The 72,089-nt window shown below is 38.3% G+C and overlaps 1 long non-coding RNA gene across 2 annotated transcripts; it reads left to right on the top strand.

Annotated features, from left to right (window-relative positions):
- The first annotated feature begins 31,927 nt into the window (after positions 1–31,927).
- LOC140492095 (uncharacterized) lies at positions 31,928–70,642 on the top strand. 2 transcript variants are annotated; one of them, XR_011963491.1, is made up of 6 exons: positions 31,928–32,081; positions 40,006–40,112; positions 42,491–42,576; positions 45,075–45,167; positions 60,800–61,026; positions 66,876–70,642. It is a non-coding gene; the product is annotated as an uncharacterized lncRNA (long non-coding RNA). The 2 variants fall into 2 exon arrangements; XR_011963490.1 differs by lacking the exon at positions 31,928–32,081 and having other exon boundaries at positions 39,497–40,112.
- The last annotated feature ends 1,447 nt before the right edge of the window (positions 70,643–72,089 follow it).

Below are 72,089 nucleotides of genomic sequence, written 5' to 3'. Positions count from 1 at the left end.
ACAGTTCAGATAAAGAAATGGGATTTGCTAACTTAGCATATAATTGATGATGAGGTAAATTAGAGCCATACAGCACAAAAACAGATCCTTCGGCCCAACTCGTCCCTTTTCTTTACTGTGTCTAAGTCAACCCCTTCTATTACATAATGCTGAATTTTGCCAATATCTTGGAGATTACATTCAGTGATTCCAAACCCTTCAGTTTGCATTGACTGAATAATTCTATCCAAGTAATTACCATCAAGTTCAGCAACCAATCTTACATCCAGAACCTCGACCTGAGCTACAAATTTTCTCCAAACTTGCTAATTTCATAATTTCAGCAAATATCTGGATTTCACTACTGTTTGACTGTTTTTCATAGCAATGTCAAAAGCCATAAAACCTTTTTTATGCTTTCATAACATTTTGAAAACCCCATGCCCTAGTCAGCTGTGTCGCTTTGAAATTTGATTACACCCTGCATGTTTTTATTGAAAAAAATATATTGTACTGCCATGATGAAGTCACTATAGAACAGAAAGAAGAAGACATCTTTACTATGACCTGGTTAATAGTTAGACTTGCAACTTCAGCTCAAAGCTGGTGGATTGTGATAAGTAAACTTAATCATAATAGACATTTAGGATAATTCTCTTGCATTAAATGAGTAACTTACATTTGTTTTTATTGCTTGTAAATCAAACTAAATCTAGAAATGAACAATTTAGGGGATTTATTTTTAATTACTTACATAAGCCAAATACAAAGAATTTCGCAGTCAGACGCCACACCATCACCTGCAGAGTAACCCCCCCCCATTTAATTAAAACTGTGAAGTGCAATCCCTACCACACCAGTAGTAATTTGCAACGAAGGATACAAGGCATCTTTCTGTTGTGAGATTGTTAATTAGTGCCTGATTTGAGTTGTGACCTTGAGTCCATTAAAACATAACTGATGCAACTCAAATTGATAGGATGGTTTAAGTCAAAAGAATCAGGTGCAGCTACTATATAATTCGCCCCATGGAGCAAGGCTATATTTCAACTCTGCCATTATTAAAAATTATTGATGTGATACAATAAATATTTTTATATCATTATATTACATAATTACAAAAGTTGTCTAAACTAAAGGTACTTAGGATATTTTTTGGGATTCATCAATTGTAATTTGGAGAAAATTGCCAATTATGTCAAGGCAGAAGCACCCGAAAATACCTTTGATATTGGGCTGCATTTTCACAGTTCTTTATTGTTATGCTTTTTTAAAAAATCTGTGCTCCTTGGTAGAAAAAATATAAAATTTCTTTAAATGATCCTTTTTTTGGCCCTCAATATATCAGAAAGGACTTTGTAGTCAATTGATTACTGTTGAAGTATAGTTACTGTTGAAGTATGTAGGCAAATATGGCAGCATGCATGGCATGATCATGTGAACAACAAAGAGCGAAAAGGCTATTTGACTTTCAAACAAAAAATGTTGTACTTATGCTAAGTAGTTGCATCATGGCATTGTTCACACTCATATGAGAGGCCAGGCAGGACCTCTGTTCAGTCTGTCCCCAAAAGACAAGGAGCAAATAGCCAGTGTCACACAGTAGTTAATAAGGTTTTCCCAACAGGTTCTGTCACAGATGCTCATCTTTATCAAATTGGAGATGGAAGACAAAATAAGGAATGGAACTTTTACAAAAGTTCCTAATCCATTTGGAATGGGAAAGCCTTAGTGCAAAGTAAAAGTATTTAGTTTTTTGATATTATTATAATTACATTAAATAAGACATGAATTAACCATTTTGAGAAGGTCTGTATCCTAGTAAATGAATCGGGCTTCAAAAGCCTGTGGAGCTGTCATGTTTGAATACATAGAGCATATACCTAATTTCAGTTCAAATACTCTGAAAAATTTTGCATTTGAATTCAGATATTTTTCCCTAAAATCAAACCTCTCCTTGACGAGCTGATACTATGTACTGAGCCCCAGTGAGTATAGCAGAAGTTTAATGATTATCTCTAAATTGACTAAGCTTGCTGGAAAATCATACAAGATCCTCTGTTATTTCTGAAGGTGGAGACAGTACTAAATTACAGTACTAAAAGTAGGTTAAATATTAAATGTATTCAAGTTAAAAGTGAGGTACCAATACTGTAATATTTACGTAGAACTGGATTGGCCCACAAGTAGTTAAATTCTGTATATCATTTGAAAGAAAAGCACTTCTTGGAGTTTCTTCCTGGCAAATGCCTGGCTACATATACTCTGTGAGATGATTACTCATAGAACTTTTATTGCCTTCAAGCTCACATTAGAGAATGGAATACTAAACAGGTTTCTTTACAAGGTGCGCTTTATTTTGAAAATGAAACTATTTCTCCCCAAGTCCAGAGCTTTCAGTTTTCCTTCTTGGAAAACAGCTTAGTAATGAGACTGGGCTTCATCCCAAACCATGAATGGAAATTACAATTTTGTCTGTTGAATTGTCCATTAACATTTCAAACAGACCTCCATATACACAAAAATAATAGCTGTTATTCAAAATGTTTTCTTTCAATTGAAATTTTGAAGCAAAACAGTCACTTTAAAAAAAAGGTTAGCATTTATTTTTAATATATCAAGTATTTTCCTGTAGCATTGGTCAATGTTATGTAGTAATAGAAGTAATAATCAACTCATTGAATGAAGCTGGAACACAGTTTGTTAATAATAAAGAATACCTAATGATTCCAATATCTGGAAATGTGCACTATTATAAGGCATTTGCAGCACATAACTGTTTATTTCGCACACCAGGTGCATGCTGGTATTTATATTTTGCACCAACATCCTCTATCCTTTATTAATTAGCCTGATCAACATATATCTCCACTCCCCTCTCTTTGTCTACCTGGCCTCATCTTACTTGAACTGTAACAAGGAGCTCCTTGTTGTAAAGACTTCCACATTCTAACCATTCTGAGTGAAGACTTTTTTTAAAATTCCCAGTTGCATTTATTAATGACTGTCTTATTTATGAATCCTTGTTCTGATCTTCTCAATATCTCCATGATATCCTTTTGAAACCTCCTATACTTTTTAAAAAAATCCCTGTAAAGAAATTATTCAAACCTTGTGCAGCAAAGAGCCCCAAACTGTTGAACCTGATGGATATAATCTCAGTTCTGTTGTGATACTGGTAATTGATTTTGCTTCTTTTCTAGACCTTCTATATACTTAACGTAAAATGAAAATTAGAACTGTTAATTGTACTTCAAGTATGGTCTAACCATGATTTTATACAAGTTTACCTCTCCTACTTGTCTGTTCTGTCCCTTTAGAATTGAATCCCAGTGTTGTTTTTTTTAAATGTCTTTATTAACCTGTGTTGCTGACTAACCGATTTCTGCATCTGTTGCCCCAGATCATTATGTTACTTCACCCAGTTTAGTTTCTGACTTTTGAAGGTATTTGTGGTTCTTCTAATCTCCCTAGCAAAATCTAAAATGGGCTTCTTGAATTATCTGCAGTATCTTGAGGTTTCATGCTAGTTACATGACCAGTCTGTGAGTCTTTTAATATTTTCTTGTATTTTGTTACAGTCTGCCTCTATTGATAATACTCCTTCCCTCAAAATTCCAGTTGATCTGCAAATTTTGAAATTGTTCTTTTAATTCCGAGACCAAATTGTTCTGTAAAGGTATACAATGGTGGCTGCAACACCAATTCCCACCAACTACTGTTGAGCCTCTACTGTATTTGTGTTGTCACCAGCTTGCTCTTCATTCTTTGACTTGTCCCTGGACTCCACGTGTTCTGATCTGAGTCATGAATCTACTTTGTGGAGAGACCTAGTAAATAGCAGTAAAATAGAAAGGATTGCTTTTGTACGCATTTAAGCTTTCATGTACAGTGATTGGTCACAGGTTTTAAAGTATGCGGTGGATTTTTTTTTTCCCTACCACTTCTGTTAAAATGGGGAAATCCGCTTGTGCATTGATCTAAATTATAAACTTTTAAACTTAGATTGTGCCTGGAAGGAGTTATGAAATAAACAAGAGACATCATGCTATGTTGGGGATTATTTGGGGAGATTAATTAACTTTTCGTGTTTGTTTTTTTTTAAAAGCAATCTATAACTAGTGATTGCAGCATGTAGGTAAACACAGTAATAAAGCTGCTACAATCTTGTGCGTGCTTCTGCTGAGGGTGGAGTTGTTGTCAAGGAAACTGTGATGCATGAATTACATTTCTTCAATATCTGTTCCCCATTTGCTATTTTTCTGTCCTAGCTTGACAAAAGTAATGTTGGAATGAGGAAGATGGAGAGAGAAGAAAAGAACTCAATGTAACCATTGTACCTGTTAGTAAATTATCGATGTAGTACAGTCCAGCAGAGTGGATTCCCTCAATTAGCTCCCAGTGATGTGCTATAGCAGAAATATAAGTACTGTAAATTGGGAAGAAATAATCTGCTTTATCATTTCTCCCAGAATTAAGATTTATGTTGAACCATATTCAACAACTTGCACCTGTGTGCCCTGTTAATTATTTCATTGGAATTTATGATCTCCAAGTTTATGCTGTAAACTATGCCACGCTATGATGATATGCATAGTCTCCCCCAATCTTCTTCCATTTCCTTTCCCCAAAGATGAGTCAGTGGTCAAAGTAATCAGATAAACAATGTCAGGTATTAAGGCAAGAAAACTTCCATGCAAAATGCAGTTTAATTGCTGTATTTCCAATAACAAACATATTTTGGTACACATTTTGTTTGCTCTTATTGTATTGGCTTCTTCTCTACAACTGATTTGTAGAGCTTGGATTCAGATCAAATGTGCATACACAAACTGAACAATATGTGGTGTTATTGTAGTGGTTGTGATTTGAGTTTTGACAGCATTTGAATGGTAACAATGCAAATATATGAGCAATGCAAACTGGAAACGTGTTAAGTAAAAACATGGTCAAAGAAGAAATGTATACCAAAAAGATGTTTGTGACTGGTGCTTTAGCCCTTTGACTGTACATTGAGTATTTCATTTTCTTGCCTTAAAATCTGCACGTTGTCTATCTGATAACTCTATCCCATTCCTGTCGTCAGTCTGTCACACTGAATTGCTTGACAGTTCTATTACTTAACAAATGGAACAAATAACTGAATTTATTGGTATAGTGTAGTAAATAAATTTCTAAGACCTGTATGTGTTAAATTCATTTACCTAATTCCTTAAAAATGTAATCAGTGTGTATATTTGTAGATTAAGAAGAAATTATTAGGAAGTCGTATTCTTAAAGATAAAACCTTTCAACTCCTTTCGCAGACTTCAGTGGTCACTGAACTTTGTAGAGCCAGGTTCATAGTGTTGTTTAAGCAGCTGTCAGGAGTAAAGAAGAAACTTCTTAACAAAAAACAATCAGACTGTAAACTGGAGCCTAGAAAACAGATTTTCTTAATAGTACATCAGCCTGATGATTAGAAGAATTTTATTCCCTGGTCTCTTTTTATCTGAATACATTGGTTGCATACCAAATTAGTGATGTTTGTATGTCGCAAAATTTGTTTTAAATTAGCAAAAGCATCAATCAATTACATTTAATTCCAAAATACTGTAAATGCCTATTAATCAGCATCTCAAAGGGAAATCCAAAGAGGAAATATTTAGATTATTTAATTTGTGTGAATTTTTATTTGCATAATTTTGCAATGCTTTCATTTCAAAATAATTATCTATCTTTAAATAATTCAAATGCACAGTATTGAGGTCATATGACCAGAACCAACCAAGATTAGCACTTCAAAGTGCACAAAAATAAGTAAGACAGGTGTAAATTTAAAACTGATCAGGAACATTTTTCTATTTTCAAGTATTTACAAATGTCTTGCGATGAATATAATAATAACACAAGCTTTGTTGTTCAAGATGCAATTGAGTGCTGTGATGAGAGTTAATGAAATGTGGAGGGACACCTCTTTAGAGGTTGAATAGCCTAATCTCATCCTTGACCTTGCCTGTATTCATGTTCAACAGCAAAACCATCTGTGGAGGTTAACTGAAGGAATTGTAACAGGTTCAGCCATTATACTAAACAGTGAACCCGCTTGTGGAGATGTATTTAAAAGTCCAACAGCTGTTCATTGTAACTAATATAAGAATCCACCTTCATGGATTCAATAGTACTGCATTTCAAAATGTTCAAAGAACCAACATGCAGAGCATGAAGGGAGTAATTCAGCACAAGAGTGAAGAGAATTTGTCAGCATTCTAATTTCTAGTTTGTCAGAAATTTGAAGAAATATATTTCTGCTATGTTCAGGCGTACAAAATTATCCCTCAGTTTTGTTCACAAGAGAAATTTGCGAGTCCTTTGCTGATATGTACCCATACATGTCTGGCATCATCTTCTATAAATCTTCTCTGCATTCTCTCAGTGCCCTTCTATATATTTTATAATATGCCATCCAGAATGGCACACAGGTCACTCAATACATTCGAACCAAAGTTTAATACAGATTTAGCAAAACTCCTTTACATTTCCATTCTGTTCCTCTAGAAAAAAAAGACAAGTGCTTACTTTTACTTTTATAAGCTTACTAACCTAAGTCGCCACTTTTTAATGATTGTTGAACTTATACTTTTGAGATCACTTTGGTCCTTTTCCCCACGTGGACTTGCTGCTTTCAATTAGTAAGTTATTTCCCTATTCATCCTAACAATATATTGCACCTTACATTTATCTTTACTTGACAATTATTTGCCCATTCTGCAGGTTTATTAATGTCCTCCTGTTTGTTGCAGTCTGCTCCGAGTTGATTTTTACCACCATCGATGCCAAGTGACTGTTCCTGTCATCTGCATATTTAGAAATTGTCTTTGATTCCAAAGTCCAAATCATTAATGTCAGTTGTTAACAGCAGTGATCCCAGCCACTGATCCCTATGGAACGTCACTTCCCACCTTTTCTTCAACCTTTTTTCCATACTTAGTTCTGTCCTGAAGTCAGCTAACTATTCATTTTACTCCTTTTTCTCTAATCATTAGTCATTAAATTATTAAGGATATCCTTATCTGAAAATCCAGCTAAGTTACATTTATTGCATTATCTACTGTCTCAGTTACCTCCTTCACAACTTCAGGATTGGTCAAACAAAATTTACCCATTTGAAGTTGATGCTGCCTTTTCACTATTATGCTTTTCACTTCAAAATATTCTTCTGTTTTTCAGAGAAGTTTTAACTTTGAGATTTTTTAGGACGGTCTAACTTGAACAACAATTTAAGGTTATTATTTTGGATAATGCAAAGGATGCAAAATGGGTTACTAACGATTCAGCAGTTTGCAAATTACAAAATGTTATTAGCTTGACCCTTTGTTGTCATCCATTTATATTCCATTTTCTCCACTTTCTAATTGATTTTGAATAAACTGTTCCTTTTTCTTATTAGCTTTGGATAGAATGACTTCTCATGCCTCAACTATTGGAATATCTTTCTTTATCATAATTAACTGGGAGTTAAGTATTGAGGCATAAACTTGTAAAGGGTTAGATTTGGTCCCAGTGCTCTGCTGATGCCCTGTGTGAGTTTGTCATAACCAGACCTTCATACCAATCTCTTTGACCCTAAAGTAAATATGTTTTCCTTCAAACTAGGTTTCTTCCAATTTTAAAGTTAATAATTATTTAGGACAACTTGGATAGTTTTCTATTTTTGGTGTATTTTCAAACAAATGGTGTCAATATTTTTTGTATTGCTGAAAATATTCAAGCATTTCTTCATCCTGTTCCAGAAAAAGTATATTGCATTCAAAGGAGCCCCAGCAATTTTATCTGAAGATGTGCATACATTTGTGAAATACAAAAGTAATTCACTGCATTGAACAGGATATCCAAGGCATCAGAACATTCCTTCGCCCTCTTGCCTGAAGAGCATCAACCAACAATTTTTTTTCAGTCTGACAAAAATTAAGGACTTGAATCAGTCCTATATAGTACTTGGAACATCAGAGAAGAATCCAAGAAAGAAAAAAAGTGGCTTCTTTGATGACTGTTGGAACTATAATGTTGTCCACCCTGCCTGAGGACAGTTTTAAATACCTTTCTAGACAATGTCTGCAGTCAACCACAAATGGCGTAAAAGGAAGTATGAGAAAACCCCTTTAGATAGTTAACTTTGTAGACTTAGGATTGATCCATGTGCTAAAACGAAAGAGAGAGGGGGAAAGCTTGCACTCAAAACAATTACTGTTAGACATTAAACTGAACAAGCAGGACCTGCCTTGAAAGTGTTGAGGTATCATGTTAACAGTTGGTATACCCCTATTTTTAAATACAGATAGAAGATTTCAAACAGTTGTCTTTTGTCAGCAAAATCCTTGAGACCCATGAGAAATTTGATCAAAGAAAACTGAACAACCAATAAGCTGACAAAAATAACTGAATTAGGACACCATCCGAGATTACAACTAGTTACCTTTTGAAGCAAAGGTTGAAATCAAAGCTTGTAGTCTTTGGGTCAAAAATAACACTCTGGGCTGCCAAGTTTCTATAATAATATCAAGCTAATTCTTTCCTAGTGGATGATTTCAAAAGAGGTGATACTCATCCAAGAATTTGCCAGAGTTTCACAACTTTAGTTTTGTTTCAGACAAAAGTTCCCCATAATATAAAGAATTCAAGGCGGTACAGAGAATCTCTAGCGTTGCTCGGAATCCAAGTATATTGGTCAGATTCAGAAGCAACTAAGTCCAAGACCTACCTGGATTCATGAGTGTTAGTCAGGGCAACTATACATCCAGGTCAGAGGTTCTGCTTGATGACACCTTCCTGACCAAGGTGGTGGTTGGAACAATCATGGAAGACTTAATAACACATGTTGCAGCATTATGCAATACAAGGCTGTCTTCAGCATCTGCTGCGATTACCATGTATTACCAGAATCTACACTGCTTTTGAGGCAAGAGCTGGAAAAAACAATTGTCATTGGAAAGTCTTGATACTTCATAAAAGACAGTTTACAGCCTGATTTCATGGGTGTTGAAACAGTCGATGGTACAACCAATTACAATGCTAGATGAATCTCTCTGACCTGGAGTATTTGTGCTTCATTTTAGGTTTGGACTGAAGACAGACTCCTGGTGAGTTCAGGTGCATCCTGCAAAAAAACTACTTGTGTTCAGCAAAGCCACAACAGGATGTGCAATATTTGAAGCCTGGTATGAGCATATAGTGGAGCAGTTTTAATTGGAAAAAGCAATATATCAACACAGAAACTGAGGATGCCAAAACTTCACAAGTTGGAATAATCAGATTCCAAAGCAATGATTTAAAACTGATCGTACTGAGAAAGTAAAATCTTTCAACTGAACAAGGCAAGAAAACTGAAAGTTGTGTTTTGAGCTAGGTTTTATGTAGAATAAGAGATGGAATTTCATGCATCGATATATGAAACTCTTGGATAGATCAAATCCCAATTATTTTATCACTGTACAGTGGTGCTATGCCAATAATCGGCAAGAGAAGGCAACAAATAAACAATTGCAAGTTATGCTCCCCTGTAAATTTGAATAAGATGTTACTGGGGAACTTGCCATGATTCAAGAGCAGAGTTTACAAACACCCATTATTGTAATAAATGACAATAGAAAACTTTTACAAAGAAAATAGTCATGTGTACTCCTTTCTGCTGTCAGTGGGATTAGCTAAAATACTTCCTGAAGGACAATAGCAAAAATTGATTTGTTACCTCCTGTGTCAATATGCCTTTCTCTAGTAATGAGAGTATGGTTTGTACCATAGATGTACCTATGGACACGAACAAACTTAACTTGTATGATTTACAAGAATTACACTGTTTATGACCTAAGTAATTTTTCTTTCTTTTTCATACCAGTTAATGATTTACTTTTTTTGTAATGCAGTGGTTCAGATGTTTTAATGTAGACACATCAAGATCATTTCAAATGCAGTCTTTGGATTTAGAGTTTCATACTGTAATATGTCTGTTTTTAATAGCTCACTGATTCACCTTTGGTAGTTCCCTGGAATTCTGCCACTGCAGTTGTCATTGGTGAGATAACAGGTACATAATTTCAGATCTTTCCTCTGTGTGTTTAAAAAAAACATGTTACAAGCTTCGAGAGTTGGAATTTTTATTAATTTCCTTTGCCTGTCCCCGTGGTGTGTTGTCCCACCTTTCTTCTTCTCCAACACAATCAACATTTGTGTACAAGCTAATATTTGCATTGACTACTCAAATGCAGTGAGCATTGAGCTGAACCAAGACTACTGCTTTCCCAACACTCCATATAGTTCTGGTTGGGACGACCTAACAGACATGAAAAGCAGGAATCCTACTTGTTTATCACATCAGGGTCAATTCTAGTATTCCAGAATATCTCCTGATAGGAAATAATAAATTTGGTACAAACTTAGGACTTAAACGGCTCAACTATGAAGTGGGGATAGAATAATTAGAGATTTGGACAATTAAAATGGAAACATTTACTACCTTGAGCAGTTAGTTAGTGCAAATTAATTGATGCTTTAACTTAAGATGTGGAAATGAATATTACCAAGTTGTAAGTTACCTTGATTTGACTGGAAAAGGTTTATGAAGGAAATTTGGATAGTTTCAACTCAGTTTCGAGCTACACATGTGAGCTTTGAAAACTTTTGATTAAAAAGACGATAGACAGGGATAGGGGTCTGTCAAGTTTATCTTAGTTGAGAATGTTTGATACTGAGTCCCCAGAATGTATCAATTCCTATTTAGACATCTGTCAACTTGATGTTGCAAAAATCATAAAGGACAACACTAGACCTTGGAAGACATTTTGAAAATCCAAGATGGTGGCCTAAAACTATGACCCTCTCTTTTTACTTCAAAAAACATTTTTTAAAAATAACTCCTCTCAGGGTGGGATAATCTACCTCATTTTTTTTCAAGGAGTAATGCATGGAACTATGGAACTTTCTATTTCTTAGCTCAGTGTCCATTAATGCTCATTTTGCATTCATTTTAATGAGCTTTTATCAGTCATGGTTCAGTGATGAAAAGTTAAGTTTCTGTATTCCAACCTCAAATATACACTCCCCTTAGGATGCTAGAATCATTGGGGTGAGTAGATTTTTCAGGTTTTGTTTTAAGTTCATAATGTAGTTCTTAATACTACTACACAGAGCACATCTACTAAAGTCATATGAATGAATAGAAACATCTGCTCTATTTAAAAGTTAATTTGATAAAATTTTCCATCTTATTTTGTGTGTTGCATATATAATTAAAGAAAAATACCAAATTTTGTCAAGTGTGACTCAGTTGGTAGCATACTCCCTCTGAATCAGAAGAGTCCGGTTCATGTCCTACTCAAGGGGCTGAACACACCAATCAAAACTGATTCTCCAGTGTAGTAATGAGTGAGCTTTGCGCTGTAGTCCAGGCCAATATCTATTCCTCAATTTCCGTTACCGAAAACAGATTATAGTTTGATATTATTATTATCATATTGCTATATGTGAGATTTTGAGTACAAAGCAACTACTGTATTTCCTACCGTGATTATGCTTCAGAAAGATATTTCATTGGCTTTGAAATGCTTTGCAACATCCAGTGGTTGTGAAAAGCCCTATGTATACTCAAATCTTTTTATTTTGCCATGTACTTTTGTTAATGCTCAAAATGCCAACCATATAATGGAACCTAAAGATTCCAATGAAACAAATTGTGGATTTAGTGGGTAAACATTGAATAAGAAAATAAAAATTAAAACGCAATTTCCAAAGTCTTGATAATTTCCAAAATATCAAACAATGGAAGAAGGTACAGATTTTCCAAAGTTTGGAAAGTTTAGGAATTGTCTGTAATTACCTTCCAATTACTTAACATATGAGTGGTGGAGAAGAGGGAATCGGATATTATAGACCTATTTAAACTATAAGGATCGATAGTTGGACATTGTAGGGAAGTTACTATGATTTGTCAGAGTAACTGAACACTAGGACAAGTATGACCTGGTCAAAGCTGGAATGGATTTGCGAAGGCTTATTTGACATTGTTTAAGATAGTGCCATGATGGAGAGTTGAGTTTCTGGGTATCGCCAAGGTGAACTTACAGAAGATCATACAGTCATACAGCATGAAAACAGAACCTTAGATCCAACTCTTCCATGCCAGAGATCCCAAAAGACCCTTTGCTCCAACTTGTCCCTGTCAACTTCACACTGCATATCTAGTGGAAAGCTGCTGACTTTTCACGGGAGGAGATTGCAAATAACTGTGAGGACAACTTTGAGAAGCTTTGGGCCTAGAAGGCACAGCTGCGTACTGCATCACATCTACTTGGTGGCAGTAGTCCGATTAGACCAGCTGATCGTCAACATTTGGCATATATGGAGTGACAGCAATGAGAGGAAACTGCTGCTTTTCTGAGAAAAGGCAGAAGGCTATTTCTCAATAAAACCACTGCCATTTGCATCATGCAGCACGTTGCCAGTCTTGGACATTATTGAATGGCAGATTGTTGGACTGTTGTGACTTCTTTTAAGTCAATATATCAGTAGTCTATACATGCATGACAGAGGCTGAATTTTCACTGCAGTGTTCAGACCTTTGTCGGATGCTGCAACATCAGCTATCAGATACCATGTTGTGGTGATGACTATCACTAAGATGCTCATGGATTAGATCTAATCCTTCACAAAGCTCCTGTGCCTTTCTCTTCAACAGTAGTTGGCATAAATCATATTCTTTCTGACAGGTTCCCCCACCCCCCCCCCCCCCCAATTAAAATGTCATTGTACACGTCCATCAACTATCCTCTGAAGCCTGAGATCTAAGCCCTGTGTCATTATCTTTAATGAAGAATTGTCACTTGGACTACACTTGCCCATGCTGTATAGGACTAAATTAAAAAGTATACCTTTAGTCCACCTGCAGTCTGTAAATCAAGTGTGTGTGTGTGTGTGTGTGTGTATGTGTGTGCGCATGCTGAGGAGGCTGTGGAATTGTAGGAAGAATTAGATATAAGATACCATAATTTTCAATAATTCTAAAACCAGCACTGCCTTGTCTCGGCATGGGCATTTCAGTAGCGGCCAGAACATTCTCCTTTGCGAGGTCAGGTTATGTAGATGGGTTTTGTGGATACTCTCATTACATTAGTAGAAAATGAATGTACCTCCTTTATTCAAAACTACAGGCCAGTTAGTTTAAGATTTGTCATAGGGAACATGTTCAAAACTGTCATTGAAAAGTTTATAGTAGGGAACCTGGTAGGTTGAAGGTAATCAGTCAAAATGGTTGATAAACAAATACTGTGGATGTACTGTACTTCAGAAGACATTTGATAAGGGGCTGCATTAAAGGTAATTGTGGGATATAAATGCTGGCTAGGTAAGAAGACTGGCTAGCTAACAGGAAGCAGACTGTAAGCATAAATGAGTCTTTCTCAGGTTAACAAGACGTAACAAGTGGTGTGCCTTAGGGATCAGTGCCGTGACCTCAACTGTTTACAATTTATACTAATGACTTGGATGAATGGGCGCAAGTTACGATGCTAAATTTGTTAATGACTAGGTAGGAAAATAAACTGTGAAGAAGATACAAAGAGATTCCAAAAACGCAGATTGGTTGTAAATGGGCATAAATGTGGCAAGTAGGGTATTGTATGGAAAATGTGAAGTTGTTCATTTTGGCAGGAAGAATGAAAAAGTGTGTTATCTAAATAGCAAGAGGATGCAGAGAGATCCAGTTATCCTTGTTCATGAATCACAAAAAGTTATTGTGGAGGAGATAATTTAGGAATGTGAATAGAATGTTATCCTTTATTGCAAGGGGAATTGAAGACAAACATTGGGAGGTTGTTCTTCAGTTATACACGCCTTATTTAAGGAAGAATATTTGGAAGCAAGTCTTTTGGAAGCAATTCAAGAGATTTACTAGACTAGTCTTATGAGAAAAGACTGAATGGATTAGGTTTAGATCAGCTGGAGTTTAGAAGATTTGAAATATAAATGAGGAATCCTGACAGAATAGATGTGGAGAGGTTGCTTCCTGTTGAAGAAACTAGAACTGGGTATCACTCTAATTTTTTTTAAGTGTTGGTAGATAGAGACCTGTTAAACAAGTGGTTGAAAGCTTATAGAGTGTTGGTAGAAATGTAGATTTGAGGTTACAATCGGATCAGCTGTGGTCTTATTGAATGGCATGGAGGTGATGGCAATAGTTTCTGGATTAATAGTCTAGTGATATACTAAGATAATGTTCTGGGGACCCAGGTTCAAATCCTGCCATGGCGGATGGTGGAATTTGAATTTGAAAAAAATCTGACATTAAGAATCTATTGATGACTGTGAAGCCATTGCTAATTGACAGAAAACCCACTTGATTCACTGAACAAACCTGTCACCTTCTACCTGTCACCGTCTGGTCTACAGGTGACTCCAGACCCACAGCAATGTGGTTGACTCTCTGAAATGACCTAGCAAGCCTCTCAGTTCAATGGCAGCTAGGGGCGGGTAATAAATTCTGGCCAGCCAGCATTGCCCACATCCCATGAGTGAATTAAAAAAAAAGAGCAGTCTCAACTGGCTGCAAGGGCTACTCCTGCTTCTGATTCATATGTGAATTCATGTGTCCTGCAAGAGAGAGGGAAGTTCATCAGTGTTGTGCAACTTATTTGGCTGATGTTATCATCTACAAGTGTGTCTATGCTGAGGTGCTGGCATAAAGGTGTAACAGGTCAAAATGTGACTCTGAACCAAAAGGCCTGGGTTCAAGAAGTATGTAAGAACGCCTCTGTATTGGTTAGTTTTTAAAAATCTATATAAACGATAATATGAATCCTGTTTGACGCAAGTGATTGATAGGGTTCTGGTTAATTGATTGTCTGATGCTTTTGAGTCGTTGAAAATATACAGCATTTGAAGATCCATTCAATGATCTTGATCATTGGTGAGAGGTAGTTGAACGTCTTGCAGCAGTACATCCAGGTCCTAGTGTTTTAAGTCCTGACTTTGGCCGGAGCTGTGTCATCGCACTAACTTTGAAGTGTGAGTTTGGAGGATCTCCTGGGTTGCTGCAGATCCTTAGACATTTCTCCAACCTACTTCCATCAAAGTCTGCTGTACCGTCTGAATCCTGTTCTCTCATGTGCACCTTCCCTTTAAACGGTACAGGTCATCTTTCACAGATGCAAACCATGTGCAGACAGATGGGACTAGTTTAGATTGGCATCATGGTCGGTGCAGACAGAGTGAGCCAAGGACCTGTTCCTGTGTTCTGTTCAGTCTATAATATAGTACAGTTGACCAGAATGGCCCTGTATTTGGATAACTTCTCCCGTCTGAGCGCTGCAGTTATGTTAAACGGCCTTGCTTCCGAGCGCTAGTTGGAATTTAATTCTCGAGCCCACTTTCGTTGGCAATCGAACTTAATCCCAAATTCCTTTAAACTGCACACTCATTAAGAAACACAATTGTTAAGAGTGGAATATATTCATAGGCTCTGGCCATGAGTTACTGAAAAGAAACCACTTTTCCCCAAAATACTGAAGGGACGTGGTGATGGACAATATTAATAGTTTTCCCACGTGCTTGCAACATCTCGTTAATTTTCTGCGGACATTTATGGTCAAATAGACCGTCCATGAAATGAAGAGTTTAAAAATTGAGTTTGTTTATTTTAAAAATGCAGATGTTGTACTGTCGTGTAATGTCTCCCTACCATATTGGATCGGATCGGATCGTCAAAATAATTTGACTCCGTTTTATGTCGAACGTTAGGATTTGAATATCGAGTAATTTGTGAAAGAAAGGGGCGATTGATGGACGCAGCCTGCTCTGTTCAAGTGGTTCGCCTTTGGTCAAGTGCTTAAGAGAACTTGATCAGTGGGTGAATGGGAAAGCAACTGATCAAATCGTTACATTAAGTCTAAACATTTCCAGTGCTCACTAATTATTATAATAGTTATTATAATTAGTGGCTAAAAGTAAAATAAAGCAAAGAAATGCGGATGCTGCAAATCTGAAACAAAATCAGTAATTGCCGAAGAAATCAGAATGGTCACTGAACTGGAAACGTTAATTCTGCTTTCTCTCCAAAGAGGAGAAAGCGAGGACTGCAGATGTTGGCGATCGGAGTCGAGAGTGTGGTGCTGGAAAAGCACAGCAGGTCAGGCAGCATCCAAGGAGCAGGAGAATCGACGTTTCGGGCATAAATCCTTCATCAGAATGCTGCCAGACCTGCTGAGTTGCTCCAAGAATTTCTGCTATTTCTAACAGTTTGAACCGATCGAAGAAATAGATGTTCTAACGTTCCCACTATTTGAATTGTCATGTTTGAAAACCGTTTGTTTAAAAATACCTTAGATCTTGTCATGAGGAAATATTATTTAATACCACGAATATTTGCTGATCGGAATCGGATAATCTTAAACTTGCAGCCGCTGCATTAAAAGTAAATTATTGGGATACGATAACAAAACATAAAATTAGACACACGGTGCTACGCATTACAGAGAATTGCAATGGTTAAATTTACGGGCCAACAGACAAGTAGAGACTATTGAAATCATTGTTTCTGAATCCATTCGTTACAATAAGTGGATATTGCCTGTTGAACTAACAGATCCATCGAAGTACAATGGCGCGGGCAGTTGGCAGTCTGTTCAGCCGCCGAACACTACAGACATGCGATTATTAATTATGTGACAATGATGTTCATTCATTACTTAGCCCTGTTGAAGACACTATCAGAACTACGGGTTAATAAATCGTCAGTTACTTGGAAAAATAAACAACCACGAGACAGCACAATTTAAGATTGTCGAACCTGCAGATTTCAAGAGACATCCTTTCATTCATTTACAATTACAGGAGGAATTTGGGTAGAAACAGTGCTTCTGACGTGTGCGTTTGCTTTTGAAAAAGTAACGAATGTTTGTTCATTCCTTAACCTTCAGCCAGTATCCTTTGAAGCAAAATTGTAAAAATCTCTGTTGAACATTTTTATTTTAATCAGTTTATTAAGAACATCCTAAATTCCAAATGCTGTTGTTTTATATTGGAAGCGATCTTTGGTTAGATTTTCATTTAAGGAAGCTGCTTTGATGAAACAACGAACATAGTTATAGTTTAATAATTGATATCTTTAAAACATTCCTGTATAAGAATAAAAGTATACAGACATAGAGCGGATTGCCACACTTGTCTGAAAAGCTAAACCGTTTGGGCCAGGTTAGTCTTTGGATGGAAGACTGCCTCGAACACCAGGACTCAGTAGGCTTTTAGAGCAGTAACAGTGTCCTAATATCTGAGCCAGGAGGCCCAGATTCAAGTCCGACCTGCTCCAGCAGTGTGTAATAATATCTCTGAACGGTCTAATTAGGAAATATCTATACCGACAGGAAACATCTTATTTTCACCAAACTGGGGTTATCCTTAAGAATTAACATGTATCACGTAGTTGTTTAAAACCATGATATGGAGGAGCCGGTGTTGGACTGGAGTGGACAATGTAGAAAATCACATAACACCAGGTTATAGTCCGACAGATTTATTTGCAAGCACTAACTTTCGGAGCGCTGCCCCTTCATCAATGAAAGCTAGTGCTTCCAAATAAACCTGTTGGACTATGGCCTGTTGTCGTGTGAATTTTTGACTTTAAAACCAACTGTTCTGAATTGTGTAGTTGAGATTATTGAACTGTGCATGTGTTCATATTGACTGGTTTTGTCGGGCCGCCTTTAGTAGACCTGATGATCAGTAAAGATGATTGGGTGAAGAATGATTTCCTGAAGCTTTGGACGCCCTAGGGCGACAGCGAAAATGACGATGATGATTTTGCCACTCGGATAATGACGGCTTCAAGATTAGAGGGTTAGGCTGAAAATGGTATTTTCCGTGAGATAGGAAGGAATGAATGTAACCTAAAATAACCGAGCAAAAATAAACAACAAACGGTTTGGAGGAAATGTGAGAAGCATAGAGTGCAAAATAAGTAGTCGCATAAGGCAAAAAGGAGGTTGAGTCAAGTGATCGAGTTCTGTGGAACTGAATATAAACTTCAAGTGGAGTTATCAATGTTAGACTAATGGTACTACAGATAATCTGAAGTATTTAAATTAGGGCATACTTAAGAAATGCGTGAATAGGCAGCTAAAGGAATATAGTGTTTGGATTATTTTAAATGTTTTGTGAGAGATCTCTGAAAGAACGATTAGAAAAAACGTGGCAAAAAAGGTGTTCTGAAAGGGCAGGGATTGTACACAATGTGGAAAAAATTAGTACATTGATAATACAGTGCCACGCGGAATCAATTTCTGACTATTCGAGAATTCTCCCAATTTTTCAAATGGCCAGTTTGAACAGCTGAAATGGAAAGTCCTTTAATAGTCAGGTAATAAAGAGCTAGGGCAAGTGGGAATTCAGAAAAGGGTTGGAAATAAGTTAATCGTGCAGTCAGCGTTCGCTCCAATTTTGTTGTGTGAATACACGTTGAGATGTTTCGGTTTGGGTTTTATGGAGGACACCCAATTTGTAAAAGAGCAGGAAGATACGAGTTGGTTAAAAAGAGACCAAGAAGCGAAAAGTGTACTTTACAGTGATGTTTGAGGTTCGTAGGTAAAAGGCAGAGAGGAGGAGTACGTACTTATGAAAAAAAATGGTGTGGTTAAAAGCAGGATTAAAACATCTCCATTCTCTGAAAATTCTGGTATATGGTAAAAGCTTTAAAAATGGTCAATTGATATTTTTTATATAATTTAAAACATTATTTATAAGTATTGAATTACAAAGGTCACAATTAAAACACTGCAGTTTTGGGCAGCCTCTTACAAAAAAAGATACATAAGCGATATAGGGGAATAGCTTATACACAATTATTGGGAGAGAATTAATGTGTTGGAACAGTTTCCTGTCTCAGCAATGAAGGCTAAATGGAGATCCAATTAAGTTTTTTTTTTAAAGACTAAAGAGGTATGGATAAAATAAATAAATTAAGACAATTTACTGTTCCCGGAGACAATAGTGAGGGCTTATCAATTTGATACATTTGGTAAGCAAGATAGGAGAAACATTGGGGAAAGCTTCTTTGACAGAGGTTTCTGGAATATGCAATACTTTGTCATAACTAGTGGGTGAGGCTGGGACCTTTTTTAAAAGAAGGAAAACCTCTAGGGATATTTTTGGAAGAGTGCTGTATAGGACTGTGGGTAGAGATTGGTTTCAGATTTCTATAGCAAAATGCTGGCACAGACCTGTATTGAATTGCATCTTGTATGCTATAATTTGCTATATCTTTTAGTTGCATGCCCATTTTAGGTTGGATTGTGTGGCATAATTATTATAAACACCTCGAGCTTTTAATTTGTCTACAGTTTTTAAAAATCATTTTAGGGTTTGAAGAAATATAAAACCTCTTGTGGTAGTTACATATTTTCATACATATTTTAATCTCTAACTATACGGAATATTGTTTCATGTGATCAGGATTCCTATAGATCCTCAATTTTTCAAGGGAAAGTGATATTAATCTTGACCTTGCATATTATGTTGATATTTTTATAGCAATAATTAATTTTGAGAGAAAAAAGGCACTATGGAAACAGATTGCAGATTAGCTGCAATGGAGATATACAGTTTGTTATATATGTACATTATCAAACCTTTTGAGGGCTTTAAAAATTAGGAAACATGACAAACCTTGAGCACCGTTTCTTTGAACAAACCTCAGATGAGATCTGATTTTATATTTTGCTGACAATGAACTACATCTTTTTTGTATTTAAGGCACGATGACCAACTGGCTTTTTCTGAAAATACTGCAACTATTGTCATAGACCAGATTTAATTCATTGTATTAATTTGATGTGCACCATTTTGCAATGAAGTATGAGTGATTCAAATTGGATGCCTAAAATTTATAATATACTGTAAAGTATTTCAGTTCTTCTTGATCCAAAATATACATTTTGTGGCAGTGGTAACTAAATTGGTGTCTCAACATTTAATGGGAATGAATTAGCTTTTTCGTGTTGAACAAATTCAAATGACTTTTGTGAAATTCTAATGGATTGTAAAAGCTTGCAATTTTGGATTATTTCTCAAAGTTCAATGTAATGATTCATATGGATTCTCTGTATTTTGTTTTAAATGGTATGGAATTCAAGTTGATTGGTAGTATTATTGATTTAATGTGAATTTTGAAACTTCACAATGCTCTTTCTATCATTTTTTTTTAAAGAAACGTTAAGCAACCTATTTAGTAAAGAATTGTATTTAGTAAAGAATTCGATTGGAACTTTTCATCCTCAAAGGGGGCAGAAAATGTGACATTCAATTTCAGTGCTTGTTGGTTACAATAATTAAAATAAAGATTTAAAGTTCAAATTTTATGCTAGTTGGAAAGAATAGTTTATTCTCAACAGTTCATATGGTAAATTGGCATCTCCCTTCCCATTTCTGTGTCTCAGCATTCTTCACAGATCCTTCCCCTGGTATCTGGGGTGTTAATGTATTCTCTTCGCATACAGATGAATTTAATTCTACACCCAAACACTTCACTGTTTGTGTGGTCTTTCCTGTCTCTTGGCACAATCCCTCTTTCTCCCTCCATCATTAAACAAAATTTACAGCTACCTTTTATTATGACACATTGCTCGTGTAATTTTGCTTGACATGTTAAAAAATCTAATTAAAAGATTAATTTTTTTTCAGAATGATTAGCTTTTCTTCTGAATGTGCCTCAAAGATCCCCCTTCTACTTTATTTTAAATTTAATGCTTCTCAGAACTCCTGGACATGTCTGACGAATGTCCATTCATTTCCAATATAATCTTTGATCGCTTTTCCTATACTCAACATAAAGTAGTCATTTAATTTGTTTCCAAAGTTGGTTTTCCTTCCGTTTAGCTGCATGATGCTCAAGTACGTGAAAATCTAGTCTCTGACGAAGGACTTATGCCCGAAATATCGATTCTCCTTCTCCTCGGATGCTGCCTAGCCTGCTGTGCTTTTTCCAGCACCCCACACTCTCCTCAATTTCACATGATAATTATACCCTTTAGCCCTAAGTTGAGTGGTTGCAGGAAGGTTCAATGCCATTGACAAGTACTGAATCAGCTATGATCTAGTTAGAGATGTTCATGAGGGGAAAAGAAAATGGTTATAACATTGGGCAGGCGATTATGAATCTGATAGTAATAGCCAGGTGCTTAATCCAATTGACTTTGGTATATGAATCCAGAATAAAATTCCATTGACTACAGATGGTCACCGTGCCTTAGATCAAGTACTCTTAGATCAGCTGTCAGATTTCTTAGGATAATTGAATAAAATCTCAATACATAATGTTGAAAATATTTTATTATATGCAGGATACCACATTATGGCCCATAACCAAATTTAATTTTTATTGAATTGAGATTTTTACTAGTGCTTTGATGATTGAGTTCTTGCCACAATTTTATGAAACCCATAAATGTGAATTCACTTACTGTTCCATTATGAAATTTTTTTTTAATCCCTTGTTATTTTTAAAGCAAAGAATATACAGATGCACCAGTTAAAGGTAGATCTCCGGCATTTAGAAATACTGAAGAGACAGAATGATGTTTGCTTTATTTGGAGGACAGACCTGCACTTAATGACACAAATGCAAAACGCAGCATCAGGCTTTTCTGTGCAAGAAGGAAGAAGATTACTCATTTCAGGTCTAGATATGAATGAGTGCCCAAAGCTAAGTCTAGATATGAATCACTGCCTTTCTTTACTTATGCTGCATAATTTGGTGAGTGTTCTGAGCATTTGATATTTCTTATTTCAGATTTCCTGCATCTCTGCAGTTCTTTAATTTCTGCATTTTCAAAGCATTGGAAATGCTTTGGCTTTAGGAAATTGTTTGGTGTTAAACAGATGGATGGAGGTAACAATGCTTAACATTATACAGTGGATTTTCTGATGTTCAGTCATGGAGGCGGCCATGTTTTTACTAAATTCGTCTGTTAAATATGCTATTGCTGGCCAGGCCAGCATTTGTCGCCCATCTCCAACATACCTAGAGATGGTGCTGGTTAGCTTTCACCATGAACTGCTGCAGTCCATATGGTGTACGTACACCTACAATGCTGCTGAGAAGGGAATTCCAGGATTTTGAACACAATTGCAGTGAAGGAATAGCAATATAGTTCCAAGTCAGTAGAGAGTTTGGCCTTTTCTCAGTGGAAGAGATCATAAGTCTGGAAAGTGCTATTGAAAGAGCCTTGAGCATCCTGTATATGACTTTCACTAATGGAACTGTGTTTTAAGATACTGATGTCAGTCAAGTGATCTACTTTGTCCTGGATGATGTCAAGCTTCTGCAGTGTTGTTGCAGCTGTATTCATTAACTAAATGGACAGAATTGCATACACTCCTAATTTGTACCTTGTAGATAGTGGACAGGGAGTTGGCACATGAGTTCCTCACCACAAAATTTCCAGCCTCTGGCCTACTCTTGTAGCCACAATATTTTACGACTGGCCCAGTTCAGTTTCTGATGAATGGCAGTTCTGAAGATGTTTTGCTGGGAAATTTAGTAATGATATTGTTATATATAATCATGGGGAGATGATTAGATTCTATCTTGTCTCAGATGGTCATTGTCTGGCACTTGTGTGGCACGACCTTTACTTAGCTACTTAGCCCAAGGCTGGATTTTGTTTATGACATGCTCTATAATGACCTGGACTGCTTCAGTATCTGAGGTCATGAATGGTGCCGAACATTATGCAGTCGTCAGCAAATGTCCCAACTTTAGATCTCATGATAGAGGGAAGCTCATTAATAAAGTAGATGAATTGCTTGGGACCATGATGGTTTCCTGCCATGAAATGGTTATCTTTCAATAACCATAGCCATCTTCCTTTATTCCCAGGTATGAATTAAGAACTAAGCTCTCCCCTTCCCATTTTCCTATTGAATTCAGTTTCATAAGAGCTCCCCTTGACAGCATTTGACTGAGACTACCTTGATATAAAGGGCAGTCTTGCCTCACCCTTGATTCAGCTTTTTCATGCATTTTGGACCAAGGTGGTAATGAGCTGAGTGGCCATAGCGTCAGTGAGCAGTCATCATTGAGTTCTTGCCTCTTTCTCTCATTCTTTTATTCCTTCAGTGTCTGGCTGTTTGCATCACAGCCTGATGAAAATGTAAATAGTTATATCAATAGCAATACTAATTAGATGATTACTTGGGGTTTTCTTTTTTTTGCTTTCAAGATTTAACAGCTTTCATTTTCCTTTCAAAAATGCTAATTAAACTGAGAAAAATCTCTCCTTCCACCATCTTTGTCTGACAACTTAATATACTTTGTGTTTAAGTTTAGCAGTAACTTAGTTGATAAGCAGCTGTTAATAGGAGATATTCCATTTGTTTAAAATTTAACTATTTTAAATAAACACGTATTGAGATAGGAAAAGTCACTTAAGTGGATTTTCAACTTGATTGCTAGATTTAAATTTGCACTCTGGATCAGTTGTTCATTTATAAAAAAAATCAGTTTTATTTTCCATTAAATTCATTAAAAATGAAAATCAGTCAATTTGTTTAAATAGGAACTGATCTGTCTCTCCATTTCTATGTCCACACAGAGGATAAAAAGCCACTCTGCGTCTTTGATATGCCACCTGAACTTAAAAAGAATGCAAAATATAATCTATAACAGAACTATATTCATACAGCGTGACACTTCCATTCCTTTTACAGAAGCACACTACTTTTGTTATTACAAAAACACCCTTAAATTTACCCTTTTTTTTTCTTTGGAAATAATTTTGAAATATAACTGTGCAAGAATTGCGTGATGCTGATGAATGTTCCTGTGGTTCAGCTGAGTAAATGTTGCTGACGCATCATGGGAAATTGGATGCACTGCACATAATCAGACAGCACAATCTGCCTTCAGTAACAGAGGCCTGGTTTGGGGCAGAGCATCATGCTTAAGTCTATTTTCTTTTAAACAAGAGATAAGCCTTTTAGTAAAATCTTTAACAAAGACAATCAAAGAGAATGCAAATGACAATTTGGCCATAATCATGAATTATGTAATTGTACAATATTTAAGATGTTAAATCCTTTTGAATGATTTGTGGAAAAGATAAAGTGCCACTTAGTGGCTTCACACATTATTACGTTTTAGTGTTGCCAGTAGGTGTTAATGTCTGATTTCACTTTAGAAATTTTTCGCATAACATTTACCAATGTGAATTTGTGACACAAGGTAAATGCCACCATAGACAAGGTTATTAATATAAAAATATAACTAGCATAAACATTTCAAAGGTATGTATAACGAAAACTCTACTTTTCCAAATTTACGTGTGCATAACACTGCTTGTGGGAACAACAGTTGTGTGATATTGCAGTTGTGCTGACATGACCCAAGGTTTATTATGTGTCTTGGAGAACTCAACTAAAGATGAAAGACAGCCAGTCATGTATAGTGAATTTAACAAAAATTATATTTTAATACTTTTCATTTGCAGCTAAGCTCAAATAACATGAATTGGCCTTTACATGTTTCAAAAATTGGTACACATCTTTCACTAAGTTATGTGTATATAGCAGTATTACTGAAAATGGACACAATTTATTTTGAACTTAAATCAGTTTTCTTAGAGATGCATGGGATGTTTTATAAAGATTATCTGAAAATACATTTACCGTGCAGATTGTATTGTAATCTTGTAGTGTTGTGTAATGAAAAGGGAAATGATTATTTTTAAAATACAAATTTAATAAATCAGCACTAAACTAAATAAATATTAAAATATTATGTTTGGTGTATCCTTATTACTGAACTGTTTTAATTTCAGCTCCTTTAAATTCAAATAAAATTTTATACTATTAAATGTATAGTCTCTCCTTTGTTGGGGTACACTTTCTGGAACTGGAATTGCAAATGCACAAAGCATATGAATTTAAACCTCGGTGAAACAAAACACGCAACATTTGAGTGAACTGTTCATTATAACAGTTGGATGCCTAGATAGTAGACAGAGAAGATCACCATTCCACTGATGAGTAGGCTGCTGATTTAGTTTTCAGAAAAACTGAATCTCAGGATTCCATGCCTAGAAAGTTAATGATCACAGAATCTATTGTAATAAAAATGGAATCAAACCTACTCGATGTAAGTGGTTCTAATTATGAACAATAATGTGGATAAAGATTCTAGCTTCATGCAATCAAAACAGTATTTAATTTGTTCAGTCAATATGAATAAGTGGCCATATTTGAGGTAACTCCTGCTGCATCTTAAAATGTGTGCTAATAGTTTGGGCTATTATCATGGATTATTCAGTGCATCCCTGCAATGAAGAAAACCTTTACTGCTCCCCTTAGTTTTACTAAAGTAAAAGGCCCCTTTTTCACTTTGCAGATTGGAAAACCTACATAGAATTTAGACAAAGTAGGACATCTGGTTGGATCTTCAGTATTTGTTATCCAGGGATAAGTCTTCATTTACCCAGTTTATACTCTTCTATCTGCACCATGTTGTGGTAGATGACGATAAATGTCTACCACCTGATAGTACCTGAACACCTTCTGATATGTGCAGCTTTCCAGTCCAAGGAAGTGGGCAGCATGGTGAGCTACCTCAGTCACCCAAGGTTAAATTCTAGCCTTGGGTGACTGTCTGTGGGGGTTTGTATATTTTCCCAGTGTCTGAGTGGGTTTCTGCAAGGTGCTCTGGTTTCCTCCCACAACCCAAGGATGAATAGGGTGGGTGGATTAGCCTTGATGAATGCAAGGTTAGAGGGATAGGGTGGGGGCTTGGGTCTGGGTGGAATGCTCCTGGGAGGTTCAGTGCAGACATGATGGGTCTTTGGATTATTGGGATTCTTTGATGCTAAGCTTGCAGAACCCATAGTTGAAAATACTGATCTTGGATTTTTTGGGACACCTGTCTTTGATCTATTTCCCTGGAAACTATTGTATTTATTCTGTTAGTATTCATTGCTAAGTGAAGCATGTATTTCCCCGGATATCAGATATCACATCTTTTTTTCCATTATATTTTCAATAAACTAACCCCTTGTCACATGTGGCTAACTACTCAGGTATGGATAGAGTATTTTGATAATTAAATGAAACTAAATAATAGACACCATCAGTGAATTTGTCATTTCATTCCTCATGTTGTATGGATGTGCATTTTAACATTTCTTTTTGCATAAACTGCTGAAACAAAAATCTCAGTGAGAAAGCATTTTGAACATTGTCTGTGCTTTCTTTGCTTGGCCGCTGTTTATTAATTATCAGCAATTACAATCCAAAATTGTTTCTATCACATAAATGGTATAACTCAGCATTGCACCATGGAAATGTCAGTACCATTGTAGGGAGTGAATGTAATCATGTCAGTTCAACCAATTGAGATAACTGTCCAGCCCAGTAAAGTCAACGAATGGCAAGCAGCTTGAACAGAGGAAAGCACATTCAACCATGTTCTGGATAAAGAGTAGTTGCATCTCCAGCATATCTCTGTGCAAGTCAACCTTTTGTGACAATCGTTCTCATGCCAAAAGTACCTCCTGTAACTTCTGGACAAGATCAAGAAGCTTCATTAAAATATGGTTTAGCTATAAGTTAACAGCAGTATTCAAAGCTTTTGTGAAAGGGCTTGAACTGATACCTATTAGTATGCACATTAAGTAGAGGACTCATGTGTTCAGTGGTGATGTCCCCACCTCTGAGCCAAGAGACCTGAATTCAAATTCTTCCTGCTCTAGAGGTGTATAATAACACTGTTGAACTGGTTGATTAGAAAATATCTACACATTAAATATACATACTCGTGTTTAAAATGTTTTCTAGTAAAATTAGTGAATGTTGCTCTAAGAACATTGTAGTCATACTTATGCCTAGTCAGCTTTTTCTCTTGGACAACATTGAAGTTCTGCCTGCCTTACTTGAAGACAATGTACAATGTTTTGTAGAGAAATGAATGTTGTCCCAATTGACCAGATCTGAACACTTTTTTTTAAACAAGATACTGTTGCCATTTAATATTATGCCATGTACAGGTTCTCAGAATCGGATTAAAAACAACCTTATCACAACTTTTCTATTTATGCATTAGTGTGCAGTGCTGAATGAACCTTGTATTTAGATCTGTATAAAATTAATATCATATTGTGACTTAGAGCAGACAATTGCTACATTGGATGTCCAGATCTTTATCACCTGGTCATGCACTGTCTTGGAACAAGCAAGGAGGAGTTATTTCTGCCATCCACGTTTAAAGTAATTAGGGTCATTTAACCATGAAACAATAATTATGACATTCAACGAATGAGTGACATACAGTTGAGCATCACTGATATTTCCTTGGAAAAGTATTTAAAAAGACTACAGCACATCAAGACTTTGACTACAGCGTCAAGTTCTTCATTTGTCTCATTTTGTGAGGAAGGAGCAGCAGAACGTGAAGAATAAAAGCTAAGTGTTCAATTATTTATTCATACTTTAATATTCAATTATTTAGTATATTAAGGAACAGTGCTTTAAAAAATTAATATGCAAGAGGCCAGACCAAATGAAACCTATATGCTTTAAGCACATAGATGCAACTGCCTAATATTCTAAACTGTGAAATATAACTAACAGAAACCAAATTAATTCAACTAATAATTATAATGTAGCACTGAAAGCAAATGAGCAAATCAAGGTAAATAAATAACAAGGTAAATTAATTTTAGTGTAAGCACTGTGTCGGGGCTATAGAAAATGAAATTTTGTGAACAGAACTAGTGGAGGCTGGTACGATTACAGCATTTAAAAGGTATCTGGATGGGTTTATGAATAGGAAGGGTTTAGAGGGATATGGGTCAAGTGCTGGCAAATGGGATGAGATAGGTTAGGATATCTGGTTGGCATGGATGAGTTCCTGTGCTATACATCTCTGACTCTAGTAGGATTGCCCCTGCTGAAAAGTGAGAATTTCCAGTTGAGTCACTTTGGCTCAAAGATATTGAGCTGGAACATGAGACAGTCCAAAATAATTCAGAATACAGTTTCATCAGGTATAGGGGGACAAAAAAAAGTATGTTGTTTATTAAGAACTCGGGGGTGCAGAGGAGGAAGGACACTAGAAATAGGTGCTGACCCACGTGTGGCATACCTTCTATCTTTGGGTACAAGGAAGGAAGCTATGGGGAAGTTGATAGGGGAAGAGGCAGTCTAATGGGCAAACTATTGAATAGAAATGGGGAACTAAATTGGGGGTGGGGGCAAGGAAGGGATATGAATGCCCAGATGCGCACACTACTTTGCTAAAAGCTAATGCTTCTATATGAATCGAAAAATATTAATGGAATATTGGCCATATTGTCAACAGGTTTCAAATACAAAGGGGACACTCTCTGCTTCAAATTGTATGAACTTTAGTACTGCACTCGATTTTAGGTGCTGCACTTCAAGAAAGATGATAACTATGAAGAAATGGAAGTACAAGTGGAATATGCAGTCCCTTAAAACTGGTCCTCCATTCAATAAGATCATGGCTAAAATCTTTACTCTGTTTGCTTTTCATTTTATAGTCATATCTTTTAAGCCTAAAAAAAACTTAAGCATATACAATAACTGAGCACCTGCGACCCATTGTGGTAAAATTCCAAAGGTTCATGAAACTGTGTTGACGCTTCTTTATATTCCATCATCTCATCACTGAGATTATGACTCCAACCTCTGGCCTTTCCAGTTAGTGAAATCAACCCCTTAGCACTGTCAATCCCTTCTTTGTGAGGAAAAAAAACTTTAAATGTGTCAATAGACATCTCTCATTCTTCTAAATTCCAGAGCGTGCCAGTTCACTCTACTTCATCTGTACTCAGAACAGCCCTCTCATTCCAGTGCATCTTTGTTACAGACTTTGGAATGCAAGTAAAAGATGGAAACCTTACAGTACTTCGTGTGGTCCCATCAAGACCTTATATAATTGTAGGAAGCCTTCCTTATCTTTAAACTGCAGCTGTCTTCCAATAAAGAGCAACATGTGATTACCTGTATGTTAACTTTATGCAATTTGTACACAAGGGCGCACACATCCCCTGACTACCAACACTTATTTTCCCCCATCTTTTTCATAGTATTACTTTTTCCAAGCTTACTATCAAAGTGGGTAAATTCACAGTTTAACATGTTAGATTTAACGTGCCTCCATCACTTTGCAAATCTCACACAATCTACAATCTTTTGCAGGTTCTCTCTGTCCTCACAGGAAAAACTGACTGCTACCAGGATTTGTATACATCACAAAGACATATTGCATAAGATTGAGTTACATTCGCTTGAGGTTAGAATTTAAGTAGAGATAATGCCACTTTTTTTCTCTGGTGCAGGAGTCTTGAACGACCGTGTACAATCGTCGAATTACAGCTATGTCATTGTGATATTGTTTAAAATATTTTCCACACAAAGGTGAGTAGAAGCGGAACTTTTTTTTCCTCTCCAAAAGGCTGTAGATACTGGATTTACAGAAATCTTCAGTGTGCTTGTTAGATTTTGTTAAGAGGTAAGGTCATCAACGAATATGGAACAAAGACTGAGAAATAGAATCATGATGAACCGTGATCCAATAAATGATGTGGGTACCTTGAGTGACGTAACGATCTATTGCTATATTCCTTCAGGTTCATCACCGATACAGCTACTATGCAAGAGTGGGATCACGAAGTGCTATTCATTTACAAATATAGGGTCAGTTAGTTCAGACGGTTATAAAGAGGGGTGCTTAATGGAGGCGACAGTGCAGACTCAGCACCTGGATCTGTGGCGGTTGTTCTTAGAGCCTCCATCCTCTCCTTGCTATATTCTGATAACATGACAAAAACTGTTTGAGATAGAAACGTGTGGGAAGCTATGATAACCCATGTTGCAAAAACTCAGGATGCTCTGAAATGAGTGAATTGTTGAAAACAAAATTGAAAATTGGGATCTACGTGTATTTTACTAAACACTAACTACCGGAAATCAAAGTTAAAAATCACACAACACCAGGTTATAGTCCAACAGGTTTAATTGGAAGCACACTAGTTTTAGGAGCGTCGCTCCGAAAGCAGGTATGCTTCCAATTAAACCTGTTGGACTATAAGCTAGTGTTGTGTGATTTTTAACTTTGTACACACCAGTCCAACACCGGCATCTCCAAATCATTCGGGAAACAGACTGAGAAGTAATTTGGTTTGTTATTCACTCATTCCAAAACTAAGTCGCACCTTCAGTCAACCTGCAAGAGTACCGTACGGATTCAAATAAAAATGTTCTGAGGAAGGATCACAGGGCCCAAAACGTTAACTTTGATTTCTCTTCTCAGATGCTGCCATACCTGCTGAGCTTTTTCAGAGGTAACATGTAATATTACATTTCCGAGAAAGGATGCCCGACATGTCTGTCTAGGAAATGCCTTGAGAGATAAGGCGCGAAAATGGATGCATGTGTGTTGTGATCCAGGAGTAACGCCTGAATGTTTCTGCCTTATGCTGTAAGGGCATACATCAGATGCCTCCAGGGGAGACCCAGTTAAAATGAAGGACTGTACTCGAGCTTTTACAGCAGAGGCCGAAAATGATTCTATTAATATCATGACCCATTACTTCAAGGATAGATTATCTTGACTTGAAAAATAAATCTTAGAAACGTTGCAGGAATCCTTAATCTAAAATGCATAAAGTTGTTACTCGTTTTTGGAAACTTTTGATGCTTGAAGGTGTTGTATGTTTACTTTAGTTAGGATCTCATGTTGCCAGCCTTCCCTGTTTGACTGGGAGTAGAGCGTCGGAATTGACGTTTTAAATTCCTCACCTCAAGCACAGAAAGCGAACCCTTCTCCACTCACTGACGGCGTGGACTGCCTGCATGAGGAGGAGGGAGCCCTCAGAACGGAACATGGGAGACTGTAAATGTGCGCTTAGGGCGATTGCGGGTCGGAGGATTTGGGCCCATTTTCCAGTGTTTCCTTTCATTGTCCTTTGTGGTCCGCAGCCTCTCGGTGTTGTGCAAGGTGGTCGCGATGCCACGCACAGGCGGATCTTAATTGGTTATGTACTGCACAGGTACTTTTCCAGGTGGAACATTGGATATGGGCAACGGTATTTTATGAAAGAGGGAAGGGGAGACAGCATTCGATGTATAGTAGCAATGAAATGGTGAGAGGAAGCGGAATATAGAAAGAGGTTCGGAAAGTGGTGAGTGAATATCAGGGTACTTCACTGGGATTGGATGGGGAACATGTCAACGACGACTGCATTTTATTGGAACTCTCAGGCAGCAGTGAGAAGAAGGATTCGTAAACTGAAGATTGCCACACAATGGGATGTTTCATCCAAAGTGAGGTCGTGTCTAGAACATAATTTAAAACGGACTGTCTGAATATAAAGCGATCTGAGAGAAATCGGTTTAGAGAGCAACAGCACATGTTTCGGGCCAAAAGGCTGGTCTTTCTGATTCGATGGAGCACTCCTTTGAGGGGAGGAAATTATTTTAGGGATGTGGTGAATATAGAGTGTCCTGTTAGCAGCGTCCTTTCAATTTTGATGTTTGGCTCAGCTCAGTTTGAGAGACTGCTAACATGTGAAGTCCAAGTACAGGGATGTAAGTATTTTACTGGTCACTGGCAATTCGAGCGGAATCATATTTTCCTACCTCTGGTTCTCCCCACCACCCCACAGCCACACCCACATGAATCACTTCTACATATTTAGGTTTCTCCAAGTTGTGGCCCTGCTCGAACACTCGGAGCTCGCTTGTTGGAACTTGGCTCGTAAAAGTTGCTGACGTGAAAGCACACCGGATGGGGGGGGGGGGGGGGGGGGGGGTGACCCAGTGTTGTTGTTCTGAAGATGGGAATGCTGGAGATTGGGTCCCGAACAACGTTGGCTCCTTTACTGATGCTGCCTGGCTTGCTGTGTCCTTGCAGCTTCCTGCCTGTCTACTTCGGATGTGCAGCTGTCATGTGACCCAGTCAGGGGCGTCACGTATCAATGTTCCCGGCCAATTCTAACCGCGCAAGAAAACACTTTCACGCTGCTATTTAAATCGCCCCTGTCCTCTTTTGCATTGTTCCATCGGATATATTTAAGGTAACATGAAGAATTTAAGTCGTAACTTGTGATCTTTTTGCAATCTTCCATATTGGTAGGTGATGACCACGTCAATCACAAATCTAGCTCACAGTGTATGTGTTTATTGCTATGATACGTGAGCATTGATTGGATCTCTGATCTGCCATTGCTGGATTAAACGACCATGGGACTGTTCCAAAAATAGATTTCTTTAGCGACCTCAGCATCCCGCCCCCTCACCCTCTTGAAAATCAATCCAGGTTAGGATTTAATCTGAAATCCTCTCCCGTAGCTAGATGTTCTCATTGCATTCTGAGAACAAGCGTTACAAAAGTGTGGACTAATGCTATTTACGAATATGCGCAATACAGTGTAGGTAGCTTGAAATGCTGACAGACCAATATTAAGGCGGTTCTGGAAACCTTTCAGTATATTGCTGCTTTAAACATCAGTCATTCTTCCCTTTCCCTGTTGACTAATGATAGTGGAATCTGGATGGTTGGAGATTCGAGAACATAAAATCACGTCAATCGTGATGGCTCAAAACGTGGTCTATCCTGCAATATTCCCGATTGGTTGAGACAAGTTCTTTTTTTAAGTTGAGTTGCTGTTGATAGGACTGACGGTGGTAGCGGCCCTCCTTTTGAGGTGCAGTCTCCGACTCGCTGAATGCACGGTTTTTTTTTCTTGGTGCCGTTTATTTTCTTTCCATTTTGAAACTCTGTTTCTTGCTAGACTCCATCTTGTGGATTGTTGTTGAACACTTGGTATAGCAACAGTAAGTGTACACACCATGAGTACAGTCTAGTCAAGTCAACAGCTCACCGCCCCGGGAGCCCAGTGCCAACTTGAAGAACAACGCGAAGCTTTGGCTGCCAGAGGCTAACAACAGAAATTTCAGATTAACGGAGAACCAGGAAGGATATCCACGCAGTTTTAAACTGTTAGACATCCACCTGGTTGAAAATCCCAGCATCGTTTCCTTCATCGATGTTCCTTTTATATTTTAATTTAGTTTAACCCAGTTGATCGAACATGGGCTGCTGTTAAATATGACATTTTTTTGTAACTTTCCGATCCAGCAAAATCGGTTGTTTTGTTATTTGTCCCATTAATTAGAATTTTTGCAATAATTTGTGACCCAATCGTTAAATTCTTACAATACTGTTATATCTATTGCAACAATCATACCATGCCAGCCCATTCGCTGAATTGCCTTTCTATTTAATCACAATCCTTTATTTAGATCAGTACTGTCTGAAAGCGTGGACTAATTAGTTATGCATTGGATTGCGTGTTGAGGTAACGCGACAGTGAAGAGTGAAATGACATGAAAACCGAAAACAGGAATTAAAGGAGAGAAAGGGACGAAGGGCATGAACTAAGAGGGGTCTGATCAGACTTCCATCTCTAAGCTTTAAAAGCATTTTTGAGTAAACCCATTCTGACGATTGAAATACATTCGGGTGACGGCTACAAACTTTGTTGCAGGGTTTCCAGACCCACTTGCTTAATTTCACATACAGTTTAAAGAGAAAAATATAGCGTTCAAAAATGTCAAACAAGAAACAAACGTCTGCATTTAACTTTTACGACGTTTCTAAATTGACCCGAATTTTAAGGTTTTTATGACAGCGAAACTGTCAGCGTTTGCCATCCTTTGAAACTGACAGCAAGACCGTGTATCTTGTAAAACACAGACTGGTGTCAGTGATTCAATGCTTCACCCTGAGGTGTGCTATTGAAGTGCCGCCCCCATTGCAATCAAGTAGAAATCAATGAATTGACAAGAACTGGCCTTTCCGCAATTACACAGCTGTAAAACCCGTCAGTAATGCGGTATTTTTTGAAGGAGGTATAACTCAATTTTTGGTGTTATGCTGAGTTCATATTTACTGCTAAACAGCATAATTAGACCTAAAGACTTAATGTTATCTTTGAGTATTGCTGAAGAAATATACATACATTCTACCTTGCACTCCTCCAGATAAGCCCAAGGCTGCCAAATTATATACCGGGAGTTTATACCGGGTGAGAAAAGGTGCTGATTGTTTGACAAACTGGACAATGTGTTGCGATGGATAATGTTGCTGGGTGGTGGGGGAATGTGCAGTGAAGGTTCAGACTGGTGTTTTGCGCATAAGAACCAAGTCAGTCTCGAAGACTGCAAATCTACTCAAGGCACGGGGAAATATGGTAAGACTGGGTAGCTTTATTTGAATGCAAGGACGCTTGCGAGTAAGGCAGAATGTTCGAGAGGCGATCAGCACATGGGGATCTGATTTCATTGCTATCACGCAGACATGGTTGAGGGTAGTACTGGAATGGTAGCTCAGAGATATAGATTCTTCAGATGAGATGGTGGAGGCTGGAGATGTGGTATGATGTTGAACATGGAGTCAATTTACTGTAGTAAGGATGGATGGTATCTTTGAAGATTCTTCAACTGAGGCCATATGGATAGAATTTTTTTTTTAAAGTGTCTCCTGTAAACTGCCAGGGCGAGAGAGATATGTTGGATAGATCAAAAAATTTTCTAAAAAATAGGGGATCATAAGAGTAGGATTGTGAAATATTTAAACAAAATTATTGAAAGGGAAGAGATATTAGTGATTTTAGCAGGCTTGAAAGTGGATAAATCCTCAGGCCCAGGCTGCTGTGGGAAGCAAGGAGGCAGTTTGCAATGGCTCTGACATTTTCAAACCTCTCTGGCCACAGAAGGGATGACAGAGGACTGGAAGATAACTAATGCGGTACCATTAATCAAGAAGGGTGTTAGGGACAAACCACAAAACTGTAGGCTAATGAGTCTAACACCTGTGTTGGGAAACTATAGGGAAAAGAAATTGAAGGATATAATTAATCTACATTTGGAAAGGCAAGAGTTCATCAAGGAAAGTCAGCATGGCTTTTAATACCTAATATTTGAATATTTCAGGTGGTTGACTAGGTGTGTACGTGAGGGTAGTGCAGTTGATGTAGTCTGTGTAGTCTATGTGGACTTCAGTAAGGAGTTTGTCAAAGTCTCATGTAGCAGACTGATTAAGAAGCTAAGAGCCCATAGGACTCAAGGCAATTTGGAAAATTGGTTCCAAATTTGGTTTAATGGCAGGAAGTACAGAGTGAAGGTTGAAGTTTTGTGATGGAGGCCTGTGTCCAGTGGGATTCTTTGGGAGTCAGTGGAGCCCTTGCTGTTAATAATATCTATAAATGATTGAGATTTGAATACAGTAGGGTTGATTTGTAAGTTTGTCAATGATATGATAATTGATGGCATGATCGTGAGGAGGATAGTCTCAGATTACAGAATGATACAGATGGGTTGGTCAATGATCTATGCACATAGCTAAGCTGAACAGTGATGAATGGAATTTAAAATCCTGAAAAGTTGCATTTTGGAACAACTAATGGGGCAAAGTGTGTTCAAGTTGAATGGCAAGATTCTAGGAAGTACGGAGGATACGAGGGACTTTTATTCATGTCTGTAGATCTTTGAGAGTAGGAGAGGTAGATAAGTTGGTTCAGAAGGCATATGGGACTTTGCCTTTTATTAGAGCTGAAAATGTGTTGCTGGAAAAGTGCAGCAGGTCAGGCAGCATCCAAGGAACAGGAGAATCAACGTTTCGGGCATAAGCCCTTCTTCAGGATCTCCAGCATCTACAATCCTCACTTTCTCCTTTTGCCTTTTATTAGTCAAGGTATTGAATACAAGAGTAGGAAGGTAATGATGGAGCTATATATAGTGTTTATTTGGCCACAGCTGGTGTAATATGTACAGTTCTGGTCATCACCTGTAGGAAGGATGTGATTGCACTAAAGAAGGTGCAGAGGAGATTCACCATGATGCTGTCAGGGTTGGAGTGCTTTACCTATGAAAAGAGATTAGATAGGCTGGAGTTGTCTTCCTTAGAGCAGAGAAAGCTGGGGGGTCTGATTAAAGTATATAAGGTTAAGACATGCATAGAAAAATGTTTCCCTTTAATTGAGGTGTTAGTAATTGAGGTAGCAATTTTAAGGTAAGAAGTAGGAGATTTGAAGGGGATTCAAATTGAACTCACTACCTAATAGGTGGGAACCATTGAGACATTTAAAAAGTGATTCGGTGAGCATTTGAAATGCCATAGCTTACAAGGTTAAGGGCTAAATGCTGGAAAATGGGATTAAAACAGATAGATACTTTATGACTGATAGAGGCATGGTGAGCCAATGGGCCTCTTTCTGTGCTGCAAAACTCTAATGCACCAGGTAAGTATTGTCCTGCACATCTGTGTTTATTTTAACAATGTGCATTGCATGGTCATGTTTCTTTTAGTTGTCGAGGGTAGGTTGACATACGTAGCACGCGTGCAGAAAATATTTAATGTTAGACATTATCTTCTGAGTTTGCAGGGATAACTGGTAGAGTATGGTCAGTATTCTGCCTACTGTGAACAGCCAAATGGATGCCATTTGATATGATCTGCCAGTTGAGGGCATGCAGGCTATGTATATCACACTGATGCTGAAATCCAAATACATTTTTTTTAATGTGTGGAAGACAATAGTTCTCTGATACATTCTCCCTGGCAGTACCTCAAAAAATGAGAGTTAGTTTACCAATCAATTTCAATGCAGTGTAAATTATTGTACCTTTCAGATATGGTATTCTTACAATTCTGTTCCGATTAGTGCAAAATGAAAATCTTCAACAGGCATGACTTTTTTCAACAATTAATTTAGCATTGTTCTTAAATATGCATTTTAACTGTTTAAACTTGTACATTTCAGCTTCTACTCTAACCACATGTTTAAATACCAATAATTTATTTTAATCTTTGTGAAATATTATTTAATAGTAAAAGCCTTGTTACAGTTTACTTACTGCAGCTGTTGGTGAGAATATTTGTGTGATTGGCTTCTTGCTCTTGATTATATCACTGTTATTGAATGCTTTGAAAGCCCTTTGACTTGGTTTCAGATTCAAATTGACATTGGAAAAGGAGAAATCCGTAGCACAGAGTTACTAAATCTTCATTGGTGGTGTTCTTCATTATCAGCCATCACTTTATTCACCATGAAATCCATATTATTATCTCTATGGTTTGTACACTGAATTAGGTTCATGGGGGAATGTTTTTTTGTAGCTGTCTGTTTGAAACTGCAGATATCAAATTTGTTTGAGCCAGACATAAAATCAGAAACAAATGCAGGGTCAGGACATTTGGTCTTTTGAAACTCATCCAGTATTCGATAAAATCAGAGCTAATCTCATTATGGCCTTGTTTTAATTTTACTCCCTGCCCTCTTTGGCTCCCTTGTGGATCAAGAATCAGTCTCACTCAGCTTTGAATATATTTAATGGCTCGGCCTCCATTAGGATAGAGAATTTCAAAGATTATTTCTAAGGAAAGAAATTTTTCCTTGTCTCCTTTTTAAATGGGGAAATTATTATTTTGAAACTGTGTCCTTTACTTCTAAATAACTCTGTGGGCAAACATCTTCCCAGTGTCATCTTTTTACTCACACATGGGACATGAGCATTGCTGGCTGGCCAGCATTGATTATTGGTCCGCAGTTGACCTCGAGAGGGTGATGGTGAGCTGCCTTCTTTGAACTGCTGCATTCTTTGTGCTGTAGGTTGATCTGCAATGACATTAGGGAGGGAAATCCAAGATTTGAGCCACTCCTACTGAAGGAACAGCAATATATTTCCAAGTCAGGATAGTGAATGACTTAGAGGGGAATGTGCAGGTGATGTTTGAATGAATCTGCTGCCCTTGGCCTTTGAAATGAAAATGGTTGTGGATTTGGAATGTACTGTCTAAGGACCTTTGATGCATTTGTGGTGCAATTTGTAGATAGTACTCCCTGAAATTATTAAATGTCAGTGGTGGAGGAAATGGATGTTTGTGGATGTGGTGACAGTCAAGCAGGCTGCTTTGTCCTGGATGGTGTCAGGCCTCTTGAGTTTTGTTGGAGCTGCACCCTCCAATGAGTTTGGGAGTATTTCATCATACTCCTAACTTGTGTCTTAAAGACGGGACTGACTTTGGGGAATCAGGAGGTGAGTCACTCGCTGGAGTGTTCCGAGCTTCTACCAACCCTGTCAAACCCCTTCAGATATCTTATTTTTCAATAAGATCACCCCTCATTCTTCTAAACTGTGTTAAACTGTGGATGAGACAAATGCTCTGGTAATCAAGTTGCACCACTTCATGAGTCACACCATTATTCCAAATGTTTTGATTAAGTCACCAAAATAGTGGATTGTTTCTCGTTCGGTGCTGCTATCTAGAATAAAATAAACTTTCATCAGGTTTCTTTCGTGAACTCAAAAGTAATCTGTTTATTATTAAACCAAATTAATTTCTAAAAAGAAACCACAAAATTGGTTAGCATCTGAACTATAATCTAAAATGAGAACTATATATTCTTTTAATCCCAGCACAAATTACTCACACAGCACAGCAGATAGCAAACATTCTGCAGAGATATTTTTAAAAGGGCCTAAAAAAATTACTCTTATTGGCTAACGGTCTGGGAAACAAAAGATAGATTTTTTATGAATTCTCGCAGTTCACTGGGCTGCTTGTAGACAAAATAAAATTTGCACATTGATGAACTATCTTCCAAACAAAGTGCCAATTTCTGACTGCGTTGATATGGGATGTGTCAAGTTTACCACAGTTACTGTTTGCAAGCTGTAATTTTGTCCGTCTTAGAATTTATTGATATGTTTGCATGCCATAGATTGAACTTTGGAAGCTTCTTTGTAATTGTTCTGTGGTTGGTATTTCTTCACCTGCTGTGGAGCATTGTGTTATACTTTGGGTTTCTTTGGGCAATTCGACTTCTAATATGTTTAGCCCAATGTCCTCTTGTAGAACATAACTTACATATGTGATGAAATGCTGGACGTTATCTTGGTGGGTGAGATAAGCCACATCTCGTGCAAGATTTGGATGTTCTACTGAGCCTGTTGATGCGGCTGCAATGGTTGCTGCAGAGTGGAGCACTTGAAATGCTGCTACTCGGCTACAACTGCTCAAAACTTGCATTCTTCTTCCATGTGTCAATGTATAGTCTTTGGATTTGTCCAGAAATGCTTGTCTGAAAGATATGTAGGTGTGCCTACAATGACTTCCTCAATAAGCCTTTCAGCTAAATTAGCTTTCGTGAAATCACATTCCAGGCCTTTGTGTGGACAAATGCCTATGAATTAGTCAGTTCTTTCAACTGGCTGTTGGTCAGTTTGACTTGAACTCAAGCTTGTGTATCTGAAATGAATGCAAACATTAAGTTGATCTTCGAAATCTGGAAAATTTTATTAGGATCATTCCAATCAACATCAGAAGCACCACTGGATTTTGTTGTTCTTAACTCTTTAGTGCCCAAAGCATGAAGTACTTCGCCGATCATTCTTTGTCAGCAATCTGCTGCTCCATAAAGTAAATATTGATTCTTTCTTTGAATAACTGAAATTTTGACAGAAAGTTAATGGGATGCCAATCCATTGTTATTTGTTTGATTTCCATTTTATTGTCCACTCTAAAATGCCGGGGTGAGAATATTTTTTGCAGAATTGTGCTTTTCTGTATTTTTGGTGCCTTCTTTACTTTTTTATTTAAGATGCCAAGTTTTGTGCAGTTCTAGATTTTTTAAAAATTGATTTTGCTACTCTCTCTTATTTTTTACCAGTTTTATTTCTCTTCCCTTTTAATTTTCATGTCACTGCTCTCTAAACAAGTCTGGAGGCTTTGTAAAGCATTGGTGCCAAAGTGGAGATCCCGGTGACATCACACTCACTTTTTTTAAAGATTCTCACACTTTCTTAAAACAATTTGGAATTGGCCACCTGTGCAGTGGAGGACATGATCAACAACAAAAGGGCTTTATTTTAATCTTGAACTTTAACTGTGCCTCAAGTTTACTGATGAAGAGGAGTTATCCTGTGCTATCTTAGGAGCCCTGGTTGTCCAGAGAGGAGTCCAGTTGGAAGTTTCTTCACAAGAGGAAGCATTGCAGGGCTAGGCCATGAGAGAGAATGAAGAAGCATGATCTTCAACACAGGTAAGATGTACTTTAAATTGTAGGTGCAGAAAATAAGGTTTATTTACTTCATTTTTGGTTGTATTTATTAATCATAGCTCTGTACAAGGACATATTGATGGATGGCTGTTAAGAAAATTAATTTTCACATCCTTCATGCTGTTGTCAGCTTTTCAGTCTTTAGTATTTACACATTGCCACTAACTAGCTTTTAGATTCTATTTATAATCACTGTGATGCCATTTGTAATTTTATATATGTTAGCCAGTGTAACATATATCGCAGATGCTGTGGGTTAGCTCATTTTGGGCTCTGCCAAAGTTACTAAGCTCCTGACCTATTACAGCTTTGGTACAAACATGGACCACAGAGCTGTATTCAAGGGGAGAGGTGAGAGTGACTGCTTTATAATATCAAGGTGGCAATTAAAGACTCCGAGCAAAACTGGACTCAATGGAATTGCAGTGAAGGGTGAGGTGAGCTCTCCCTTGGACCGAGTCATATTTGGTGCAAATGATTATGGTTGTTGGAGATTAATCATGTGATTCACAGGATATCACTGCAGGAGTTCCTCAGGTTAGTGTCCTTGGCCCAATCATCTTTAACTGTTTCATCATCAACCTCCTATTAGTCATAAGATGAGAAGTATGGCATTGTCTGATGATTGCACAATGTACCATCCCATTTGCAACTCCTCAGATACTGAGTTAAAAATCACACAACACCAGGCTATAGTCCAACAGGTTTAATTGGAAGCACACTAGCTTTCAGAGCGATGCTCCTTCATCAGGTAATAGTACACCCCAGTCCAACACCGGCATCTCAGATACTGAAGCTGTCTATGTCCAACTACGCTAACACTGAGACGGCATCCAGGCTTGGGCTCATAAATGGTGAGTAACTTTTGTGTCGCACAGTTGCCAGTTAATGGCCATTTCCGACAAGAGAGCATCTAACTATCTCCCCCGACATTAGATGACATTCTCATTACTGAATCCTCGGATTTACCATTGACCAGAAACTGAACTGACCTGCTACATAATTGCTGTGACTGAAGGGTAGTTCACAGGTTGGGAATGCGTGTAACTCACATCCTGACTCCCCTAAACCTGTCCATCACATTAGATGCACAAATCAGGAATATAAATACTCTCCACTTGCCTGGATGAGTGTATCCTCCAACAACACTCCAGAGGCTCAACACCATTGAGGACAAAAAGAGAAATTGCTGGGAAAACTCAACAGGTCTGGTAGCATCTGAGCAAAGAAAGCAGTGTGAACATTTCAGGTCCAGTGACCCAGTGATGCTACCAGACTTGCTGTGTTTTTCCAGCAATTTCTGATTTCCCGCATTCACAGTTTCCTGGTTTTTTTTGCTAGATTGACACCAGTCTTATCCACCTCCTTTCACCAACAATACGCAGTGTGCACCATCTACAAGATTCCCTGCAGTACCTTACCAAGGGTCCTTCAAGAATATATCAACCTCTACAATTTAGAAAGACAGGGACAGCAGATGCAGGGGAATACCACCACTTTCAGTTTCCCCTCCACACGCCATACTAACTTGGAACTATATTACTGTTTCTTCACTGTTATCAGGTCAAAATGATGGAATACTTTTCCTTAAAAGCACTGTGAGTGTACCGACATCACGTGTTGCATGATTCAAGAAAGTGGCTCACTACTACCACCTTGAGGACAATTGGTGATGTGTAATGAACACTGGCTAATACCATTCACCTTCTATGAAATATTTTTTTTAAAAACGGCCTGATTTCTTTTTCAGTTTGGCAGATTAAGCTTTTCTATTATGAACTCACCTTGAACAACATAAAGTTATGTATGATGGGTTTGTGTACATTGAGGAGGTGCAGGGAGGACTTCTGTGTTGGCATTTCTTTTTATGGGTCCCAAAGAAGCATTCCTGCCTTTCCAGGTCACACAAAATAAGAATACATTTTCTAGTCTAAGCCCCTGGGAGTGACCTGTGCCTACACAGAGTGTGCACTGATTATTTCCAACCCAGAATGGGAAATGAGGTGTTTGAATGCTGATATACATATTGAAATGTGTCTATTGGCTGAAACTGGCTGAAGGTTTCGATGCAGGCTGTATTGTTACTTTGAATAGCCAAAGCCACATCAGCTTGGTCAATGGGGTCATAAATATTGTCAACTCAAATTTGTATTTCTTAACATCCAGTTAAAGAAATAAGTTGAAATCAGTTTCTTCCAATGTATTTCTACAGAAAATCAAAATATTTTGAAATTAAAATTGAAAATGCTGGAATTACTCAGCTGGTCAGGTCATATTTGTGGAGGAAGAAAGAAGATTGAGATTTCAGGTGGACATTTATCAGAACTGCTGAAACATTAACTCTTTTTCTCTCTCTGCAGATGTTGCCTGAAATGCTGAGTATTTACTGTATTATTAAGGATCACACTGACTGAAGCAGATCCATGCGCAACCAACAACTGCTCTGGTAGGTATTATCTTTATTTGTGCTGCATATGCTTTTTACTCCATATTGGCCGTGTGAAAGATTCAGCTTTGGATTGAAGTCAATGACTACTAATATGTGCTTTCTCATCATCTAGTGAGACCTTCAAGGAATCTAACTGTAGCTTTGGCAGACAATGTATTTGTTATGGAGATTGAGCCAAATTGGTGACATAAGAGCAGACAAAGACTTAAATGTTCAAGAATGATTTTGGTTATTTCCTATATTTTGAAAGCATCGTCAGAATTGGTGAGGTTAGTCGGAAAGAAGTATTTAGAATATCTAAAAGCAATTATTAATAAATACAATTATAGAGCATCCCTAAATAACCTCTGAGACTAAAATGCTCATGTTGGATTAAATTTGAGGATATTAGTATGTATTTAGCATATATCTTCACTAGAATGTCTAAGAAACAATATTATTTTATTTTACCATTTCCTCCTTTGAATTTTCACTAGTTTTTGGAAATTTTATACTAAACCTTTCTTATTCTTTCTCAGTGTCTTAATAATAGAGTCAGAGATGTACAGCATGGAAACAGACCCTTCGGTCCAACCTGTCCATGCTGACCAGATATCCCAACCCAATCTAGTCCCACCTGCCAGCACCCAGCCCATATCCCTCCAAACCCTTCCTATTCATGTACCCATCCAAATTCCTCTTAAATGTTGCAGTTGTACCAGCCTCCACCACATCCTCTGGCAGCTCATTCCATACACATACCACCCTCTGTGTGAAAAAGTTGCCCCTTGGGTCTCTCTTATATCTTTCCCCTCGCATCCTAAACCCTCTAGTTCTGGGCTCCCTAACCCCAGGGAAAAGACTTTGTCTATTTATCCTATCCATGCCCCTCATCATTTTGTAAACCTCTATAAGGTCACCCCTCAGCCTCCGACGCTTCAAGGAAAACAGCCCTAGCCTGTTCAGCTTCTCCCTCCAGCTCAAATCCTCCAACCTTGGCAACATCCTTGTAAATCTTTTCTGAACTCTTTCAAGTTTCACAACATCTTTCCGATAGGAAGGAGACCAGAATTGCATGCACTATTCCAACAGTGGCCTAACCAATGTCCTGTACAGCCGCAACATGACCTCCCAACTCCTGTACTCAATACTCTGACCAATAAAGGAAAGTATACCAAACGCCTGCTTCACTATCTTATCTACCTGCAACTCCACTTTCAAGGAGCTATGAACCTGCACTCCAAGGTCTCTTTGTTCAGCAACACTCCCTGGGACCTTACCATTAAATGTATAAGTTCTGCTAAGATTTGCTTTCCCAAAATGCAGCACCTCGCATTCATCTGAATTAGACACCATCTGCCACTTCTCAGCCCATTGGCCCATCTGGTCCAGATTCTGTTGTAATCTGAGGTAACCCTCTTTGCTGTCCACTACACCTCCAATTTTGGAGTCATCTGCAAACTTACTAACTATACCTCTTATGCTTGCATCCAAATCATTTATGTAAATGACAAAAAGTAGAGGACCCAGCACCAATACTTGTGGCAATCCACTGGTCACAGGCCTCCAGTGTGAAAAACAACCCTCCACCACCACCCTCTGTCTTCTACCTTTGAGCCAGTTCTTTATACAAATGGCTAGTTCTCCCTGTATTCCCTGAGATCTGACCTTGCTAATCAGTCTCCCATGGGAAACCTTGTCAAACACCTTATTGAAGTCCAAATAGATCACATCTACAATTCTGCCCTCATCAATCCTCTTTGTTACTTCTTCAAAAAACTCAATCAAGTTTGTGAGACATGATTTCCCACGCACAAAGCCATGTTGACTATCCCTAATCAGTCCTTGCCTTTCCAAATACATGTACATCCTGTCCATCAGGATTCCCTCCAACAAATTGCCCACAATTGAGGTCAGGCTCACCAGTCTATAGTTCCCTGGCTTGTCTTTACCACCCTTCTTAAACAGTGGCACCACGTTTGCCAACCTCCAGTCTTCCAGCACCTCACCTGTGACAATCGATGATACAAATATCTCCGCAAGAGGCCCAGCAATCACTTCTCTAGCTTCCCACAGAGTTCTTGGATACACCTGATCAGGTCCTGGGGATTTATCCAGCTTTAACCGTTTCACGACATCCAGCACTTCCTCCTCTGTAATCTGGACATTTTGCAAGATGTCACTATCTATTTCCCTACAGTATATATCTTCCATATCCTTTTCCACAGTAAATACTGATGCAAAATATTCATTTAGTATCTCCCCCATTTTCTGTGGCTCCACACAAAGACCGCCTTGCTGATCTTTGAGGGGCCCTATTGTCTCCTTAGTTACCCTTTTGTCCTTAATATATTTGTAAAAACCCTTTGGATCCTCCTGAATTCTCTTTGCCAAAGCTATCTCATGTTCCCTTTTTGCAAGTTCCAAGATTTTATGTCCTTTTCCTAGTTTTACTCATTTGCAAACCCTGCTTACATTTTCTGGTTCTGTTTGCTTTGATTCTCTAATTATTTCAGAACATTGGCCATGCCTGTGTTGGGAAGACTGCAATGCTTATTGGCAAGCCTAGAATCTGCATCCTAGTGTAGCAGGGCCATCTGTATCTACAGGTATGAGAGGTTCACTATGATTCTTAATAGTAAAGCTTCTGTTGATTTTAAGAAACTAAATGATCAATCATAAGCAAATGATTTAGTCCTTTGTAGAAAGCACAGAGGAGAATTATAATAAAATAATATGCTTACTATTTGTGGTGAGCAAAGTTAATATTAAATTGGTAATGCTACAGGCCAATTTATCATACGAAGGCTTGCTAGTAAATAGAGACTTAGATAGGTTTTGCACAATTTCTGGACAGCCGTAGAACTGTTGACAGTTTTCTCAACTCAGTAAAGGACAGTTTTCAGAGAACTATAGTGCAGAGTAGAGGAGGCCATTTGATCCCTGGTGCTAGTGACTTCTTCTGTAACCCAATTACCCAGGTACATTTCATATTCCTTCTGTTCAAATATTTATCCTATTTCATTGAAAATTCATTTCCTCTCTCTCTCTCTCTCTCTCTACTGGCCCACTTATTGCCATTCTCCTACCTTTTCTCCATTTCTTGCACATTGTTCTTCTTTAAATAATCATCTAATACCTTCTTAAATGCCTCAATTGAGTTGCCTCCACCACATTTCCAGGCAGTGCATCTAGACGCAAACCACTCACTGTGTGAAAATGTTTTTCCTCACATTACATTTGCTTCATTGGCAAATCACTTTAAATCTATGCCCTGTCATTCTTGATCCTTCTACTAGCTTGCTTCTAATTTTGAAAACTTCTATCAGATTTCCTGTTAGCCACCTTTTCTTCAAGAAGAACAATCCCAACCCCTCCAATATATACTGAGAAGTGAAATTTTTCATGCCTGTCAATTGCTTCAGCACTCTCATCGATGCATTCGCAGCCTTTCTTTAATATGGTGCCGAGAAAGTAAGGTTTCCAATACTGACGCCTGGGGAATTCCGCTACAAACTTTCTCCAGCCCAAAAAATTATCTATTGACCATTACTATTTGTTTCCTATTACACCGCCAGTTTTGTAACCATATTCCAGTACTGTAAAGACTTATTGAAAAAAAACCTTCCTACCCTTCGTCAAGTTTCTCACTCAGCACATTACCTATTGCATTAAGCCTAACTTAAAACGCCTTTTCTTCCCCCCACTGCGTGCTCCCAAATTGAACTAGATTCGCCAATATGCTGTCTCTGTCTCCCTTTCTCGAACACTGACCATACACCCTTAGTCTTTTTATCATCAACGTACAGAAATTATTTATGATAAATTTTAAAGATGTGTCATTCTCATAGAGTCAGAGAGATGTACAGCACAAAAGCAGACCCTTTGGCCCAACCTGTCCATGCCGACCAGATATTCCAACCCAATCTAGTCCCACCTGCCAGTACCCAGCCCATATCCTTCCAAACCCTTCCTATTATATACCCATCCAAATGCCTTTTAAATGTTGCAATTGTACTAGCCTCTACCACTTTCTCAGGCAGCTTATTCCATACACGTCCCACCCTCTGCGTGAAAAAGTTGCCCCTTAGGTCTCTTTTATATCTTTCCCCTCTCACCCTGAACCTATGCCCTCTAATTCTGGACTCCCCTACCCCAGGGAAAAAACATTGTCTATTTATCCTCTCCATGACCCTCATGATTTTGTAAACCTCTATAAGGTCACCCCTCAGCCTCTGTTGCTCAAGGGAAAACAGCCATAGCCTGTTCAGCCTGTCCCTGTAGCTAAAATCCTCCAACCCTGGCAACATCCTTGTAAATCTTTTCTAAACATTTTCTATATTTCCTTATTCTTTCTAATTGTTTAGGGCAGACTTGAGCAAATAAGCATAAAATGGGGTGGCGCGGTGGCTCAGTCGTTAGCACTGCTCTCGGTGACTATGTGGAGCTTGCACCTTCTCCCCATTGTCAATTGCTTCAGCACTCTCATCGATGCATTCGCAGCCTTTTTTTAATATGGTGCCTAGAAAGTAAGGTTCCCAATACTGACGCCTGGGGAATTCCGCTACAAACTTTCTCCAGCCCAAAAAATTATCCATTGACCATTACTATTTGTTTCCTATTACACCTGCGTGGTTTCCTCTGGGTGTATGGTTTCCTCCTACAATCCAAAGATGAGCAGGTGAGGTGGATTGGCCTTGCTAAATTGCCTCTATTGTCCAGGGATGTGCAGGCTAGGTTGGTTAGCCAAGGGAAATACAGGAGGGAGTAGGGTGTGTGGATCTGATTTGGATGCTCTTTAGAGGGTCGGTATGGACTTGATGAGCCAAATGGCCTATTTCCAGGGATTCTATGTTGATTCTAAATTGGAATTAACTGTTTTGTGTCCAACTAAAAGTTCCTGTATTATGTACCATGAATAGATCTTGGACCAGTTTACAAAAACAGTTCACAAAAATGTCTTCCAAGTAAAGTTTTTGAAATGAGAATTTTGAAATATGTACCCAAGACTAAAATGCGTTCCTATAAACACTGCAGGATACCAACCTCTACTTGAGCACACTTCATCTTTTCAATATTTTTCTATAATACCAACAATATTCACATCAGAAATATTAAGACTTGTATTATTGTTGCTTGGGCAATTCTTTTGCTCATTGTAGTTTTATTTAATATCCATTAAAAGATAAAGTTCCTCATTATATTAAACATGAGATATCTTGATACTCTTTTAGAACTTGTTGAGATAGCAAGGAGTTAAGTAGGTGGTTGGGGTTAATTAAAAATTCATCGACTGAGTAGATATAAAGGGGAATAGGTGAGACAGATGTGTTGAAGGAACTGTAAGTTTGAGTAGTTTGAAGCTTTTGTGATGCAGTAGTAGTATCCCTACCAATGAGCCAGGCGGCCTGGGTTCAAGTTCCACTTGCTCCAGAGATGTGTAGTAGCATCTCTAAATCTGGTTAATGCAAAGCTATCATAAGATCAAGCAGTTAAAGCCTCAATTTTAAAAGAAAAGTGACTTGGTTTTCTCTCTCACTGGCTTGAATTAGGTTTGACATTGGTAGCAGAGGATGGTTTCCTAGAGATGAATGTTGGAAACTAAGAGTTTCGGACAGAAGTTGCGTTGGAGAAGAAAGGCAGAAACCAAGTGCAAAGTGTCAGAATCTGACTTCCCACCAGAGTGGATGTATGGACCTGGGTCATATTTTTGTGGCATTATTGATTTCTACTGGAAGCAAGATTGGGTGTGATGTTTTCAAATATCTATAGGTTCAACAATTGGACACTGAAGAAGGCTTTGAAATTTTACTAAAATTTATGAACAGAATTTATTGAAAGCTAATATATCTATTAAATGAATGTGAGGCATGATCAGATTTTGATAAATTCTGAGGGAAGAATGGATGTTCAATAAAAGAATGCATCATAGTTAAGAGCCTAAATGCAAGATTGCACAACTTTGTTTGGAGACTCTGAATTCAGTGCTTGCCTTTAAATTGTTGAAATGTGCTATGGTGTCAACCATGAATAGTAATCTTAGTATTAATTGAAAGATGCAGTCAGAAAACTTAAAATAATTTCTGGCAAAACAACTGTTCTCAGCTGTCTTCATTCTTCAGATGGGACATTTGGCAGTAAAACAGGATTCAATAATAGCGGCAATGCAAAACTATCCAAATACAGACTAAAAGCATCAAAAGGCGAATCATAATTAAAAGTTGTAAGGATAGAACTGCCTCTGGTAATTATAACAGTAACAGTATGGAGGAGCTGTAATAAAAGAATAATTGCCAGGAATGCCTAGGATTTGGTCAACAGATGATTTAGATGTGACTCAAAATAATATTATGCAATGAATTGTCCGAAATGGAACAACGAGATTTTAAAAATTACATGACAGAAAACATTTTGCAGTAGAATGTGTGATAATGATCAGGCAGAGGAAATTGTACTAGTTACCTAACTGAATTTTTTTGAAAATTTATGGAGAGCATTTGATAAAATGTTACCTAAGTTCCTTAAAACAAAAGATCAGGACAAGAATAAGGTTAAGGAATTTCAGAGTTCTATATGCTTCAGGTTGGCAACATATTGATATCACTTCAAAAACTTCACTGTAATATAGCTGCGTCAAACCATTTTATCAGTACAGACAGTGTCAGTGAAGTACCCTTACAACTAACAGCTCTGAAGAAAAAGGTTCAGACAAAGCTGGGCATTGAACATGACAAGGTAATTGTTTTAAGACAGCCAGGGGGGTTACAGATTCAACAATCCAGGCATTAGTGAGATCTGTTAACAAGCCCTCACTTCTCTAATCAAAATATTAAGCAGGTATTGTTAGTATCAGGAAATGTGAGTATAAAAGAAAAAAGGCTAATCATCTTCCAACTACTTGAGCAGTTTATTCATCCAGCTTTTCGCAAGTTAAAAATCCTACTGAAAGATACAGGACTAAGGGCTAGGAAAACACCAAACAAACAGAAGAGATCAATGACAACTGTGTCATATGTCAAACAAAAAGGAGGGCAATATCACAACAGTCCATTGTGAGTCACCCATTAGCAAGGGATTTGTAGCAATGAACTGGAAAGAATGGGATAAGGGAAAAACAGTCATTGCGCATTTCATAGACATAGCATTGAGATTTAGTCAGCTTCCAATTATGTATAGTAAAGACAAAAGAATAAGGCAAATGGAATTTGGCATTTTTCCTAAAGGAAAAGAGAAAACAAGTGTGGAAGTGTTATTGCAAAAGTACAAGGCATTAGTAAGACTGCACCCGGAGTATTGTCTACAATTTGGTCCCCTTACTTGAGGACGGGTGTAGTTGTATTGAAGGCATTTCAGAGGAGGTTCAGTAGATTGATTCCAGAGACTAAGGAGTTTGATTTATGAAGAGAGATTGAGTGGTTTAGGCCTATACTGTCTGGAATTTAGAAGAATGAAAAGAGGTCTATTTAGGTATATAAGATGCTAAAGGGGATTGACAACATAGATGTGGATTGGATGTTTCCTCATGTGTCATCTAGAATAAGAAGTCATTATTTTAGAGTAAGAGATGACAAATTTAAAACACAGGGAGAAATTGCTTCTCTCATATGGTCATAAATCTGTGGAATTCCCTACCCAAGAGTGCTGGGGTGCTGAGACTGAGTAAATTTGTGGAGAAGATCACTGGAATTAGTAATTGGTTGACAGGTTATGGAGAGCAGGTAAGGAAATAGAGATGAGGCTGAGATGTGATCAGCCATAATCATATCGAATGGTAAGCAGGCTCAAGGGCTGAATTGCCTACTCCTGCTCCTAGCTCTTATACTCTTACAATAGTGGGCAAGATATTGACGAATGAATAGAGTCTAGACTTGGGCACCAGCTAAATTCTTAACTGACAATGAGGGTTGTGGTTCTGTTCGCCGAGCTGGGAATTTGTCTTGCAAACTTTTCGTCCCCTGTCTAGGTGACATCCTCAGTGCTTGGGAGCCTCCTGTGAAGCGCTTCTGTGCTGTTTCCTCCGGCATTTATAGTGGCCTGTCTCTGCCGCTTCCGGTTGTCAGTTCCAGCTGTCCGCTGTAGTGGCCAGTATATTGGGTCCAGGTCGATGTGTTTGTTGATTGAATCTGTGGATGAGTGCTATGCCTCTAGGAATTCCCTGGTTGTTCTCTGTTTGGCTTGCCCTATAATGGTAGTGTTGTCCCAGTCGAATTCATGTTGCTTGTCATCTGTGTGTGTGGCTACTAAGGATAGCTGGTCGTGTCGTTTCGTGGCTAGTTGGTGTTCATGGATACGGATCGTTAGCTGTCTTCCTGTATGTCCTATGTAGTGTCTTGTGCAGTCCTTGCATGGGATTTTATACACTACATTGGTTTTGCTCATGTTGGGTATCGGGTCCTTCGTTCTGGTGAGTTGTTGTCTGAGAGTGGCTGTTGGTTTGTGTGCTGTTATGAGTCCTAGTGGTCGCAGTAGTATGGCTGTCAGTACGGAAATGCTCCTGATGTATGGTAGTGTGGCTAGTCCTTTGGGTTGCGGCATGTCCTCGTTCCGTTGTCTTTCCCTTAGGCATCTGTTGATGAAATTGGGAGGGTATCTGTTTTTGGCGAATACCTTGTATAGATGTTCCTCTTCCTCTTTTTGCAGTTCTGGTGTACTGCAGTGTGTTGTGGCCCTTTTGAAGCAAAACCAATGTAGTGTACAAAATCCCATGCAAGGACTGCACAAAACACTACATAGGACAAACAGGAAGACAGCTAACGATCCGTATCCATGAACACCAACTAGCCACGAAACGACACGACCAGCTATCCTTAGCCACACACACAGATGACAAGCAACATGAATTCGACTGGGACAACACTACCATTATAGGGCAAGCCAAACAGAGAACAGCCAGGGAATTCCTAGAGGCCTGGCACTCATCCACAGACTCTATCAACAAACACATCGACCTGGACCCAATATACCAGCCACTACAGCGGACAGCTGGAACTGACAACCGGAAGCGGCAGAGACAGGCCACTATAAATGCCGGAGGAAACAGCACAGAAGCGCTTCACAGGAGGCTCCCAAGCACTGAGGATGTCACCTAGACAGGAGACGAAACGTTTGCAAGACAAATTCCCAGCTCGGCGAACAGAACCACAACAACGAGTACCCGAGCTACAAATCTTCTCACAAACTTTGACAATGAGGGGTTTTTTGCTTGTGATGAATTTAAGGATGTGTGTGAAAATATGAACTTTCTGTTAATAAACACACCATTGGAGAATCTATTTAGTCTTGGAGTTTGTGAATGAATCAAACAGTCTTCGGTGCAATGCCTCACGAAATCCTAGTGAAACAACAAAGTTGTAAATTAACACCTGCCATGGCAAAGGTTATCTGTACGAAAGCTCACTGCAAACAGTTGGGGGACTATGGCTCACTTCATTTATTTTTAAGGAGAAATCCAAACATTAAAAGTGTATTAGTAAGGGAGTATTTTGGTGATAGTAACTATTTTTCAATTAGATTTAGCATTGTTATGGAAAAGGATGAGGATGTGCCAGGCATAAAAGTTCTAATCTTGGGAAAAGGTTAATTTTACTCAGTAAGATATGATTTTGTCCAAGTAGACTAAATAGTGTCACTCAAAGAAGAAACAGCAAGCATATATAGCAAATATGTTTCCAAAAAGACAAGGGGTGGAACCATGAGAACCAGAGAACTTGGGATGTCAAGTGGTATATAGATTAGGATTAAGGAAAAAACAAGAGCTCCTGATGGATGCTGAGGTCTCAATATGGCAGTTCTGAGAGGAGTAGAAAAAGTGGTGAACAAAAGGTCAAGCAAGCAAAGGGAATGCTGGGGAAAGCATTGGCATATTAAATAAAGAAAAAACAAAGGGATTTGTTTTTTTTTAAATATAAAGAATAACAGCATAACTATAGAAAGAATAGGGACCATAGAAATAATCTGTGCATGGATTTAGATGAAATAGGCACAATTGTTAATGAATACTGTACATCATAATATACAGCCTTCGCAATGGAAAAGGATAATGCAGTCAAACACCAGGGTGGAGGACTGTGAAATATTAGAAATTATTATAGAGCAAGAGAGATAGGAGATCATAAGTATTTATCAGCCTTAAAAGTGAATAAATCTGCAGGCCCATATGTGAGGTTTCCCTGGCTGTTGATGGAGGCAAGGGAGGAGATATCACAGGCCCTGGAAGTAATTTCCAAAACCTCCTTGGCCACAGGTGAGGAACCAGAGGACAGGAGGATTGCTAATGTTCTATTGTTATAAAAGGTAGGAAAGGCTAGAGCAGGAAGTTACAGGCAAATCTGTTTAAGCTCATTAGTGAGAAGTTATTCAAAAGTATTCTGAGGGACAGAATATATCGGCACTTGAATAGACACTGATTATTTAGGGATAGTGAGCATGGTTTTGTTTAAGGGAGGTTGTGTTTAACAAGTTTGCTTAATGTTTTTAAAAGAGATAGCCAGGTGGTTATTGAGGGTAATGCATTTGATGTAGTCCACATGGACTTTAGCAAGGCTATTGATAAGGAGCTTCAATGTAGACTGGTCACAAAAGTAAAAGCTCATGGGGTCCAAAGCAAAGTGGTATGCTGGATTCAAAATGATCTGAGAACCAGGAAATATAGGGTGCTGGTAGAGGAGTGTTTCTATGACTGAAACTTTGTTTCCAGTGGATTATGCACGTCTTTGTGCTGGGAATCTTGCTGTTGATGGTGTTCGTTGTTTGGAATTAAAAATAGGGAGTACAATCAAGAAGTTTATAGCTGACACAAAAATTGGTAGGTTGGTAAATAATGCTAAGGACAAATGTAAGTTGCAGGAGGATATCAATGGACTGGTTAGTTCAGCAGAGAAGTAGCAAATGGAATTCAACCCAGAAAATTGTGATGTAATACACTTGAGGACTAACAAGGCAAGGGATTACACTAGGAATGACCGGACCCTGAAAGTACTGAAAATCAAAGGGATCTTAGTATGTATTTCTACTGGTCCCTGCACATATATAAGATGGTTAAGAAAACATATGAGATACTTGCCTTTCTTACCCAAGGCATAGGGTACAAGAGCTAGGAAGTTAAACCTTGCTGTGAAATGTTGGTTAGGCTACGACTGGAGATCCCTGTCACTATAGAAAGGATACAATTGCTCTGGAGATGGTGGAGAGGAGATTTACCACTGCAAGGACTGGAGAGTCTGAACTATGAAATGGATACTCTGGCCTTGTTTACGTTGGCACAGTGAAGGTTGAGAGGGCACCTTCTGTGCTGTAAATGTCTATGAGTATAAGGCTATCAGAAATACATTTTATTCTGGCCACATGGATATTACAAAAAAGAAGAAGAAAGAGAATAGGGGTAATATTGGAGTAGTGATGGAGAAACAGTAATTTTACAGAATGGCAATCAAACTGTTAGTTTATGTTGCTTAAAGTTAATTAACACTGATCATACATTTTACAGAATCTGAATACATCATAGAAATTGATGAGATCCTGTGCTTCATATATATTTATTGGGGAATTATGTACTCACTGTCACTTTCTCAAAGGCAACAAAGAATGGGCAGTAAGTGCTGACCCTTCTGTCAAGGTGCACATCTTATGAAAGAATAAGCAATGCTTTGCAACTTGGGGTGGGCATAAACAGAACTTCAGCACACTTACTGAGGGCCTGTACACAATAACACAGCTGCTCACAAAGTTGGCCATCAGTGGAAAGCAAACTTGGCAACATATTTTTCTTCTTAAAGATTTTCACATCATTTTTCTACAGACCTAGTCCATTTTCAATTTTCAGGTAAAATGAAAGATTGGCTCAGGTAACCACTTGACAACAAGAGTGGATTATGAGCCAGACGCAACAAGACTAAAGTACCTCACACCTAATGACCAATTTCTTACCTGCAATGTTCGGAAATTGTTCTCATGCGCCCAAGTTCTATTTAAGCATTATTACACATTCTTTACAGTTTTTAGTGTACACACTGGCATTTCCAAATCATATCCTTTCATTTCCTGATAATCTGATCTGGTAGTGAAGGTGACAAAGGATAGATCAGTTCATTTTACAAAGAAACCTGGCCTTACTCAAACTGTAATTTACTCCGACCTTGGAGGCCAGTTCTGACTGGTCATAGATGTGTATCAGTATGCAGTGGATTTGAACGGAACATGACAACATCATCCATGCATAGGGTGTCTCTGACTTGAGCACCTCCACTCCTGGGTTTTTCACTAATAGAAGCAGAAAACACAAAGTAGAAGCAGATGTAGGCCATTTGGTATTTTGAGTCTGCTCCACCAACCAATCTGATCGTGGCTGATCATCCAGTTCATTACCCTGTTCCCAATTTATTTGCATACCCTTTGATCCCTTTAGCCCAAAGCAAAGTTTCAACTCCTTGAAAATAATCAGTGTTTTCACTTCAACTGCTTTCTGTGGAAGAGAATTCCACAGACTCCTCACTCTCTGGGTGAAACTACTCCTCATCCCAGTCCTAAATTGTCCACCTGGTATCTTTAAACTATAATGTCTGATACTGGACTCCCTGGTCATCAGAGGCATCCTTCCTGCATTTACTCTGTCTGGTCATTTTGGAACTTTACATAATATTTCTATAATATTCTACACCTTTCCCTCCCTGCCCCCCCCCCTCCCCAATTCTTGTAAACTCCAGTGAACATAACCCTACCATTTTAGGTGTCAGTCTAATAAATCATCATTACTGTCCCTCCATGACCAGAACATCCTTCCTCAGATAAGACCAAATCTGCATACAATACTCTAGGTGTGGTCTCATCAAGGTCCTTTACAATTGCAGCAAGCTGCTCTTGGACTCCAATCCTCCCATTATGAAGGCCAACATGCCTTGCCTTCTTCACCACCTGCTGCACCTACATACTTATTTTCAGCAACAGGTAGACAACCACACAGTGGGTTTTTTTGCACATTCCCTTTTCCAAACCGATCAACATTCAGATAATAATCCACCTTCCTGCTTTTACTACCAAAGTAGATAATCTATCATTTATCCACATTATGCTTCACCCACCATGCATTTGCCTAGTCGCTCAACTTGTCCAAATGACACTGAATCATCTCTGCATCCTTCTCACAACTCATCCTCCCACCCAACTTTGTATCATCTGGAAAAAATGGAGATATTACATTTAGATCCATTGGCTAAACCATGAATATATATTGTGAAATCCCTGCAGTATCCCATTAGTCACAGCCTGCCACTCACAAAAGACCCATTTATTCCTATTCTTTGAGTTCTGTCTGTCAACCAGTTTTCTATCCATCAGTACTCTGCCTCCAATTCTACATACTAATCTCTTGTATGAGACCTTATCAAAATCACCTAAATGTCAAAGTTAACCACATCTACTGGCTCCCCCTTATCAATTCTACTAGCTATACCCTCTCAAAATTCCACTAAATTTGTCGAGCATGATTTTCCTTTCATAATCCATATTGGCTCTCATCCAATCCAATCACTGTTTTCCAAATGCTCTATTATTAAATCTTTTATAATGGACTCTAGCATTTTTCTTTTACAGATGTCAGGCTGACTAGCCCATAATTTCCTGTTTTATCTTTACCTCCTGTTTTAAATAGTGGAGTTACATTAGTAACCCTCCAATCCTTAGGATTCAGAATCTATAGATGATCACCAATGCATTCACTATTTTTAGGGCCACTTCTTTTAATAATTTGGAATGTGAATTATTGGGTCCTTATGAATCGCATCAATTTTCCCAATACCTTTTTCCTACTGATGATAATTTTCTAAGTTTCTCCATCTCACTATACCCTGTGTTCCCCAACATTCTTGGGCATTATTTGTGTTTTGTCTTGTGAAGGCAGAAGCAAAGTATGTATTTAATTGGTCTACAATCGCTTAGTTCCCCATTATAACTTCCACTATTTCTGAATGTAAGGGACCTATATCGTCTTCATTAATCCTTTCCTCTTCACATACCTTTGGAGGCTTTAACAGTCAGTTTGTATAGTCCCCACCAACCTTCTCTCACACTCTATTTCCCTCTTTTTAATCAATCTGTTTGTCCTCCTTTGCTGAAGTCTAAACTGCTCCAAATTCTCTGGTTTGCTACTTTTTGTTTGGCCAATTTGACTGCCTCTTCTATGGATCTAATACTATCCCTAATTTCCTTGGTTACCCATGGTCAGGCACCATGTGATTCCTCCATGCACTCTTTAAATGTTTGCTATTGCCTGTTCACCATCATATCTTTACGTTTTGTTCCCTAAGTTATCATAGCCAGTTTGCACCGTACGCAATCTTTGTTTCCTTTATTTAGATTCAGGACTCTCATCTCAGAATCCACTGTGTCACACTTTAACTTAATTAATCTTTATCTTTCCTGGTTTAATTAACAAATATTTCAATGCAATACATTACAAGATTATTAGGGGTTTAGATAGGGTTGACAATGAGAACCTTTTTCCGCTAATGAAGTCAGCTGTTACTAGGGGACACAGCTTTAAATGAAGGGGTGGTAGGTATAGAACAGATGTTAGGGGTAGATATTTTACTCAGCGGGTCGTGAGTTCATGGAATGCCCTGCCAGTAGCAGTGGTGGACTCTCCCTCTTTATGGTCATTTAAGCGGGCGTTGGACAAGCATATGGATGTTATTGGGCTAGTGTAGGTTAGGTAGGCTTCGGTTGGCGCAACATCGAGGGCCGAAGGGCCTGTACTGCGCTGTATTTTTCTATGTTCTATGTACATGTATAAGACGGAAATGGCAGCCTTGTCCTACTCCAGATGTGATCAAATAGCTTTCCAACCTCCCAACTCATGTACCCATTTTCTGACCAATAAAGGAAAGCTTACCAAATGCCTTCTTCACTATCCTATCTACCTGCAACTCCACTTTCAAGGAGCTATGAACCTGCACTTCAAGGTCTCTTTGTTCAGCAACACTCCTTAGGACCTTACCATTAAGTGTATAAGTCCTGCTAAGATTTGCTTTCCCAAAATGCAGCACCTCACCTGAATTAAACTCCATCTGCCACTTCTCAGCCCATTGGCCCATCTTGTCAAGATCCTGTTGTAGTCTGAGGTAACCTTCTTCGCTGTCCACTACACCTCCAATTTTGGAGTTATCTGCAAACTTAATAACCATACCTCTTACACTCGCATCCAAGTCATTTATATAAATGACAAAAAGTAGAGGACCCAGCACCAATACTTGTGGCACTCCACTGGTCACAGGCCTCCAGTCTGAAAAACAACCCTCCACCACCACCCTCTGCCTGCTATATTTGAGCCAGTTCTGTATCCACATGGCTAGTTCTCCCTGTATTCTGTAAGATCTAACCTTGCAAACCAGTCTCCCATGGGGAACCTTGTGGAACGCCTTACTGAAGTCCAAGTCATTGGTTAGGTCATTGTTGGAATATTGTGTGCAATTCTGGTCTCCTTGGAAAGATTGGAAAGATGTTGTGAAACTTGAAAGGGTTCAGAAAAGATTTACAAGGATGTTGCCAGGGTTAGAGGATTTGAGCTATAAGGAGAGGCTGGACAGACTGGGGCTGGTTTCCCTGGACTGTCGGAGGCTGAGGGGTGACCTTATAGAGGTTTACAAAATTATGAGGGGCATGGATTGGGTAAATAGGCAAAGTCTTTTCCCTGGGGTCGGGGAGTCCAGAACTAGAGGGCATAGGTTTAGGGTGAGAGAGAAAAGATATAAAAGAGACCTAAGGGCAATGTTTTGACACAGAGGGTGGTGTATGTATGGAATGAGCTGCCAGAGGAAGTGGTGGAGGCTGGTAAAATTGTAACATTTAAAAGGTACTTGGATAGATATATGAATAGGAAGGGTTGGAAGGGATATGCGCCGGGTGCTGGCAGGTGGGACTAGATTGGGTTGGGATATCTGGTCGGCATGGACGGCTTGGACCGAAGGGTCTGTTTCCATGCTGTACGTCTCTGTGACTCTGTAAATCCCGTTCTGTCATTGAAGTTGTGCTACTGATGTTTGTATTGTGTAATTGGATCCAACTGCAGATCCTTCCAGAAGCTCTACTTGGGAAAGAGCATCCATCATGCATGTATGAGATATTTGTCAAAAACTTTCTCCTAGTCCAAACAGATTAGGTGAATATCCAGCCTCTGTCTCTCACATGGATAGTTATATCCCCTGAGTAGCACAAGGCTCTCAGATGATTTCCTGCTGCGTACAATGGTGGGATCTAGTCAAAGTTAATAACCTATTAGTGGTACATAAAAATCTGCAGATTTTGAAAGTAACTTTCTATAGCGAGACTATAAACAGAAAATGCTCAGCAGTTTGGGCAGCTCTATAAGCTGAAATAGAATTGATATTTTGTGTTGAAGATGGTTCTTCAGAAAAGATCTGATTGGCCTTCTCCTCTAGAGGTGAATATATGGCAATAAAAGTGAAGACCATAGACTGTCATGTCCATCAAAGGTTATGTAAACTTTTTTATAAAAGGCAAAACTGCATTGGCAAACTCTGAAGTATGCAGGAGAATAGTTAGGAGTTGTCAAGTAAGGCAATCCACTGACTAGAAGCGTAACATTATGTGACATAAAGTATTGATTGGATTCATTTGAAATCCATCAGTAATGTGTCCTTTACGCTTAATAAGCAGCATGACAATTTCCATATGGCCTGGTCTCACCAAGTCTGCCTGAGCGTCAAATTAGAATGTGTGAAAGAAAGAAATAGCGGGCCTAATTCAAACCAAAAAGAAACAGAATTTTTCACAGCTTAGCTTAGATTAACATGTAGTTAGATTTTAGGTGTATTAGACAGGTTATTTATGAGAACAATAAAATCTTTTAACTGAGAGCATCCTAAATTTGTAATATTTCTTTTATTTACTTTATCTAATATCTCAAGAGAATATAAGAATATCTGGAAGTGAAAAAAAATTGTAATGGATGGTCAGCATAGATTTCAAAAGGCAGAATCCTGTTTGACTAAGCATATTGATTTATTTTGAGTTTTTAAGAGAAAATAGTATTAGATATGATTTGTCTTAATTTTTAAAATGTTTTTGATAAGATTCCAATAATAGACTAATCAATAAGATCAATGAATGGAGAGTCAGGGTCAAATGACTAAATTAATTATAAACTGGCTTTCAGACATATAAAAGGAGATTTGGAGTAAAACACAGTTATTCAGAGTTGTAGAAGGTGAGAAGTGATTTCCACAAAGATCAGTGCTTGCGAGCGCTGTTCACAATTTGGATTTAAGAATCAAAGTTGCATTTCAAAATTTGCAAATTGAGAAGGATTATCAATACTGAGAAGGCCTGCAACAAATGAAAGGCAAACATGAATAAACTTGCAAAATGGACAAATAATTAACAAATGAAGTTCAACACAGATAAATATGTAATTGTACATCTGGTTGGAAGAATAGGATGACCATTTATTGGAAAGTATATGTCTAGGTAGAGTAGAGGAAGAAGGGATCTCAGGGCAAATGTATCAATCACTAAAAGTTATATCACATGTTAGCAAGCAAACCAGATGTCAGGGTTTATTTTTGGAGAATAGAATTGAAAATTTGTGAAGTTCTGCTAACGCTGTATTGAACTTTGGTTAAGTTCATTAACCGTCCTGTGTGTGGTTCTGGCTGTTAAACTATCAAGAGGATATGAAGGTATTGGAGAGGATGCAGAGAATATATACAATTATAACACCAGAAATGCATGAGGACCAGTATGAAGGAAGGATTGATAGGCTGAGTTTCTTGTTTCTTGACATTAGGCTGATAAGTGATCCATTAGAGGTATTTAGAAATATTAAAGGTTTTGAGAGAGTGAATATTATATTTCATCTTTCAGGAAGTAATAACTAGAAGCCATCAAAATAAGATAGTCACCAAGAAATTCAACAGAGAATTTCATAAGAAATCACTTGACTTAGTGGTAAAAATGTGGAACTGCCTACCAAAGGCAGTTAACATGAATAACGTAGACACAGTGAATAATGGATAAGTAATCGGGGTGAAAGAAATAGAGGATTATAGCTGTACGTTTATGTAAGGAAACATGAGAGGAGGCTTGAGTCAAGCATAACCACTAATATGAACAACTACTAAGTTGGTCTGAATGGCTTGTTTCTGTGCCACATAGCCTATGTAATAATCAGTTTAATATTCTGCATTAATTCTGTATTTGATGTATTCATTTTATTTTTGTTTTTAAATAGGTTGAAATGTGTGTGATTAACAATCACTGGCTGACATTGAACTGGCACTGAAATTCATTTCTCAACATCTGGTCAACAGAACTTCTTTTTGGATTGACAGCAATGTAATGTTACTGGCAAATGCACTCACGTTGCCACTGCTTAGTAGCAGCATGGAATGACTTCCTCAGCTTTTGTTCAAGTTTTTGAGATACTTTGCCATTCCACAATAATTTGAGGGAAACCAGGTACTTTCCATTTCTGAAATTGATAGCCTTTAGTCTGTTTAGAAGTTTTTGCAATACAAAGTGTGCATTGATCTCATCAGGATACCTGATGTCCCTCAGAATATTGTTGATGCACCTTATTTCTGCATCACGTTTGCAAGTTGAGCAACAACAGATAACTGATAAGATCAAAGTCTTGTCCAACAATTGAAAAACATTATGTATGAATTTCAGTGCCAATAGATATTAAGCAAATAAATCCTACATCCTAGTGACTGGTTGATTGAATCAACAGTATGTTTCTTCAGTTATTTGTAATGGACTGAGTACAGCCATAATGAAGAAAGTGGAAGCCTAATGACAGAATTTGTATTGTTATAAATTAATATTTTGGATTTGTATCTGTTGGTTATTGTTAGTGGTAAATATATTTCTGACATTTACATACCAATATTGTTCCAACATTATTGTTTGTTTTTGCATCATCTTGTTCAACATGTTTAAAAAAAAGTAATGTTAAATCTCTGGATGTAGTTGTCTCCATGTAACTCCTAGTGTATGCTTTTAGCTTGTAGCAGAGTGAAAACTAGTTGGTTAACTTCTTGCATTTTACCATCTCTAGACTTCCAAATAATGGAATATACCTATAGTTAAAAATTATACATTTAAAATTCTGAACGATCCAAGCCTAAGATGACTTTTAAAAATGATATGTACTTTCATTCAAAAATAGAAATTGCTTGAGAAACACAGCAGACCTTTATCTATCCCCACACCCAGGGACATGTAATCACATGGGCTACTTTCAGCATACTAGATCTGCTGAGTTTCTCCAACAAGTTTTGTTTTTGTTTCAGATGTCCATCATCTGCAGTTCTTTGTTTCACTTTAACATATTTCTGTTCATCTTAAATATGAACATATTCTAAAGGTGATCATCTTCTAAGGTATGCAAAGTTTGTAGCAGTTATGTAAGGTATATGAGGTTAACCGCAAATATCATATATCTATAAAATCTTGTCATTTCCAGGAATTGCACAAAATTTGAAACCACCTTGATTTAAAAGGTTAGGATTAAAAAAAAATCAAATGTAACCATAACAACAATAATGTATATTTATGTAGTGACTTGAGTGCAATACCAAGAGAAATACCATGTGAAATACCAAGAGACTTCACAGGAACATTATAAAACAAAGTGTGACACCTAGCCTTGGAGGGAGATATTTGGTTAGGTGATTAAAAGTTTGGTCAGAGATGGGTTTTGAGAACTATGGAATATTGTGTGCAGTTCTGGTATCCCTCCTATCAGAAGGCTGTTGTGAAACTTGAAAGGGTTCAGAAAATATTTACAAGGATATTCTAGGCTTGGAGGATTTGTGCTATAGAGAGAGGCTGAGCAGGCTGGGGCCGTTTTTTCCTGGAGCATCAGGGGTGATCTTATAGAGGTTTATAAAATCATGAGAGGCATGGATAGGATAAATAGACAAGATGAAAGTGAGGACTGCAGATGCTGGAGACTAGAGTCGAGAGTGTGGTGCTGAAAAACACAGCAGATCAGACATCATCTGAGATGCAGGAGAATCAATGTTTCAGACAAAAGCCCTTCAGCAATGAGGCTGTGAGCTGAGGGGATGGTGAGATAAATGGGAGGTGGGGGCGTGGGGCTGCAGCGAAGGTAGCTGAGTGCACGATAGTTGGATGGAGGAGGGGGTAATGGTGGTAAGTCAGAAAGGTGGGCGGAGTGGATAGGTGGGAAAGAAGCTGGACAGGTCATGAGGAAGGTGCCGAGTTGGAAGGTCGGAACAGGGATAAGATGGGGGGAGGGGAAATGCGGAAACTGGTGAAATCCACGTTGATGCCATTGGGTTGGAGGGTCCCGAGGCAGAAGATGCGTGGTTCTTCCTCCAGGCGTCAGGTATTGTCTTTTCTGTGGAGTAGGGGAGTCTAGAGCTAAGGGCATAAGTTTAGAATGAGAGGGGAAAATTTAAAAGAGACCTAAGGGGCAACGTTTTCATGCAGAGGGTGGTGCGTGTATGAAATGAGCTTCCAGAGATAGTGGTGGAGGCTGGTACAATTACTACATTTAAAAGTCATCTGGATGGGAATATGAATAGAAAGGGTTTAGAGGGATATGGGCTCAATGTTGGCAAATGGGACTAGATTAGTAAAACAATTCAAATTTGCTGCATACTATCCAGAATCACAGAGAGCACTAGAAAGGTGGCAGCTTTCAGGCTGTCAAATGCCTCCTAAGAGTCCACTGTCTACTGAAATCTCTTAGGAGAAAGTGAGGACTGCAGATGCTGGAGATCAGAACTGAAAAATGTATTGCTGGAAAAACGCAGCAGGTCAAGCAGCATCCATGGAGCAGGAGAAACGACATTTTGGGCATAAGCCCTTCTTCAGGAAGGCACTGAAATTTCTTGCCTTTCTTTAGTAATTCAGTGAGTGGAGCTGCCACACTGCTAAAATTGGTACAAATTTCCAATAAAATCCACTCAATCCCAGGAATTTTAGTACTGCTCTTTTTATCAATGGTATGAGAAATTTCCCAATTAAATTTGTTTTTGCATTCCATGTGGGCCATATGTCCATGTCCAATAACATGGCCCAGGAAGGTGACTTGAGCTTTGGCAAATTCACTTTTAGCTGGGGTTATCACCAAGCCTGCCTCCCGAAGTCAATCAAATAATTCTGATAAATGTTGCAAATATTTCTTCCACATGTGACTAAAAATCATCAGGTCATCAATATATACCATACAATTGGGTAATCCAGAAATGATCTTATTGGTCAGCCTTTGAAATGTGGCTGGCACGTTTTTCATACAGTCCATTCGGCATTATGAAATCTGAAATTGACTTTGCTCTTTCAGACAAAGGTACCTGACAGTACCTTAAGTGAGTCCAACTTGGAAATATAAGTTGCTTATCCCATCTTTCCAATGTAGTATTCCAAACATGGAATCGGATATGAATCAGACATTTTAACTGTATTGAAATATCTGAACTGACTACTTTAATAATGGCTAACAGATGCTGCCTAAGTCAACAATCAGGAAAGGCTTTCATGTACATTGTACATTGAAAGCGAAGTGGCCAGCTATACCAGTTCAGGGTTTTTTCTAGTTTTGGTTGGGAACCCAAAGAAACAGCTCCATGCTGACCCCCTCTCTCTCTCTGACATCTCTCTCCTCCAAGAACCTGTGTTTGAATTTATCTTTTTGCTAAGGGGTGTGTTTATGGGATGTTGCAGGAAATCGGTACAGCTCTTATTGCATTTTCGTGTCAGTTGGGTTTTCAATTAGATATGTTCTAAATTTGGTTTGCTTTTGTTCATGCGTCAATAAATTCTGTTTTGTTTAAAACTGAGTGGTTTGACCTAAAACTAAATGGAATATTCACATTACTCCTGCTTATAACAACTAGAAAAGTTAGGTTCTAGGCTACCTTCTTAAAGTGTTTTGAGGGGGTCTGTAATGGTCCATAACTGTTAAGACACGGGGTAAACTCTCTTGCCTATTGTAAACCAGCAACACCGAAAACATTTGACCTGTGCAGTAATCTGTGAAAACTTGAGTGGCCAAGAACTACTTAAGTTAATATTAACAACTTTATTTCTTAAAGTATGATAGAGAATAATTAACTAACAACTATTTACAAGTCCTTCCTCTAACCTATCTTTTACCTTCCCCTTCTACAATACTAGTCTGATAAAATTCCCAATAAAGATTTACAAACTTCTTATCTCAAAAACCAGACAGCTTTCAGTTTTCTCTGTATACCTGTCTTCATTTTGGGGGCTTCTGCTTTGCAAGTTACTGATTGATCAAGGTACCTTTTAATAGAGTTATTTTCCAGACAGTCTTTACATGCTGGTAGCTTGGCAGTTCTCCTCTCAAGTGTTCAATTTTCCCTGGTCTTATACCCCCCCCCCAAAGCATCAGATTGTGTCATTGAATTTAGTATATTGACTATATTAAAAGCCAAACCGGATTGGCGTTCGGTATTTTTGGGGGTATAGTTGAAATTGATTGGCCTGATTCAAATATGTTTTGTCATTTCCAGGCAACCAGCTACCCTCGCTACCCCAGTACCTGGAGCACCAGTTACATTGTATCTTTTTTATTCATAACACTTGGTGCTGTCAGGTAGTTTTTGCTAGCTTTTAACTCTTAAAGGTCCAGTACACTCACATCTTCATAACAATAACATAATGACTTGGAATTGGATATAGAAGATATAATTAGAGAGGTCTGTTTCTGAGCTATATGACTGTATGACACGAGAATTGGTGGTGGTTTTAATAGTGAGATCAATGGTCTGGTATTGATCAGCTGGTAAAATGGGCACAGTAGTGAAAGAAGAAACTTAACCCCTGATAAGTGCAAAGTAATGCATTTTGGGATGACTATTTACACAATGAATGTGGTGGGTACCTATGGAGTACTGAGGAACAAAGGGACTTTGGTGTGCAACTCCACAGATCCCTGAAGGTGTCAGCACAGGTAGACAGCGTGGTGATGAAGGCACATGGTATGCTTGCCTTCATTACATGGCCATAGAACATAGGAGCAAGGAAGTCTTGTTACAATTTTATAAAACATTGGTTAGATCACAGTAGGAATACTGTGTGCAGTTCTGGTCACCATGCTATCCAAAGGACATAACTGCATTGGAGAGGTTGCAGAGGAGGTTCATCAGATTTTAATTTAGTAATTAATGTAATGTTCATTACAATTGAAGCATCCACTGTCTCATTCCTCATATAAGACCTCTTGAACATATACAGACGAGGGATTACAGTTTCATTTGCAAAGTTTTCATTACCTCAGTGACTTCAGGTTTTCTTAGCTTCCAGTTAGCTGACTATTTCTTTGTTATCAGGTTTGAAAATATTTTCTCTTCTTCACAACTCTTGTCTCCCCCTGCCTACCCATGCAGCTTCAAGAGTCCAAAAACAACATAGCTGAATCCTAACTGCTGGACCACAAAAGAAGCCACAAGCTTGATTTTAATGGTAGAATGAGGATATGTGGGCCCATGGGTCTACAGGTTGTGGTTGAATGCAATTCTGCTGATATGCCTCATGGATCCCAGATTTGAGTTGCCAGATCTGTTCAATATCTGTCCTATTTCCATAACAATGCCACACAACATTTTGGATGGTGCCCTTGGTATAAGGAAAGGACTTCCATCTTCAAAATGACTTTGTGGCAATCACTCCTGTCGTTGACAGATGCATCCACAACAGGTGAATTGGTGACGATAAGGTCAAGTGAATTTTTCCCTCGTTTTGCTTCTATCAACACATATTAACAGCAATGTAGGTGTACCCACACACATGAACTGCAGCTTTAAGAAGGCCACTCAACCACCACCACATTGAGGGCAATAAATTCTGACCTAACCAGCAACATCTGCACCTTGTGAAAGATTGAATTATCTTTAGTACGTTTAATGGGTAATTAGATACAAATCCATTAAGTTCTTAAAAAATTAGGAGGCCGAATGACACATGCCTTTTACTTTGTTCAAATGATAGAATGGTATAATGATTAAGCATCTTCTACAGATTTCTGCAGACCTCAGTTAATCTCTTGATCTCTCAATCCCATGAATTTTCTAGTTAATTTGCAAATTGTGTATGATCATTAATGTTATTTTTTGAACAAGATCTAGTACAATTATCTTTCAGATAGTTTCAGCAATAAGGATATTGAATTTTGTCCATTGATATTTCCACCAGTAGATGGTGCTATATTTGTTCTGGATTCTGGGAAGTGACATATAATGATAATAGACACAGTTAAAAAGTATTTGATTCTGTTTTAATTCACAGAATTCTTTCTTTGTTTTGCTTTTTAGATGCAGAAGATCCTGCTGTGATCATACTCCTTTTGTGTGGGTATCAACTGCGGTCACTGTTCATAGCAGTCTTGCTTCTGAGTCAAAGAATTGTGGATTCAAGTCCCACTCCAGGACTTGAACACACAACTCCAGGCTGACAGTGGTACGGAGGTGTGCTGTACTGTTGAAGGTGCTGTCTGCCAACTCAGATGGACACAAAAGACCCATTGTACTATTTTAAAGAAGAATAGAGGAAATATCCTTTTATCCTGACCAATAACAGATTATTTAATCATTTAACACATTGTTGTTTGTGGTAGCTTGCCATGCAGAAATTGGTGGAGATCTTTCCTACATTATTACACTGGTTTCACTTTGGAAGTACAGTGCTTAGTTTACTACAACATACTTTAGACATTCCACAGTCTTGAAAGATGCTATATAAATTCAAGTATTTCTTTCTTTATGCCAAACCTTAAGTACTCTAAGAAAGTGGCATTAAGCATTCTAGAATTGCAACATCTTTGTAATTATAGTGCTGCATAACTACAGTCAGGAAATTTCATGATTTGTTCCAAAAATAATGAAATGATAATGCATGTCCAATTCAGGAATTGAAATATAGGGAATGAGGTGATGGTGCTGCCACTTTACGACTAAGTTGCTGAGATGGGAATTACTGCTAATTAGTTACAGTTGTTCTAGTATGTCTGTTGAACAATGAATTCTTGCATGCGCAGTGTGCCAGTGATAGAGTGGTAATCTCCTAGTGTAGACTTTTCCTTCTACTCAGTAGTATCTCCCCATTTATTTTGAAATACGTGTGTCAGTGAGGCTTTCTGCAGGTCAATTATCATACAATGTTTTCGTCAAATAAAGTAATCAACTAATATGAAATATTTAGTCATCTGCCATAATGCTCCTATTATGCATCTTGGGTTTTGGGGAGGTGATGGCCTCATGATATTATTGTTAAACCATTAATCCTGAGACCCTGGTAATGTTCTGGGGATTTGGGCTCAAATGCTGCTATGTCAGATGGTGGAATTTGAATTCAATAAGTATCTGGAATTAGGAGTCTAATGATGACCAAGAAACCATTATTGATTGTTGGAAAAGCCCACCTGGTTCACTAATGTCCATTATTGAAGGAAACTGCCATCCTTACCTATCTGGCCTACATGTGATTCCAGACCCATGGCAATGTGGTTGATATTTAGCTGCCCTCTGGGCCAGTAGGGATGAGTAATAAAAACTGGCTTGGACAGTAATGCCCACATCCCATGAATAACTAAAAAAAAAGTTGTTATCCATTTCCTAAATTGCAAGTGGCTACTTTTCTAAAATTTATTTATTGACTGAAAAATATGTTAATCATGAAAAGTGTAAATGCATCTTTTCTTCCTATCAGATCATGCAATTTAGTATATAACCTATCAATCAGAGATAGATACTTTCCTAATCAACATGTTCAGTGATGTTATTGCACACCCCTAAAGCAGGTGGGACTTGAACCCAGGTGATCTGGTTCTAGAGGCAAGGACACTACTAATGCACCACAAGACACCATCAGTCTGATATCCTGACATAAAAATAAAGCAATAGTAAATTATTTCATGAGTAATGTCATATATATCATATAGACCCATGTAGAGCTTAAAATTATTATATTTAGCCGCATGCTAAATAAACTCATGTTGCATGTAATCCTAATAAGAGTCAAGATTAGAGTGGAGCAATCTGAGGAGCAGGAAAATCGATGTTTCAGGCAGAAGTCCTTCAGCAGGATAATTCCTGATGAAGAGCTTTTGCCCGAAACGTCGATTTTCTTGCTCCTTGGATGCTGCCTGACCTGCTGTGCTTTTCCAGCTCCACACTAATCTTGACTCTAATCTCCAGCATCTGCAGAACCCACTTTTGCCTAATTGATGTAATTCTAATAAGTCTGAGCAAAAACAAGGGACAAGGTCCACTATCAATAATGTGTCTCAATTTAGAGGCACATTTTATCATGTCCAAGAAAATGTGTATTTCTGCAGTTTGCTATGACCACGCCTGATTCAATTTCTCACCATTCTGATTCTATTTTGCCCCAAAACAGACAACTTCCACACAAAGCACAAGCAAATATTTTAAAATGAAACTAGGTGACTTACTGGTGTTGGTCAACAGAGCACAGGTATTATGAATGTGGCCAACAAAAGGATATTACATCACCAAGTATCTGTGTTACTGAGTAAAACACATTGTTTTGATAAAACATCATGTATATAGCTTGAATAGCTCATCTGTAGCATTGTAGTCATACACTCTGTGATTGATGGTATCCATGGATCAATAAACCTATTATCCTTTCAGTCAGAAATCATTTTAAGGTCACAAGTTGGAAGAAATTCAATTAAGAAACAAAGAACTGTCAATGTTGGAAATCTGAAACTAAAGCAGAAATAGCTGAAGAAACTCAGCAGACCTGGCAGCATCTGTGGAGAGAAAGCAGAATCAAAATTTTGGGTCCAGCGACCTTTCTTCAGGATTGATTGTGGCTATTCCTTGTTTGCCCCATTGCTGTTTTCTCTCTCACTCTCGCTGTCTCTCACACTCCATCTTCACCAATCGTTACGCGTGAGAACACCTCCCACCTTGTACATGACAGATACTCATGTGACTCAGCCAACGTTGTCTATCTTACACGTTGCAGGCAAGGATGCCCAGAGGCATAGTACATTGGGGAAACCCAGCAAAGGCTACGACAATGGATGAATGGGCACCGCACAACAATCAACAGACTGGAGGGTTCCCTCCCAGTTGTGGAACACTTCAGTGGTTCAGGACATTCAGCCCCGGACCTTCGGGTGACCATTCTCCAAGATGGACTTCGGGACAGGCAGCAGAGGACAGGCCGAGCAGAGGCTGATAGCTAAGTTCGGTACCCATAGGGAGGGCCTCAACCGGGACCTTGGGTTCATGTCACATTACAGGTGATCACCATTGTACTACACACACACACACACACACACACACAGATATTCCTACACACACACACACTCTCACATACACACGGACACAGGTACACACAGACACCCACACACACAGATATTCCTACACACACACACACTCTCACATACACACGGACACAGGTACACACAGACACCCACACACACCCTTATAGACACACATACTCCCACACTCACACATGCATCCCCTCACAGACTTAAGACACTCTACACTCACTACACACACACCCACACATGCATACTTTCTCATACTCACAACACCTCCCCCCCCCCCCCAGACAGACCCACACACACAAAGACCCACATGCACACATATATTTTGTGGGGTGAATTTGTACTTGCAGAGTTACATTGCACTTTGCTCAAAAACTGCATACATTCATGTAGAACTCTGAGCTCAAAAACTGCATGAATTTATGTAAAACTCTGTTATCTCACCTTTTGGATTAGAATCAATCTAAACATCAGGTCATAGACAGAGAACACAGGGGGCGAACACCTTCAACATATTGTCTAGCTATCACCATTGTTAACAGCTAACCCAAGAACGCAACTTTAAAAAAAAGGGTTTTGTGATTTACACATGAAAGAGGTGAAACTATCACTGTATTCTAACAGATGAAAGGCATAACAGACAATCAATTCTTCAATGTATGATTTCAGTTACATCACACTGCAAATTTTTGCTATAAATTCTGTGTTACGATCGAACCCTCCACAATCACCTGATGAAGGAGCATCGCTCCGAAAGCTAGTGTGCTTCCAATTAAACCTGTTGGACTATAACCTGGTGTTGTGTGATCTTTAACTTTGTACACCCCAGTCCAACACCGGCATCTACAAATCATGGTTCAATCCTGTTAGTCTTCCATCAAGTGAGTTAGGTAAGTATTACAAAAGTAAAAACTTGAAATGCAGGAGATGATCAACGGGTTTAGAAGCTTTGTTGGAGACAAAACAGAACTAAAGGTCACCACCCTAAAATATGAATTTGGTGTCTATACAAACTATGAGATGGTCAGCAATGAGTTACAAATGTGTGTGTCATTAGTGCTTTTGTATTTTCAGTACACCATGTCTTCTGTTACCTGAGGCTGGGATAGTTGACTGTCACCAATACTCCTTTCCATTCTTTTAAATAAACCTTTAGCACGTTAGATAGACCCTGATGGCACACAGGAACAAAACTTTAAAAAATCAAGTGGTCAATGGAAACTTAACAATTATAATGAAAATTGGTCAAAATTAAGCTATAACGTCACCTCTGAGAGTGATTGTGCACTCCAACTGGACAGGCAATCCTCTTTTCTGAGGACCTATATAAGCCCCTATCTAATCATCAAGGGTAGAGGATACACCACTATAGAGACAAGAAAAGGCAGTTTTCATACAAAACATGGTGTAGTTTATTGCTTGACAACAACAGGTGATAGGTAGTACAAAATTTAAGAGTTTCTGAAAAAAGACACATTTTGTTGAAGCTTTTGGTCTTGCATGCATCAGGACATTCACTGTAAAAGAGAGATACAATTTGTACTCTTTGAGCAGAACGTGCTGATTAGTTGGCAAGTAAACAGATTAGTAGAGGCATTGCCATAGAGAACACACCAGTTAGATGATGACTGATAGTTAATTGCCAAACTTTGTTTAAATTTGACTCCTACTGGTGAAAGCATTGCCCCAGAGAATGGATGTCACCTATTTTATTAACTAGAAACAACCACGATGTGTGTATATGTTTGTTTGATCTACTCCTTACTAATTTAAAGAACTGATTCCTCAGAAACTGAATCAAAATGAATACTTTAGTATTATTATTTGAAAACTGAAATATCAAATAATGGAGACCACCTCAAGTGTCAATGGATCAGAATGGCAGTAATTCATTTAGTTGCTGAAGAGTGATTTGATTTGATTAGATTAGATTACTTACAGTGTGGAAACAGGCCCTTCGGCCCACACCGCCCCGCCGAAGCGCAACCCACCCATACCCCTACATCTACCCCTTACCTAACACAACAGGCAATTTAGCATGGCCAATTCACCTGACCTGCACATCTTTGGACTGTGGGAGGAAACCGGAGCACCCGAAGGAAACCCACGCAGACACGGGGAGAACGTGCAAACTCCACACAGTCAGTCGACTGAGGCGGGAATTGAACCCGGGTCTCTGGCGCTGTGAGGCAGCAGTGCTAACCACTGTGCCACCGTGCCGCCC

Source organism: Chiloscyllium punctatum, chromosome 20 (assembly GCF_047496795.1).
Source record: "Chiloscyllium punctatum isolate Juve2018m chromosome 20, sChiPun1.3, whole genome shotgun sequence".
Taxonomy (NCBI): Eukaryota; Metazoa; Chordata; class Chondrichthyes; order Orectolobiformes; family Hemiscylliidae; genus Chiloscyllium; species Chiloscyllium punctatum.
The sequence above is the reverse complement of the archived record's forward strand: the minus strand, read 5'-3'. Positions and strand labels throughout refer to the sequence as shown.